This window comes from Nomascus leucogenys, chromosome 25, assembly GCF_006542625.1.
Source record: "Nomascus leucogenys isolate Asia chromosome 25, Asia_NLE_v1, whole genome shotgun sequence".
Lineage (NCBI taxonomy): Eukaryota > Metazoa > Chordata > Mammalia > Primates > Hylobatidae > Nomascus > Nomascus leucogenys.
The window spans coordinates 2,244,967-2,317,055 of NC_044405.1; the positions used below are offsets into that span (position 1 = coordinate 2,244,967).

Consider the following 72,089-nt stretch of genomic DNA (forward strand, 5'->3'; position numbering starts at 1 on the left):
AAAAAGAGGTTCATGAGCTTGCTCCCTCTCTCCACCTCCATCTCTATCTCTGTCTTTCCCCGCCTCTGAGAGAAACTGACGTACGTGGGTAGCGAAGAGCATCAGTAAGGGTTTCCAGTGATTGAGGTAGAGGGCTGTTCAAAGGCATGAATATTTTTAGATTAATAGTAACGATGCAACTAATTTTCAGGTGTCTCATTAAGGTGAAAAATATTATAAATAGCATCATATTTGAACACCTATGTGCCAATTTGATGATGCTTTTACAATTTCATCTAATCTATTACAATTTTTTATTACACCCTTCAAGTTTTATCCATGCTTTCTCATGGTGCTAATAATGAAGATGATGATCAACTGAATTTTGCCATGGTATTTTTAGGTGTACCTGTTGTTTGAACTATGTATATAAATAGTAAAGCAAATAAATTACGGATTCTGTTTGAGGTATCTTATAGTAATATTGCCTTTTAATAATCCCTGTTTCTCCTTTTATTTAACAGTAATTACCTAGCATCCTGTTAAACATCAACAGAGATAGTCTTGCATGTCATTATAGTGCAATAAGATCTATTTAGCTTTTCAACTCTTACAAGATATTCATTTTGCAGTGGGGTTAAGCTTTTCTATTACCTTCCTAGGATGATGATTTAGGAGTCTTCAAAAATTTTTATTAAACTCATTTTAGTTATTTTTTTCCCTTTGTTAGTTAGTTGATTTTTCTAGGACTGAGAAAGTGGGTTTTTAACATATCACTTCTCTAGGGATAGGCTTCATCATGGGGGCTGTTGGAGAGACCATATACCCCATTTTTCCGGGGATATGTCTAGTTTATGCCTACTGTACTAGGGTAATTATTGATGGTGTCCTCTTTCGTTTTCAGTAGTGACCCATTTTTCATTAGAAATTATGTGGCCATTCTATAATATAAAGTTAATTTCTGAATTTTTCGGTAAAAATTATATTTTTAGATATGGAAATCTGTTGTCATCATGAAAGTATTTGTACTTTGCAGATTGTGTAACATGAGTTTAGGTTTTGCAAATGTGGTCACTACAGTGATAGATAATTTTGTTGATATGTGTTAGACATGCAATGAGTAATTGTTGATCTCAACTCACTCATTTGAGCATCAGATTTCATTAGTACTCTAGTCTAGACTAACAGCAGGAAGAAGTCCAGCATGTCAATTCATTTAACAAATATTGGTTGAGCACTATGTGCCAATCATTGCCATAAGCACTGAGGGACACAGCAGTAAAGCAAATAGACAAAGTCCGATGTGCTCATAAAGCTTGTGTTCTGAGGTCCTTTATAGGGTAATAATATATATTTATTAAGTTATACCAATGACATTTTGCTCTCTTATACAAATTGCTTTGACAAAAGAAGGTTTCATTTAAAACCCAACCTGTTTTTATTCAGACTGCTCCATGATGTAGGCTAACTTTATACCATGAATTCCTACTGGGTACATTTTTCTTTCTCTCAGTCAATAGCTTACCTGACATCTTAGGCCCTCCTGGAGTTGATGGTGCCAGCTGCCCATGATTTTTATGTTTCTATTTAGTCAAGAAGCAGCTCAGAAATCCAAATTTCGAATACCTTGAGATCTTCTTATGTTCTAGCTAACACACAAAGGTACATGGAATATTTACTACCTTATTTGTTTTTGGAAACTTTTTTTTTCCCTCCCTGAGGACAGGTTATTGTCATTTTTGCCTATATATATAATTCATCTTTTTAAATGTATCCTGGAGCTTTTCAAGTGATTTCTCTCCTGTGGAAGCACCTTCTCTTGTTATTTGACTTTTCATAAAGCCCATGAATATTTTAAAATTTTAAACGACTTATGTGCATAAAAATAATAAGCAATTTATATATTAAGAATACATATTTAAGCAATTTATCTGTTGAGTACATATTTAAAATGAGAACAATTATATCATAAAACCAGAACTGTTTGGAGTTTGACGTAGACTTAAGACAATTGTTTCATTCTTTTATTTTTTAAATGTGCCCAGGAAATGTGTAAAGAAATGGTATTCAACTTGCTCAGATTTACACAGCAGTTTGTGATAGACTCAGAAAAAAAAACAAGATTTTTTAAAATTTGAATTTTTAAAGTTTTGATTATAAAAATATTTTCTCTGCTCTAAATTTGAAAAATTTAGAGCTATATGAAAGAAAATTGAAATATTTAGTTATTTTACTCTATATAAATTACCATAGTTGCACAAATTCTAAAAATACATGTCTTTTGAATAATATTGAAGTTTCACTATATAAATATTTTATATCTTATTTTTAAACATGAAGAGAGAAAATATTATGTGGTATGATATAAGGGATGCACATTTAGATGAAAAATAAAGGAAGAAAGAATTGATAAGATGGGCATTTAAAAACCTAGATATTTTCGAATTACAACTTCACAAATTATATGAGGCTATGTAGGATATATATAGAAGTGAATATGAATACGTCAATGTCATTTCATAAAAATGTTTTGTGGTACATTGAAGAGAGATATGTCAAAGTGACAACGCTGTCACAGATGTGGATGCCCTTTCTTGCTCCTGGGAAGTAGTATCTCTTCCCTCCACACATACTCTGGGTTATACCCTCTCTTAAATCCTCATGGAATTTTTCCATCGATGATCCTTCTCCTGGATCATCACCTTCCTTTCAACCAGCTCTTCCCTCCCAGAACTCGAAGATAACCAACTTTCACTCATCCTAAGTAAACAGATGAGGAAAACAATAATAGCCACCCCCATAAACCTATTTCCTCTTGTATCTCTTACTTATCCATTCTGTTGCCGGACACGAAGTCAGGAGAGCTGGGAAAAGACTCTAACTCACTCGGGACAAGTAGTGTAACTTCTTTGCACTCCAGCAGAATTGATAGTTTTATGTTTCATAAAATATAAAACGATGTTAAAAAGCTGTAGTTTTTTTTTCCAAAAGTACTTTGTCCACCTTGAACATCACATAAATTGAAAGGAGAGGAGAGGAAATATCCTCTACAAGCTACTTTTTAATTGTTATTTTTAGGGAGCTCTAAACTAACTCTAAAGGTGTTTTTGACATAATATAATTACCATTTACAGCCACGATCTCATTTCCATTTATTTATTTTGAGATTCTGTTCCCACTCAGGGTTCTAATGGTGCAGGGGAGGTAGTAGGGTCAAGTTATTTTAAATAACGATCAAGGAAACCATCTATTTTTAAAGGAATGAGCTCTTTGTGCTATTGAACAAAGATCACTGCATTTGAAGCCTATTTGTTGCTCCAAAATTATTTCAATAAGAATAGGAATCAGATGATCTCCTATCTATTGCTAGCTATGCCACTAGTCATTTGTGTGACATTGGAAAACCGGTGTTTATTGGTTTATCAATTTATATGATGGACAGGAGACCAGATCAGGACTTTCAACACCTTTTTTTAAAGTAGAATTCTTTCTTAAATAAAATCGACTCAGAATCTCAAAATATTTTTAGAAAGTGCAATGACCCTGTTTGGATTAGGGTTGGGAACCTCAGAGCTGTATTCTTTTACTCCTCATGCACTTTAGGTGGTGCCTAAAATGCCCTCATTACAGCCTCATAACTCCGTGAGAATAAAGCCACTAGAGTAGATAATTGTTTACATTGACTAGAGTTTGAAAATTAGACTTTTTGTTGTTGTTGTTGTTTTGTTTTGGTTTTGCTTCTTTTGGTCAGCCATTAATAAATTAATATAAATTAAACTTCCACTAGATGGCAGTAGATCAAATCCTTGATCTTGACAATCTTCAGTCTAATATTTAAAAGCACATATTTGGACTTCTTACACAAATTTTAGAAGAATTCTATTGTCATATTTTAAACTTTAAAATTCTTTTTCAACCTCTGAATTTTCACTTGGTATTCTGTTTTCAAGACATTACGAACTATTGGTTAGTCCAGTCTTTATGATGCCTGGTAAAAAACACTACTCGCTCTGATTATAGAAATTTTTAAAAATTGCATAATGTTCAAGTGAACACATTTTCATGAGCATCTAAATTTATTATTCATACAGTCTTGATTTTACAGCTTCACTGGAAGGCTAATTTTTAACCCCAAATTTACAGTGACCTGGTCTTTCATTTTTCTATCCCATAACACCCACTCCCTTCCACAGCAATGCAATTCCAATGATAGTCTGCATTGTGTATACCCTTAACTTTGCAGAGAGGGGATGCTTTCAAATTATATTAGATGATGGGAATTTGTGATAAGGATAACTAGGGAAGTGAAGTATCTCAGGAAGCTGCTTCATATCCCTAAGCTTAAAGGTATAGTAACTTCGTGGAGGCACAGAGCAACACCTTCCTTTGGGATTCAGCAGGTCCTCCTGGAACCCAACAGCTCTGGTACCCTCATGCCAACAATGAGGCTCCCAGAAGTTGCCTCTGCTCCTCTTTTTGGATACCACTTATTTATACTCCCCAGGAAAGAAGAACTGGTTGAGTCAGTTTGTTGTAGTTGTACACAGATCACCCCTTAAGTGCAGTCTCTTGCTAAGTCCCCTGAGTTGGTTAGACCCCACTGAGGACAGCTTATTCTTTAAATAGTGTATTAGTCCGTCTCATGCTGCTAAAAAGACATCCCTGAGACTGGGTAATTTATCAAGGAAAGAGGTTTAATAGACTCATAGTTCCACATGGCTGGGGAGGCCTCACAATCATGGCAGTAGATGAAGGAAGTGCAAAGGGACGTCCTACATGGTGGCAGGCAAGGGAGCATGTGCAAGGGAACTCCTCTCTATAAAACCATCAGATCCCATGAGACTTAATCGCTGTCATGAGAATGTCACAGGAAAGACCCGCCCCCATGATTCAATTACCTCCCATCGGGTCCTTCCCACAACACTTGGGAATTATGGAAGCTATAATTCAAGGTGAGATTTGGGTGGGGACGCAGCCAAACCATATCAAACAGTCAACATAAAAGGTCAAAGTTTATGCCTGTTTTCCAGGTGAAACTAGTGATAGCTCTAGCTCCCCATTTTACTCTCAAAGTGATCCCAATTCAAATACTCAATGATATGATTACCCGAACACACAGTTATCTTTACCTTGAGAACTAAGTCTGATCTTCAAGCCAGAGTCATGAGACACAAGACTTGTCTAATGAAAATAATTGTCTGTGGCAACTTTCCTAGGAAGGAGCTGTGGGACACAGGTATTTAGAGTTGTATGAACTGCCAATTATGTAGTCCTTAGAAGAAAAGAAAAATTAAAGATGAAAGCTAACTTTAAACTCAAATTCCTACCTCACTGGTTCAATTTTATCCACTAGATACCATCTTTTTCTAATGCATTGTGGAAAAGAGTATTATTTTCATTATTAAGGATAGTCTAAAGCTAGAAAAGAAATTAAGTGGCTTGCCTGTATTACATTGTAAATATCAGAGAACATTCCAAAATTAGAACTTTAGATATGGTTAGTCACAATCCATTATGCATTAGTAGATTGAGTCTTTTAATTATCACTCTTTATAATAATTCACATGCCACCAAATGCATTGGAAGTAGTTATCTTTCCATCAAAATTATCACCCCAAATTCTTTAAGTAATCATATTTTTAGATTTTAAATACATTTTCTCCCACATTAGTCCTCTATCACTTTAGTTAATATAGTGAATCATAGATCCTAAAGCCCTTTCTCTTTTTTTGCCCTCAGAATAGATTTATAATGAAAAAAAATTAAGTGACTGAAATATTTAACCTGAGGAAGAAGAGCCAGACTCACTGGTACCATTCCTCAGAATGTAGTTTCCTTCAGAGAGGGCTGTGATGAAATTTTTGCCTATCTCAATGTACGACACCAGAAAGAGAGATGATATTGTAGTTTGAGACATTTTGGTTACAACAATTTCATGGATTCTTCTAATCAGAATGGGCTATTGAAAACATTTGTGCTAAGCCTGTCCTCTGGAAATCATTTATTTCATTTGTGGTATTTCAAACATCATCGTGCTGAGTTGGAGGGCAGCGGCCATTATAGTCATACAAATAATACTGTATCACTTTGTTTAAAGTATAGAAAGACCCGCTTGTTGGTTGAAAACCTCCCATGTCTTTCTGAAAGATTAGCTTCTGTTCACCAAATTCCACGTTATTTTCCTTCTCCTGAGTACAAAGAAAGAGTAGATTTCTTAGCCCCTAAACGGTTAGGTGGCAGCATGTGACTAATTCTGGCTAATGAAATTTGATCAGAAGGCATCAGAGTCACTTCACCGACTCTGGCCTGTGTCCTGAGATGGCCAAGCTCCAGCATGGAAACAGCCTGGATTTCCAAGACTCTGCTTGGAAAGGAGCCGCAGCAAAGTGAAGGATGAAGTGAAATACACTGGGTACTAAGTGAAGATGAAAGATTTTTATGACATAAGTTACTGACATTTCACGATTCATTTGTTACCATTGTATAACCTGGACTTTCCTGACTACCATAGGAAATATATGAGGTTTAGCTTTATAATTTAATTTTATTTTTCTGACTTAGCTTAGTCTTTGCCACAGCTGAGATTCTTTCAAGCAAGTAGTGAGTGAGATGGATCATTACTTAAGTGTTCATTACTTAAATGTTCATTCCAATATTACACCAAATTGGATGATATCTTGTATCATATGTTTATGTGGCCAGACTAATCAGTGACAGTTTGGAAAACATGTATCTGGTGCAGCTAAATTTTGTGAGCCAGAATTAGTCACATTTCATGAGCCAGAATTAGTCACATGGTGCCACCTAACTGTTTAGGGGCTAAGAAATCTACTCTTTCCTTGTATGCCAGAGAAAGAAAATAATAAGAGATTTGGTGAACAGTACAAAAGACATGAATTGAGATTATCATCCAAATCATTTTTAACCTGCCTAAAATATGAGAAATCATTTAGAACATATAGAATCTGTAGTCAAATGTAAGCTGTAAATCCATATAGTAAGAGAAGGAAAAAGGCAGTAATATTTTGTAGTTTGTGATTTTAAAAAATCAACATATAATCTTAGAGTTCTCAGATTTTATTTATAAAGTAATACTGTTGTGGAACTAGCAAATAATCATTAAGTTTCTGTGACACATTAACTCTTTCAGCATAAGAACATGTGAATATTTGCCTTGTAGATACAGAGATGAGAGGTTCTGGTTTATTTGGGGGCAGTCTCAGTTTACATCTTTTGTTTCATTACAATTCTTAATAGTGTCGCTTTTCATTCAAATATTACACTGAATTAGATGATATCTTGTATCACGTGTCTATGAGGCTAGACTGATCAGTGACAGTTTGGAAAACACATATCTGGTGCAGCTAAATTTCTTTTTTTTTTCTCAGTTCTGTGGAACATAATATGGCATGAAAATATCATTATATGATGATGTTAGCTACCACATCCCCATGTAATGGGATCAGCCCACAAAATATTTTTGAATCCATAGCTTAGTGAAAGCATTGTGATGAGTGCATCTAAAATAAACATTTCTAGGTTTCTGTGGATGGACTCAGGAACCTATTCATCAGGTATATAAAACATTAAATCAAATGAAAAGTGCAGTCTAGTTTTCAATAACTAACTTGCCAAAGAGCTTTAGGAAATAACTGTGTTTGTCATTTCAGCATAAGCAGTGGTTTTTAAATGCAGCTTTCAGTTGTATTAATTGTGTTGGTATTTTATTTTTTATTATGGAGAATTTTGAAAAATGCCAAAATTACATAATAGTATATCAAACTACCTTGCAGCTATTAACCAGTCCAAATAGACATCAACCAATTATGAGTTCTGTCCTATCCATACCCCCATCTAATTTTCCTCCTATATTATTTTGAAGTAAATCCAGATGTCATATCATCTTATTTTTACATATTTTAGCATTTGTCCCCAACAAGATGTACACTTTGGTAAACATAGTTTTATGTGGTTTCTATATAATAGCATAGATTGAACAAATATTTGTCAAAACAAATTTGGGTTGAAGTTTAACATGTCAGCATTTACCCACATTAAATAGACATTATCTCTTGGACTAACAGTTTCCCAATATCACCTTAATCAGAACAAATTACCTTTAAATATTCCAAAAGTAAACTCTAAATTTCCCTTTAGACAATTTAGAGGGGCATGTATACGCTCTAATCCAGAGATCAAGGGGCTCTGAAACGGATTCTGCAGCTGTCTCCCTTTGAAATTCTTTGCTCTGACACTTCAGATAACAGTACAACTTAGCTTTCCTGGGAAACAAATAGCCTGCTCTTCAAAGGGTGAATACCTTAGATTGACAGGTTAACATCAAGAATGTAATTCTAATAAATGGAATTTATGGGGCAAATGTTAAAAACACTAAAGAATACCTTTTATTGGCCTGTGTATTGAGACTAGGAAGGAACATCATGTTACAAATTCTGTTTTCTTTGTGCTAAAACATTCCTATGTCATCTTTTAATAAATTTAACTGGATTTACAGGAAAGGAAAATTATTCCCTTTGTTTTATACTTCAGAAAATAATTGAAACACATTTCTGATTTGTATGAAAAGAGAAAGCCGAACAAAATTTTTAAAATTTATCAAATATAAAATTGAAAGAGAAAAAGAGAGGAAATCTTGGTACAGATTATATTTGTAGCAAAATTAGAGAAATTTGGAAGGTTGCAACATATTGTTTATGGTACCAATTTCCTGGAACTTACTATCTATATGCATAATATGTTTTTTATTTTTATGTAAATGATGTAAAATGATTAAGATGGTAGAGCTAATATGGTTTCTTGAAGAAGGAGGACACTAGAGTTAGAGCCTATGTTAATTGAATCACTGGTCTTTTTTTGGCTCCTTATATCAATGGATATAGATGGCATTAACTTAATTTAGGCATTTGATTTAGATTACAGTGCAGGAGTAAGAAGCATATTTAAGGGAATAGCTCTGTTTTAACCGCTTAGCAGCCATATAACCAAGGTTAAACCTTGTTTCTCTAATTATGTAATGATAGTAATTTAACCTATAAAGGGACTGCAAGGATTAAATAGAACTGTCTTGGTAAATATTTTTAAAATCAGCTCTAGTTTCATGTTTATACATAATAAAAATACTCAGATTTTAAGTGTACAATTTGCCTCCTTGGCAAATACATATAGTCATGTAGCCAACATCATAATCATGATGGAAAACATTTCCATCGCCTCGGAAAATTCCCTTGAGTCCCTTTGTGGTCAATCGGCTCCACCTACCCTCAGCTTCTGCAACTACTGATTTGCATTCTGTCATTGCAATTTTGCATTTTCTGGAATTTCATGTAAATGGAATAACACAGTATACAGACTTTTGTGTCTGGCTTTCTCTAGTTAACGTAATGCTTTTGAGATTTATTCAGATCCTCGAGGGTATCAGTAGCTCATCTGATTTATTGCTGAGCAGTCTCTTGTATTAACTGCATATATGACAAGTGGATAGACACTGAGATTGTTTCCATTAGGGACTGTTATGAATAACGTTCTGTGAACATGAAAGTATAAGGCTTTTGTGGATAAAGCTCTGATTTATCATAGCTAATTGTGTAGAAATGGGATTGCTGGGTTGCGTGTCAAGTTCATGCCTAACTTTTTAAGTAACTTCTAAGGTATTTTTTCTTTAAATTGGCTAAACCATTTGCAATTCCCTCAACCACATACCACTTGCTTCACAACCTCACCAACCAATGGTATTGGTCATTAAAAAAAAAATTATCCCTTCTAAAATGTGTACATAATGGTATCTCATTGTAGCTTTAACTTGAATTTGTTTGGTTTTCAAATCAGGTAATTTGGACTGATAAAGTAAGTTGAGAAGTATTTTATTTTCTATTTTTTGGAAGCATGTGTGCAAAATTGATATTATTTTTCCTTAAATGTTTAGTAGAATTCACCAGTGTCATCTAGGCTAATACTTTCTAGACTAATACTTTCAGCATGTTTCCTTGTGCTTATTGTTCATGCGAGTATCTTCTTCAGGATGCTCATTTTTACTGCATCTTTTTTCTTTCTGTTGGGTTTTAAGAATTCTTTAAATATATATGACGTAAATCGTGTGTCATAGATATGTCTGCAGATGTTGTTCCTAGTCTGTGGCATGACTTTTTATTACCTTAACAGTGTTTTTTGAAAAATGAAAACGTTTAATATTAATGATGTCCAATTTAACAATTGATATTTCATAATTTGCATTTTTTGTGTCCTGGCCAAAGATTGTTTGCCTAAGCCAACATCACCAAGACCTTCTCTTATATTTCCTTCTACATGTTGTATAATCTATTATGTTTAGTTCTATGAACCATTTCAGGTTAATTTATGTATATGATGTGAAGGTCAGGGTCGATGTTCATTTTATTTGTGCATAAATACTCATTAGAGTATTCTTTGTTGAAACGACTATGCGTCCTTTGTTGCATAACCTAGGCACATTTTTCAAAAAATAAATTGATGAGACGCCAAGGCAGGAAGATCATCTGAGGTCAGGAGTTCAAGACCAGCCTGGCCAACGTGGTGAAACCCCGTCTCTACTAAAAATACAAAAATTAGCCAGGCCTGGTGGTGCACGCCTGTAATCCCAGCTACTTAGAAGGCTGAGGGACAAGAATAACTTGAACCAACCCAGGAGGGAAAGGCTGCAGTGAGCCAAGATTGTGCCTCTGCACTCCAGCCTGGGTGACAGAGCGAGACTCTGTCTCAAAAAATAAAAAATAAAATCAAAATAAATAAATAAATGGATAATATCCGTGGACTACCTATTCTGTTATATTGATCTCACATCAATTGTTAAACCACATTGCTTTGATAATTCTAGCTTTATAGTACATCTTAGAATCAAGTGGTGTAAATTTTCCAACATTGTTCTTTTAAAAAATTAAGCCTATTTTGGATCTATGTCTTGCCATTTGATTTTATAATCACCTTGTTAATTTCTGCATAAATGCTTGCTGAACTTTTCATTGGGATTTCATAAAGCTATAGCTATATACGGAGAGAATTAAAACCTTTTCTAGTGTTGTATCTTGTAATTCATGAACGTGATATCCCTCTCACTTTTTTGATTTTTTTAACTCTCCCTTAATTCCACCAAGCCATATTTTGGAGATTTTAATATACAGGTCTAGCATGAAGTTTAGTAAGTATACTATCCCTATATGCTTCACGTTTGTTTGTTCTATTTTAAAATACATTTTAATTTAAATATTTAGTTGAGCCTTACTGGTATATAGAAACATAACTGATTTTTGTGTTTTCATCTTGGATTCCATGGCTTTACTACACTCAGTTCCAGTAACACTTTTTATGGGTGTCTTTGCATTTTCAACATAAATGATCATCTCATCTGTAAATAATGTCAGTTTCATTTTTTCCTTTCCAACATGTATTACATTTTATTTATTTATCATACTTTTAATCATATTATTTTTGCCCTATTGCACTAATTGGGACTCCCAATATAATTTTGAAAATAAAACTGGTAAGAACAAATATCTTCACATTGCCCCTGATCTTAGAGGAAATCATTCAGTCTTTCACAAAATGATGTTAGCCAATTTTGCTGGATGTTTTTATCAGGTTGAGGAAGTTTCTTTCCATTCATAGTTTGAAGGTAAATTTTATTATGACTGAATTGTGAATTTATCAAATGCTTTATTCTTTTTTTTTTGAGAAGAGCATATGCTTTTTCTTTTTTATGTAATAATATGCTGGATAATATTGATTACTGGATATTAAATCAACCTCCATAGGGCTGAGATAATATGCTATTGTTTTTTCTTTTATTGCATTTTTGGGTATTGTTTACTAAAATTTTGTTTGGGATTTCTGCAACTATGTTTAGGTGACTTACAGGTCTGTTTCATGTAAATACGTATACATGTATTTATGTATTTATTCATTTATTCAAATATTGCCTTTGGTTTTCTTTTTTTTTATTATTATACTTTAGGTTTTAGGGTACCATGTGCACAATGTGCAGGTTTGTTACATATGTATCCATGTGCCGTGTTGGTTTGCCGCACCCATTAACTCACCATTTAGCATTAGGTATATCTCCTAATGCTGTCCCTCCCCCCTCCCCGCAACCCACAACAGTCTCCAGAGTGTGATGTTCCCCTTCCTGTGTCCATGAGTTCTCATTGTTCAATTCCCACCTATGAGTGAGAACATGCGGTGTTTGGTTTTTTGTCCTTGCGATAGTTTACTGAGAATGATGTTTTCCAGTTTCATCCATGTCCCTACAAAGGACATGAACTCATCATTTTTTATGGCTGCATAGTATTCCATGGTGTATATGTGCCACATTTTCTTAATCCAGTCTATCGTTGTTGGACATTTGGGTTGGTTCCAAGTCTTTGCTATTGTGAATAGTGCCACAGCAAACATACGTGTGCATGTGTCTTTATGGCAGCATGATTTATAGTCCTTTGGGTATATACCCAGTAATGAGATGGCTGGATCAAATGGTATTTCTAGTTCTAGTTCCCTGAGGAATCGCCACACTGACTTCCACAATGGTTGAACTAGTTTACAGTCCCACCAACAGTGTAAAAGTGTTCCTATTTCTCCACATCCTCTCCAGCACCTGTTGTTTCCTGACTTTTTAATGATGGCCATTCTAACTGGTGTGAGATGGTATCTCATTGTGGTTTTGATTTGCATTTCTCTGATGGCCAGTGATGATGAGCATTTTTGCATGTGTTTTTTGGCTGCATAAATGTCTTCTTTTGAGAAATGTCTGTTCATGTCCTTCACCCACTTTTTGATGGGGTTGTTTGTTTTTTTCTTGTAAATTTGTTTGAGTTCATTGTAGATTCTGGATATTAGCCCTTTGTCAGATGAGTAGGTTGCAAAAATTTTTTCCCATTCTGTAGGTTGCCTGTTGACTCTGATGGTAGTTTCTTTTGCTGTGCAGAAGCTCTTTAGTTTAATTAGATCCCATTTGTCAATTTTGGCTTTTGTTGCCATTGCTTTTGGTGTTTTAGACATGAAGTCCTTGCCCATGCCTATGTCCTGAATGGTATTGCCTAGGCTTTCTTCTAGGATTTTTATGGTTTTAGGTCTAACATGTAAGTCTTTAATCCATCTTGAATTAATTTTTGTATAAGGTGTAAGGAAGAGATCCAGTTTCAGCCTTCTACATATGGCTAGCCAGTTTTCGCAGCACCATTTATTAAATAGGGAATCCTTTCCCCATTTCTTGTTTTTGTCAGGTTTGTCAAAGATCAGATAGTTGTAGATATACGGCGTTATTTATGAGGGCTCTGTTCTGTTCCATTGATCTATGTCTCTGTTGTGGTACCAGTACCATGCTGTTTTGGTTACTGTAGCCTTGTAGTATAGTTTGAAGTCAGGTAGCGTGATGCCTCCAGCTTTGTTCTTTTGGCTTAGGATTGACTTGGTGATGCGGGCTCTTTTTTGGTTCCATATGAACTTTAAAGTAGTTTTTTCCAATTCTGTGAAGAAAGTCTTTGGTAGTTTGATGGGGATGGCATTGAATCTATAAATTACCTTGGGAAATATGGCCATTTTCACGATATTGATTCTTCCAACCCATGAGCATGGAATGTTCTTCCATTTGTTTGTATCCTCTTTTATTTCATTGAGCAGTGGTTTGTAGTTCTCCTTGAAGAGGTCCTTCACATCCCTTCTAAGTTGGATTCCTAGGTATTTTATTCTCTTTGAAGCAATTGTGAATGGGAGTTCATTCATGATTTGGCTCTCTGTTTGTCTGTGATTGGTGTACAAGAATGCTTGTGATTTTTGTACATTGATTTTGTATCCTGAGACTTTGCTGAAGTTGCTAATCAGCTTAAGGAGATTTTGGGCTGAGACAATGGGGTTTTCTAGATATACAATCATGTCATCTGCAAACAGGGACAATTTGACTTCCTCTTTTCCTAATTGAATACCCTTTATTTCCTTCTCCTGCCTGATTGCCCTGGCCAGAACTTCCAGCACTATGTTGAATAGGAGTGGTGAGGGAGGGCAAATCAGGTAATTTGTACCGATAAAGTAAGTTGAGAAGTATTTTATTTTCTATTTTTTGGAAGCATGTGTGCAAAACTGATATTATTTTTCCTTAAATGTTTAGTAGAATTCACCAGTGTCATCTAGGCATGGAGCTTTTTTTGTAAGCAGAATATCAAGTATGAATTCAATTTGTTTAGTAGTTATAAGGCCATCTATCCAGTTATCTGTGACTTGTTGAGGAATCTTTTGTCAGTTTATGTATTTCAAGGAGTTAGCCCATTACATCCAAGATGTCGATAAGCCTATAGTTTGCTCATATTATCTTTTAATCATTTTAATGTCTGTAAAATCTGTATTTATGTCCATTTTCTTCATTATTGATGTTGGGTATTTATGTGTTTTATTTCCTGATTAGTCCAATTAATGCCTTAGCAATTTTTTCCTCTGTTCAAGGAACCAGATTTTAGTTTCATTGATTTACTTTATTTTTTTTCTCTTGTTCTTGATTTTTTTCACTCAACTTTATTATTCTCTTCCTTCTAATTATGTTGGGTTTAATTTGTTTTTCTATTTTTGTTTCTTACAGTGAAATCTTAGCTCACTGGTTTTTAGATCTTCATGCTGTGTAGTTCCCTTGAAACACTGCTTCAGCTGCATCTTTCAAATTTCATGTAGTATGTTTTCAGTTAGCTTACATTTTATCTAATTTATTCTTACTTATGGTTTATTTACAGATGTGTTATTTAATTTTCAGACCTGATGATTTCCCAAATATTATTGATTTTTAAATTAAATCTTATTTATTTATTTATTTATTTATTTTTTGAGACAGAGTCTCGCTGTGTCACCCAGGCTGGAGTGCAGTGGCACGATCTCGGCTCACTGCAAGCTCCGCCTCCCGGGTTCATGCCATTCTCCTGCCTCAGCCTCCCGAGTAGCTGGGACTACGGGCACCTGCCACTTCGCCCGGCTAATTTTTTGTATTTTTAATACAGATGGGGTTTCACCGTGTTAGCCAGGATGGCCTCGATCTCCTGACCTCGTGATCTGCCCGCCCCGGCTTCCCAAAGGGCTGGGGTTGCAGGCATGAGCCGCCGTAAATTAATTCCTTAGTGACCACAGAACTTCATATGATTTCAATTTTCTTAAATTTATTGAGACTGGTCAATCTGTTGTTCAGGCACTTTATACCCTTGCTAATTTTCTGCCGTCTCTTTCTATCAACTACTGAAAGTGTTCGTATCTTCAATTATAATATTGGATATGTGTAGTTATTTTTCAATCTTTATCAGTTTTAAACCTCTGGTATTAGTGTATCCACATTTAGGATTTTATGTATACTGATGAATTGATCCCTTCAAAATGATGAATATCATTCTCTTTAAAAAATATTTAATTGACCAAGATTGTAAATAAAGTGTACAACACAATGATTATATATGTATACCTTATATAATGATTACTACAATGAAATTAGTTAACACATCTATTACCATCCAAGCCGTATACTAGATTTGCTGAAATTGTTCATCTTATAAAGTTTGTATTTTTATAACATTTCTTGTTATAAACTCTACTTTGTCTTATATAAATATGGACACTCTAGCTTCTTTCTAAAAGTGTTTGCTTTGTGTATTTATTTTAATCCTTTTGCTTTTAACCTATATGTCTTTATATTTAAAATAGGTTTCTTCTAGATAATGTCTTAGGTATTGCTTTTTGATTCAATCTGACAAGCACTGCTTTTTCATTGTTTTTAATTGAGATGTTCAGACAATTTAAATGTATCATTATTTTCAGTATAGTTGTGTTTACATTTACGGTGTTGCAGTTTTTGTCTACTTGTCTCATCCATTCTTGTTCCTTTTTCTCTTTTCCCTTCTTTATTTTTGATTAATTAAGATTTTAAAATTTATTTTATTTTTACCATTAGTTTTAATTTTGTGTTTTTTATTGGATACGCTAGGGTTTATAATATACATCTTTACCTTGCAATAGTACTTTTCCAAATAATATTATACCAGTTCATGTACACAGTAAGAACCTTATAACAATATACTTCTATTTTCAAACTGTCCATCATTTCTACTATTTTTGGCAAAAATTTTATTTCTCTATATACTACAAACACCACAATATATTTTTAAAACACACAATTAATTTTATAGATTAAAAAATGTTTACATTTACCCACTTTATTTCCATTTCCAGTGTTCTTCATTCACTTGTACAGATACACATTTTTGTCTGATTTCATTTTCCTTCTGTCTAAAGAATGTCCTTTGACATTTTTTGTAGTGCAGTTCTATTGAGGGTTAATTCCCTCAGTGGTTGTTTTTCTGAAAAAAAAAAAAAAAAAAAAAAAAAAAGTATTAATTTCACCTCAGTTTTGAAAAAATTTTCACTGGGTAAGACTTGTAGGTTGTCAGTTTCTTTTTCTTATGCAGTATTTTAAAGGTTTTTCTTTATTGTGTTACTTTTAAGTACTTTCTGAGGAGTTTGCCATCATTCTTATCTTTGTTCTTCAGTATGTAATGTGTCTTTTTTTCTTCTGACTGCTTTTACGAGGTTAACTTTAGGAGTAATTTTCAGCAATTTAATTTTGTAGTGTCTCAATGTGCTTTTCTTTAGTTTCATTCTGCTTGGGACTTGTTGGACTGCTTGGATCTGTAGTTTGATAATTTCTTAGCCTTTATTTCTTCAAAAATCTGTTTTTTATTCCTTCTAACTCTTCTCCTTTTGGTACTCCAATTATATGTAAGTTAGACTATACAATATTGTCTTACAGGTCACTTATTTTCTGTTCATTTTAGTTCCCAGACTTTTTCCTCTCTGTGCTTGCTTTATTTTGAATAATTTCTGTATAATGTCTTCAATTTCACTGACCTTCTTTTTCTGCAATGTATAATCAGCTATTAATCTTATCCCTAATCTCAGCTCACTGCAACCTCCGCTTCCCAGATTCAAGTGACTCTTTTGCCTCAGCCTCTTGAGTAGTTTGGATTACAGGTGCACACCACCATGTCTGGCTAATTTTTGCAGTTTTAGTAGAGACTGGTTGGCTCTACTAAAGCCAGGCTATTTCCAACTCCTGGCCTCAAATGATCCACCCACCTTGGTCTCCCAAAGTGATGAGATTACAGGCATGTAATCTCATGCCTTGGCCTAAATATCTTTATTTTTGTTTATTTACTTATTTGAGACAGAGTTTCAATCTGTCACCCAGGCTGGAGTGCAGTGGCACGATCTTGGCTCACTGCAACCTCCACCTCCTCGGTTCAAGCGATTCTCGTGCCTCAGCCTCCCAAGTAGCTGGGACTGCAGGCACGTGCCACCATGACTGGCTAATTTCTGTAATTTTTAGTAGAGACAGGGTTTCGCTGTGTTGGCCAGGTTAGTCTCAAATTCCTGGCCACAAGTGATCTGTCCGCTTTGGCCTCCCACAGTGCTGAGATTATGGGCATGAGTCGCCACACCAGGCCTACATATCTTTAAATAATGTATATGTGACTGCACGACTGCAGCATTGGTATCTAGATAGATAATCAATTCATCTATAAACCAGCTATCAAGTAACTGTCTAAATATTTAAAACACAGGTCTTGTTTAGCTCATTCTTAGTTTTGATCACCTTTTTTTGTTGGGTGGTAGGAAGCCCTGCTGGTCACTTTGAAAATATACTAAGGTCAAATCTTCTGATATCCTGAAGGTTTCTTTCAGCTGGATTAAGCTCCCAACTCCAGGCAAGCCCAAGTTTGTGGCCTCCCGCATTAATGCTCTTCCTATCTACCAGAGTCGACAGTACTTGTTCAGCTCAGTGTCTGAGTGTAGCTCACTCCAATTAACTAGAGTTGTTGACTTTTGCAGAAATGGAAGCAGTGGGATCCAACCGATATTTAGCTGCAATGTGAAAATGAGTGCAGTTGGTACCTGATGTCCAAGTACGATGCACTGAAGTGTCAAGATTTTCACATACTTTCTGATTAATTGATTCTCCATATTCTGTCCCATCATTGACATTAGTGTGTAGTTGAAAGTCTCCAGTCCTATATAGTTCAGAGAGAAGTTATTCCTTGTCAGCTTTGATTTGACACTGTCAAAGGTCATCTGGTACCCAGCAAGCCAGCCTCATCAGCACAGACAGCCAAACCATGGATTTCAAGTCCTGAAAAATGAAAGTCAAACCAAAGTGTATACATTTTCCTTATAACAGGGCTTGATCTTATCACTTTTCTCTCCTGTGTTTGGTGAGAAGGTAGTATCCAATGTCAGTTTCAAACCTTGAAAAACCTGGTCTTTAACTGTGATTTCTGTTCCCAGAGTGTTCTGTTCCCAGAGTGTTCTGCTTTTCTGTGAAAGTCAGATCATAATCACACCATTTATATTTGGTCTCCAACATCCCAGTAATTTTACCAGTGTCTGTATGAGATGAACCAGATGTTGAGAATTCCATGCCACTGCATGACTTTTTTTTTTTCACATCCAGTTTCACCAACCCTTTGTGGAAAGTATCTCTGACAGCTGTGCCAAGGTCAGCATACGATGGAGGAATACATTGGCCACCCTCAGGTCTGTCTGTAGGTCACCATGGTAAAGACTTGGGAAGAGATAATCTGGTGGTCTCCAGATGGGTGGTGCTCCCACTGCTGTGCTCACAGCTGAGGCCACTGGGTTTGCGTGCCGTTGGGTCACAGATGCCTTGGCTGAAGGACAAAGTGGAGGCACCATTCCACTTGCAGCCTGAAGGTTTTTTTTTTTTTTTTTTTTTGAGACGGAGTCTCGCTCTGTCGCCCAGGCTGGAGTGCAGTGGCGCAATCTCGGCTCACTGCAAGCTCTGCCTCCCGGGTTCACGCCATTCTCCTGCCTCAGCCTCCCGAGTAGCTGGGACTACAGGCACCCACCACCACGCCCGGCTAATTTTTTGTATTTTTAGTAGAGACGGGGTTTCACTGTGTTAGCCAGGATGGTCTCGATCTCCTGACCTTGTGATCCACCCGCCTCGGCCTCCCAAAGTGCTGGGATTACAGGCGTGAGCCGCCGCACCCGGCCTGAATGTTTTTAAAATGTAAAAATATTTTTGAGCTGTATTAGTTAGTGTTCTCATTAGAAACAGAATCAGTAAGATAGATAGCAGTAAGATAGGTAGGTAGGTAGATAGATAGATAGATAGATAGATAGATAGATAGATAGATGATAGATAGATTAGATAGATAGATAGATAGATAGATAGATAGATAAATAGATAGATAGGTGACAAAATGAGCCAGCCGTGGTGGCTCACACCTGTAATCCCAGCACTTTGGGAAGCCGAGGTGGAAGGGTCATGAGGTCAGGAGTTAGAGACCAGCCTGACTAACATGGTGAAACTTCATCTCTACTAAAAATACAAAAATTAGGCAAGTGTGGTGGCATGCGCCTGTAATCCCAGCTACTCAGGAGGCTGAGGCAGGAGAATCACTTGAACCTGGGAGGCGGAGGTTACAGCGAGCCGAGATCATGCCCTTGCATTCCAGCCTGGGTGACAGAGCGAGACTCTGTCTCAAAAAAAAAAAAAAAAAATGAAATGTATTGTGGAAATTGACTCACACAGTTATGGAGGTCAAGAAGTCCCACAATCTTTCATCTGTAACCCGGACAACTAGGAAAGTCATTGTTGTAATTCAGCTTGAGTTGGAAGGACTGATTATGTAAATCTTAGTCCAAGGCCAAATGGCTGAGAACCAGGGGCCTCCTTGGTATAAGTTCCATGCCCAAAGGCCTGAGAATCAGAAGCTCCGATGCCCAAGGGCAGCATAACCTGGATGTTCCAGCTTAAGGAACGAGAACTAAATTCTTCCCTTCCTCTGCTTATTTTGTTCTATCTGAGCCCACAAAGTATTGGATGGTGCACATCCATGTTGGTAGGGGCAGATATTCTCTACTTAGTCTACTGATTCAAATGAGAAGCTCTTCAAGAAACACCCTTGGTCGGGCGCGGTGGCTCACGCCTGTAATCCCAGCACTTTGGGAGACCGAGGCGGGCGGATCATGAGGTCAGGAGATCGAGACCATCCTGGTTAACACGGTGAAACTCCGTCTCTACTAAAAATACAAAAAATTAGCCGGGCGCGGTGGCGGGCGCCTGTAGTCCCAGCTACTCGGGGGGCTGAGGCAGGAGAATGGCGTGAACCCAGGAGGCGGAGCTTGCAGTGAGCCGAGATCGCACCCCTGCACTCCAGGCCAGGTGAAAGAGCGAGACCCTGTCTCAAAAAAAAAAAAAAAAAAAAAAAAGAAACACCCTCACAGACACACCAGAAATAATATTTTACCAGCTATCTGGGTATCCCTTAACCCAGTCAAGTTGACTTATAAAATTAACCATCACATTAGCCTTATTTCTACTAGTGAATTCTTGGTAAATATTTGCTGAATGAACAAATGTCATATTCTTTTCCAACAATAATAGCTATATTTCTACTAATAATTGTTACTGAGTGTTTAGTAAGTACCAAACTCTAGATGACATTTTTATGACTGAACCTCATTTAGTTCTCACAACTAATTGTGATGGAAAAAATGATAAGGAAACTGAAGCTTAGAAACATGAAGTAACTTGCCTGAAGTTAAACAACTGATCAGAAGATTGACCCAGAGAGCTTGTCTCCAGAATCCAGTCTGAATCACAATCTACTGTGCCTTTATTTTAGCCACTCATGAACAAATAAATTTAGTAACCCTCTTGGCTAAAATATCTGGCAAACATAGTTTGGTTGTATAGGATTGAAAATTTTTTTTGCACATATATCACTTTTCATTAGAATCGTTATAGTGATCAGCATGCTTATATTTTCCCAAATGTGCCATCTCTCATCTCAAATTCTAAAGTCAATGAGTTGTCTTTAAGAGAAATAACTGGTTTATATATTTTAGGCTCAATTCTTGGAGTGATCAATGCTGCTAATGCTCATCTTCTTTCCAGTTAGCAAGGTCTGGGTCCTTGCACTTTCCTGGATTCTCTTTTTAAATGTAACAGAAAAGAAGTAGCTTTGGGCTTTGTTCAGTATTTTCCTGAATTGTGATGCAGTTGTCTGTAGTAAGGATATCAATAACCGTGGAAGTAGTGTTTCCCTCTAACCTCCTGGGAACAACATTTTTCACTGTGTGGGTTTGTCTGTGATGGAGAGAGCTGCAACAAAAACTGTGGTTGCCGGCCGGGCGCGGTGGCTCAAGCCTGTAATCCCAGCACTTTGGGAGGCCGAGGCGGGCGGATCACGAGTCAGGAGATCGAGACCATCCTGGCTAACACAGTGAAACCCCGTCTCTACTAAAAATACAAAAAATTAGCTGGGCGTGGTGGCGGGCGCCTGTAGTCCCAGCTACTGGGAGAGGCTGAGGCAGGAGAATGGCGTGAACCCGGGAGGCGGAGCTTGCAGTGAGCCGAGATCGCGCCACTGCACTCCAGCCTGGGAGACAGAGCAAGACTCCGTCTCAAAAAACAAAACAAAACAAAACAAAACTGTGGTTGCCACCATTTTTACATAGGATGGAGGGATAGATACTTTTCATCGTGATTCAAAATAAGTAATTTCTGGCAGAAATAAAAAGGATTCTCTTGCTGTACTTATTCCATAGCTAGAGATTAATATTAATATTACGCCTCCATAACCAGAGGCCTTTACTGTGCATGACATTGGCAATGATACATCCTAAAAAAATTTGGGAAGTATGATGATGCTTGAGATATGCCATGTTTTCCTTTTTAACTTTCTAATTTTCTGCTTTCCTCTCTCCTTTTCTTTCTGGGTTGTGTGTGTGTGTGTTTGTGTGTGTGTGTGTGTACACTTTGGTGTGTCTCTTAAAGTCTTTTCATCTCAAGCTCCCTGATATATCTGGAATTTGTCCACCCCTCTCTGCCTCTGTTTTCTCTCCCAGCGTCTATCATTCCCAGTGTGAACTATAACCTCCTAATTGGTGTCTTCACTCGAGTTCTGTTTCCCTATTGTTGATTCACCACATATCATTTAAAAGATGTTTTACAAATGAAAATCTGAGCATTCCTGTTGCTTAAGAATATTTGGTGGCTACCTCAAATCCTTAATATTTCTAATCTTCATGATTATGTTCCTGAAAATATTCTCTAGCCACTTTCATTTCCTAGATCATTAGATTTTGTGTGTCTTTGGCTGTCATCGTAGTAAGATATTTGTGTCATCAGTGCATATACACACACATACACAGACGTGCCTAAAACAAAATTTCACAAAAATACCTACCTTTTCTACACACACATATCCATGTACCTATGTGACATAGATGTATAATATATGTGTGAATATTTAGTATATATTACTCCCCATTACATGGGACCAGGAAATATGTTTGTCCTATTTGGGTACTTATGGCCAACATTTAGAATTTTGCCCAGTACAGAATAGGTACTCAGGATATATTTGTTTTTAAGAACCCATAAGCTAAAATAATCTTTATAAAATAATGCTATGTTAAGAAGCCATAAGCTAAAATAATCTTTATAAAAGAATGCTATATAAGTGTTTCACCCTCAGGAGTTTCCAATAAAATAGTTTTTTGTAGGAAAAGCAAAGCTAAGAAAATATTTTCTATTTCTATTTATTGATGTGATTTTATGTGTTAACTAAAAGTCACACTTATAATAATTTTCCTTTGAAATCAATAATAGTTATTTCAGTGATAGAGTTTCACATATTGCAGATTTTAATATATACTATACAATGTAGGAAAACAAACCACATTAAAAAATGTATGTGTTGCTTTGTTTAAGGTAGAACATTACATTCATTTTATTCTGATATGTTTGGCTTTAGGGAGAGATATATTTTCATTTACTAGACAAGATTCATCATTGTAGAATCCATTAACTAGGCACTGAGTACCTAAAAGCTTTAGGTGTTTAGAGGATGTTTGGAAAACTGATGAAATGGGAATCTGAGTTGCACAGGTAGGATCCATTTAATTTGGGGGCATGCAGGAGTCAGACTTTGGTCTAGCGTATGTAATTGGTGTGGGATTGCATTGATAAACTTCCTTTTTAGAGTATTTGAGCTGGCTATTGAGCCTTTCAGCTTTCAATGTTGGATAAAATTTATATTAGCCTCAAGCACTAAAACCAAGTAGTTTCATGTGTTGACTATTTGTTGGTCTTTATACAGTCCAACTTTATACCAGGATTTGAATGAGGCAAAAGTGCATTATTCTAATCTTCAGAGATAGCAACATATATCAGGTATGGTGATTGATAGGTTTCCTAAAGTCATCTCTTATTTGCTTTTCTTAGTATCAACTGTGGTTATGGTCTCTTCTAAAGTTATTTAAAAGAAGAATATGGTTATCTCTTAGTGCTTTTTTGTAATTAAAAAAACAAAAGGAAAATAGACTCAAAAATTGATAGTAGTTGGGGTCCAATCTTTGCATTTTTCTATTAAACTCTTGAACTCATATGGATAACATGTTCTTCTTACAATTACTTACTAGTTAGGGATTGACTAAGCTGCAATGAAGAGATTTTTAAATTATGGAAATTTGAAAGAATTCTTGAAAACAGTTATTTTAAAAATTATCCTAGTAAATTGAAATAATTTATAGCATGCTTTTCTATTTCCTGCCCAGCCTTTAAACTTTTATCTTGCAGTAATGGTATTACTTTTCTTTCTCAGCAAGGTACGGACCTGATAACTGTTTATTCCAGCCACGATCTTTATATCTGTGATCCTTCCCTGACCAGCTGTACCAGAGTATGTTGTTAGTGCTATCCTGGGAATCATGTAAAAAACTTGGTCACTTAATGTCAGGAGGTGATCTTGGATAAAGTCACTTAGAAAAAGGACAAGTCAACTCCTAATCTTAAGAAAAAACACCACGTGTTCTCACTCATAGGTGGGAATTGAACAATGAGAACACATGGACACAGGAAGGGGAACATCACACTCCGGGGACTGTTGTGGGGTGGGGGGAGGGGGGAGGGACAGCATTAGGAGATATACCTAATGCTAAATGACAAGTTAATGGGTGCAGCATACCAACATGGCACATGGATACATATGTAACAAACCTGCACATTGTGCACATGTACCCTAAAACTTAAAGTATAATAATAATAATAATAATAATAAAGAAATATAGCCTATGCACAAATATTTTAGAGTTAAAAAGAAGACTGATTTGACATGTTTGTTAGATTAGCTTCACTTACAGGTCAACGTACTTGTATGTATTTTACAACTTTTCTTCAACCCACTTTTTACTTTTAAAATATATTAGTACATCATCTCTGGGCTTCCTAGGAACTGAAGAATTAGGAAGGAAAAATAGCTAAAATTGGCATAAATATTCAGGAATTCAATGTTGTTACTCTTACACATCTATTTAATTAGAAATAAAAAGTTACATACAAAAAAAAGAAAAAACAGATAAATAAGAGTATAATATATACTCAGTATATAAGAGCTGCCTTTTCTCAAAACCTTGCCAGCATTTTGTCTTTTTGGTATCCATTCTATTTGTAGAAATAGAATGGATTCTATTCTACAAATAGAATTCTAATCATCTCTGATGATTAGAAACATTGAGCATTTTTTCATATACCTGTTGGCCATATTTATGTCCTCTTTTGAGAAATGTGCACTCAGATCCTTTGCCCACTTTGTAGTAGGATTAGTTGTTTATTTTTTTGCTGTTGAATTATTTGAGTTCCTTGCACATTCTTGATATTAGTCCCTTGGTGGACACATAGTTTGCAAATATTTTCTCCCATCCTACAGATAGTGTAATGCCTCCAGCTATGTTCTTCTTGCTTTGGATTGCTTTGGCTGTTCAGTATATTTTGTAGTTACGTACACATTTTAGGATTTTTTTTCCATTTCTGTGAAGAGCATTATTGGTATTTTAATAGGAATTGAATTGAACCTGAAGATTGCTTTGGGTAGTATTGTGATTTTCATGGTATTAATTATTGTGGTCCATAATCATGGGCTATCTTTCCATTTGTTTGTGTCCTCTTCAATCACTTTCATCAGTGTTTTCTACTTTTTTTTGACAGAGGTCTCTCACATCCTTGGATATATGTATTCCTAGGTATTTTTTGGTAGCCATTATAAATGAGATTGCTTTCCAGATTCTTCTTCAGCTAGTTTATTATTGGTTTTAAGGAATCCTATTGATTTTTATATTTTGATTTTGTATCCTACAATTGTACTGATTTTGTTATCAGTTTTAAGGGGTTTTGGTGCAGTCTTCAGGTTTTTCTAGATATAAGATGATGTTGCCTGCAGAGAGGGACACTTTGACTTCCTCTTTTCCAATTTGGATTCTTTTTATTTTTCTCTTGCTTGATTGCTCTGTCTAGGACTTTCGGTACTATGCTAAATAGGAGTGGTTAAAGTGTGCATTCTTATCTTGTTTCCAGCTCTTGAGGAAAGGCTTTCAGCTTTTTCCTATTCAGTATAATGTTAGCTATGGGTTTTATCATATATGGCCTTTATTGTGTTGAGATATTTTCCTTCTATGCTTAATTTGCTGAAGGTTTTTTCAGGAAGGTGTGTTTAATTTTATCAAATGCTTTTTCCTGCATCGATTGAGATGATCAGATAGTTCTTGTCCTTTAGTCTATTGATTTGATGTATCAGATTTATCAACGTGCCTATGTTGAACCATCCTTGCATCTGTGGGATAAATTCCACTAGATTTTGGCACATTATCTTTTTAGCATGTTGTAAGATTCAGTTTGCTGGTATTTTGTTGAGGATTTTTGCATCAATATTCATCAGGTATATTGGCCTGTGATTTTCTTTTGTTGTTGTTGTTGTTGTGTCTTTGTCTGGTTTTGTTATCAGGCTAATACTGGCCTTATAGAGTGAGTTAGAAAGAATTCCCTCTTTTTAATTTTTTGGAATAGTTTTAGAAGAACTGGAGTTAGTTTTTCTTCAAATGTTTGGAAGAATTCAGCAATAAAGCCAACAGTCATGGGCTTTTCTTTGTTGGGAGACTGTTTATTACTCATTCAATCTTGTTACTAATTAATGGTTTGTTCAGGTTTTCTATTTCTTCCTGGTTCAATACTGGCAGGTTGTATGTGTTCAGGAACATATTCATTTCCTCTAGGTTTTCCAATCTGTTGCCATGTAGTTGTTCATAATGATCTCTAATAATCTTTCTTATTTCTGTGGTATCAGTTGTAATGTATTTTTTGTTTCTGATCTTATTTTCATATTCTTTCTCTTTTCTCAGTCTAGCAGTTTATCAATTTTATCTTTTTCAAAAAAATCTTTTCACTTTATCTTTGTTTTTTTTTAATCTATACTTTGTTAGTTCTGCTCTGATCTTTATTATTTATTTTCTTCTAATTTTGAGATTAGTTTTTCCTTGCTTTTCTAGCTTCTTGAGGTGCATAATTAGGTTGTTTATTTGAAATCTGTCTACTTTATTGATGTAGGTGTTTATTTTTACAAGCTTCCCTTTTAGCATTGCTTTTGTTGCATCTCATAGGTTTTGGTATGTTGTGTTTCCATTTTCATATGTTTTAAGAAATTTTAAAATTCCTTCTTAATTTCTTCATTGATCAATGGTTGTTCAGGATTATGTTGCTTAATTTACACCCATTTGTAAATTTCAAATGTGTTTCAAATTTCCTCTTGTTATTAATTTCTATTTTTGTTCCATTGTCATTTGATAAGATATTTGATATGACTTAGATTTTTAAAATTTTTTTGAGACTTTGTCTTGTGGCTTAATATGTGATCTATCCTGGACAAAAGCTCTAGTTTCTTATAGGTGGACTGGAGACGGAAAAATCAGTCTTTGGCAAAGACAAACAGAGCAGATAAGTAGAAAGAAGTGAGCAATATTACAAATTCAGAAAGACAGAATGAGTTGCTGGTTTCATTGTTCCCCATGACTATGTTAATTCCTCTTGAAAGGTATGTGTATAATCTAGAAAACATGAGACATTTCTGAATCCAGAAATAGTAGGAGTAGCTTCCTGTTGCTAATGGCACTGTGCTGTCAGCTTACTAATCTTGGTTGCTAACAAATTAAGTCAGAGATGTTGTGATCCTGGAGCAAGCTGTTATACTGAAACTTTCCAATTTTCCAGACAGCTTTCTATCATAGAAGAGGCTGTAGTTTCCTCCATGGTGCACCTCTGAATTGTGACGTTAGGAGTTCTTCCTGAAGGTTCTGCCTAGAATATTTTTGTTTATTTCTCTCAGTGATTCTGTAAGTCATTTAACACCCTGTGATACCTAAGTTGGGGCTGAAAATACCAAGTGTGGATTTTTTTCTCTGAAACTGAACTTTAACAAATACAATAATTATAGCATGTAGAAAACTATAAGGTGATACTATATATTTATTCTTTCATATGTGTTTGAGAGTCATTGGTAAACAGACAATACCCTCATGGAATTTACATGCTAGTGGAATAAGACAGAAAATAAGCAATAAACAGAAAAGAATAAGTACATAATATATCATGTGAAAAGGTAGTAAGAGCTAAGAAAGAAGAAGTGGCAAGTGTATCTGTAGTTTTAAATAAGGTGGTCAGGGTAGGTGACATCTGAGCAAAGACTCAATTGAAGGAGATTTTGTATTGTTATTTCAATATTGTTTCATTATACAAGCTTGAGGATGAAACTTTAGTTTCTCTTTAATATTTTATCTATAACAACTCTATATAACATTTTAAAAATTTCATATTGGTCTCATATTTGTCAAGTGTCATCATTCATCTTCTTCAGATAACTGATATGTAGGCTTTAATACAAGTCTTTTCCCAAAATTCATTTGTACAGATTGTCAGGTGGTTAGATTTTCCTTTCTTGTATCTCATTTAGAGCCAGAGCAATTTAAGAGTAGGTTGAAACTGATAAGGAATTAAGTAAAGACCATTAGGTTACAGTTACAGAAGTAATACTTTAAATTTCGGTGACCATAACAATAACAAAAGAGAATTTTGCATAGGGTGAAAGTTTCAAACGATTATGAGTAGCAAGAAAGCTCAGAAATCATAAATGTTGACAATTCTTAAAATGTATGAATCTCTTACATAACAGCAAAGATCATTCCAATTTGTCAAAATCTCTCCAAATGGAACAGATATTTTATTTGTGATTTTCTAAGGCCTATGGACATGAAGTTTTTACTTTCTTTGTTATGGCCACTCCACTTTTATTTGCATGGCTTGAAGTTTTCACTAGATATTTTCACCCTTTTATCACACGTCACATTATTGACCAATAATGAACTTGAAATTTACTAAAAACTCTGTCATTAGTACTTACTCAACTGTGCCTTTCTACATATTTGAAATTTTAATTTTGCAAATTCTGATAGCTGAATTTTACTTTTTTTCATTAAACTTTATCTTGTTAGATTGGAGTCATTTTTATGACTAGTGAATCTAAGTAATCCCTGACTCTTTTGTCAGATAAGCAATTTTTGGTTTCCCTTGTTGTCTTCTTTACACTCTTCTCTACTCTAATTCATGAGACTAATGAGTCTTCTTAAATGTATCAAAATGGAGGACTAAATCTGGCAGCAGACACCAGAAATGTTTCACTGACTGCCCATCAAAATCCTACACTCATAGGAATGATCCTCTAGACATTTATACATCGCCCAGCCATTTGTACGTAAGAATGACCATTCTGCCATTTATACATTTACTGGTGTAAAGTAGTGTTCCCACTGAGTGAATGAACTTCTGTGTGATTCACTTGTGTATATTTGCTGCAGCATTTTTTCTCTCTTTTTGAAGTGGAGTCATACCATAAGCTTGAAATGCTATTAGGATTAAATAAAATAAGTTAGTAAAATAATCCCTAATGTGATGTTTTGAGATATATATATGTACGTATACGTACACATATGTATACACATGTACATATACGTACATATATGTATACACATGTACATATACGTACATATATGTATACACATGTACATATACGTACATATATGTACACACATGTACATATACGTACATATATGTATATATACACGTATACATGTACATATGTACATATACATATATGTATACATGTAAATGTGTATATACATATGTATATATGTGCATATGTACATATATGTATACATCTATACACATATATGTACATATACATATACAGATATGTATCATATATCTCAAAACATCGCATATGTTTTACCTATATATACATATATGCATACATATATACACATATGTACATATATGTATATATGTATATATAATAATGTATATTATATATAATATATATAATGAAAGCATGACTGTATCAAACAACATATTTGTCATCTCACGTAATTACCGTGTGTATTAGGGGGATGTGTATGAAGACCACCTAAAATCTCTTTCAGCCAATTTCCCAAATGCGATACTGTTAACTATAATTCTCATTCTGTACACTACATCTCTATCTTTACTCACCCTACATAACTGTTAATTTTGTACGCTTTAATCTACATCTCCCTATTCCTCCCTAACCTCCTCCCCTGATAACTACCATTCTACTCTGTTTTTATGTCATTGACTTAAAAAAGATTCTGCATATAAGTGACATCATGCCATATGTTTCTTTCTGTGTCTGGGTTATTTCATGTAGCATAGTATCCTTCAGGTTGTCCATGTTGTCACAACCTAGCAAGATCCCCTTATTTAAGACAAATAATATTCCATTGTGTGTGTGTGTGTGTGCATCACAATTTTTTAATACATTCATCTGTCCATGGACACTTAGGTTATTTCTGTATTTTGGCTATTGTGACTAGTGCTATGATAAACATGGAAGTGCAGATGTTTCTAGGAGATACTGAGTATTCATTTATTTGAGTATATTCCCAGCAGAGGGATTACTGGATCATATGGTAGTCCTCTTTTGGACTTTTTGAGAAATCTTCATACTGTTTTCCAAAACGGCTGCACCAATTTATATTTTCTCCAACAGTGACAGGTGTAAGGTGACATCTCATTGTGATTTTGATTTGCATTGCTCTGATGGTCAGTGATGTTGAGCACCTTTTCATATACTTGTTGATCATTTAAATGTCTTCTTTGAAGAAACATTTATTCAGGTCCTTTGCCCATTTTTTATTGAGTTGTGTGAGTTCTTTATAAATTTTGGATATTAACCCCTTAACAGATATTTTCTCCCAGTCTGTAGGCTACCTTTTCATTTCATTGATTATTTACTTTGCTGTGCAGAAGAGCTTTTCAGTTTGATGCCATCCTACCTGTTTTGTCTTGTTTTGTTTGCTTTTGTTGCCCAAGCTTTTGGTATAATATCCAAAAAGTCATTGCCAAGGCCAACCCCAAGGAGTTTTTCCTAATTTTCTTCTTGTAGTTTTATAATTTCAGGTTTTACATTGAGGTCTGTTATTTATTTTGATTTGACTTTTTGTATATGGTATAATATAAGGGTCCAATTTTAGTGTTTTGCATGTGGATATCCAGTTTTTTCATCACTATTTATTGAAGAAACTATCCTTTTCCTATCATGTCTTCTTGGTGACCTGTCGAAAATTAGTTAATCATATATGCTTGGGTTTATTTTTGCACTCTCTATGCTGTTCTGTTGATCTGTGTGCCTGCTTTTATGCCAGCACCATACTGGGTTTGTTGTTGTTGTTGTTGTTGTTGTTTTGATGGAGTCTTGCTCTGTCACCCAGGCTGGAGTGCAGTGGTGAGATCTTGGCTCACTGCAACCTCTGCCTCCCGGGTTCAAGAGATTCTCCTGCCTCAGCCTCCTGAGGAGCTGGGACTACAGTCATGTGCTACCACGGCCAGCTAATTTTTGTATTTTTAGTAGAGACAGGGTTTCACCATGTTGTCCAGGCTTGTCTTGAACTCCTGACCTCAGGCAGTCTGCCCACCTTGGCCTCCCAGAGTGTTGGGATTACAGGCATGAGCCACTGTGCCCAGCCCATACTGTTTTACATACTATAGCTTTGTAATATAATTTAAAATTAGGCAGTTTAATGCCTCCAACTTTGTTTTTATTTCTCAAGTTTGCTTTGGCTCTTCAATGTCTTTTGCAGTTCTATACAATATTAGCATTTTTTTCCATTTCTGTGAAAAATATTATGGAAATTTTGAGAGAGATTGTATTGAACCCATAGATAGCTTTAGGTAGTACAAATATTTTAGCAATACTTATTTTTCCAATCTTGTCCAAAGTGAAAAGGAAGAAGCAAAATTATCCTTTTTAGCAGATGACATAGCCCTGTATGTAGAAATCTTTGATGAATCCACAAAAAACTGTTAGAACTAATAAATGAATTCAGTTAATTTTCAGAATTCAAAATCAACATAGAAAAATCAGTTGCGTTTCTTTACACCGACATGAAACAAAAATATTGAAAATGTATTTTTTTCTTTCAAAACTTTTACTCACTTTCTCATCATACAGCAATTGATTATTAACTGAAAATCCCAAGGCACCTAACCTCATAGCCTTATTTATTTTCTAATTATTTTATTATTGAAAAATTAATACATGAACAATCAGAAATACAATGAAAATAAATCTCACTCTTTGCTATAGAACCTCCATCCCTCTCCTCCTAGCAAAATAAAATAAGATTTTATTATGCTAGACCAGAAATATATAGTGGTCTTGGAAGTCACTAAACTGTAAAAGGAGAGGAAAACGACATAAAGATAAAGAAGATAATCTGCTAACTTTGTTGCTTTCCTAAACTGAGACTTTAATTAAAACAATTAGACCTTGGGAATTTAGCCTATCAGTCTTATATATTGACCAAACAATGTCAGATATAGACACTGGTTTGCAGATTAAGTTCCTACAAACATATGATTAAGAAGCCCTTTAAATATGCTCTTTTGCATGAAGCACTTTTCAGCGTAGGTACTCTATTTTTTGTTTTAAATTTATAAAATAGAACCTCATTTTGTTTGTTTTCAAATAGAGCTCAAGCAAAGAGGTTGCCATGATTCTTACAGGATCATTAATAGAGAAAGCAGAATCAGATTGAAGAGAGAGTTTGGCTGAGATATATTTATCAATTTGATTGAAGAGACACTACAGTTGTATTGTTTAACATGATGGTTTTTGGAAGTACAATATCAGGATAAACCATAATAGGTATCTCATTCTAGAAACCATCTTTGCAAAATAGTTTTTTCCAAAGTCTAGGGAATTAATTCATTATGGATTTGTGTTTTGATTAGTTAAAAACAGTATTGTATTTATCAGTTATAGCTACAAACTGGGAGATTCTTTGATTTACTGGTTTTAAAACAAAGGTCTTTGGAAAGTTTTATCTTTCTAAAACAACAGAAAAGAAAGGGAAGATGGGGGAATACATGGTGTCTCAGCCTGTTTTGTGTTGCTATAACAGAATATCAAAGATTGGGTAACATATAAAGGAAAGACATCTAATTTTTACAATCTGGAGAGTGGGAGTCCAATAGCCAGGTGCTGGCATTGAGGAGGGCCTTCTTGCTGTGTCATCTAATGACAGAAGGCAGAACAGCAAAAGAGCACAAGTGCTCATGAGAGAGAGGAAGGAGGCCAAACTCATCCTTTTATCAGGAACTCACCCCTGTGATAACGGACCCAATCCCATGATAAGGGCATTAATCTATTCATGAGGGCAGAGCGCTCATGACCTAATTACCAATGAAAAGTCTCACCTCCTAACACTATTGCATTGGGGATTAAGTTTACAGCACATGAACGTTGGGGGACACATTCAACCCATAGCGTATAGTATTCAAGTAAAATCTGAATTCATTCTTATTCAGTTAGGAAGTCAAACCAGATTGCGCCACTGCACTCCAGCCTGGGCGACAGAGCAAGACTCCGTCTCAAAAAAAAAAAAGAAAGTCAAACCAAAACATTTCCACCAATTCATTAAATATTTTTTGGACATTTTTTTCTGACTTTTCAATTTTATATCTTAACCAGAAAGGGATTGATATAAACAAACCTTAAAACACAAAGTGAATTTGGACAAAGTTTATGAGCGTTTGCATATTTTCCACAAGGTTGTATTTCTTCTTCCATCCACTTTTAAATTAATTAAATACATCTCTTTCTTTCAATAATTTGTTCAACAAATATTTACTGAGATTTTACAATATTCTAGGCACTGTGAATACAAATAAGAAAAAGCTCTTTGCCTTCATGAAGCAAACAGGAGGAAGAATGATGATCACCATACGTACCAGTAAAACATATAAGGAGACAGATGCTGATTAGTACAATGGAGAAACATGGAGCAAGAAAGAGAGAAAAGGGATTGGAATGAGGGGCTATTTCAAACAGGTTGGTTTGGAAAGACCTGAGTAGAGACTTAACAGAAGTGAGAGAGTGATGCAGTGCTGAGGAGGAAGGCTTTGCATGAAAGAGGATAGCAAGGGCAGGCCCTGACACCAAAGAGGGCTTGGCAAGTTTAAGTAACAGCAAGATGGCCAACATGGTTGTAAGGAAGAGCTGCCGAGGTGGACTCAAAGAAATAGCCAGGGTCAAACTGCGGAGGGTCCTGTAGGCCACTGTCAGCACATTGACTTTTATTCTGAGGATCTGAAGAAGTGACATTATCTCACATATTTTAGAAGAGTCATCCTGACTGTTGCATTGAGTGTAGACCATAGAAGCAGACGTGAGGGTAAAACTAGGGAGACACACACACGATTGATCGTCAATATTTGCAGGTTTCATATTTGTAATTTCCCTACTTGGTAATAACCCCCAAATCTACACTTCATACATGCATTACAACACATGCATGTACAAAGTGTTGAAAAATTTGAGATGCACAATGCACATGTTCAAACAAGGTGATTCTCTGCGCTGCTTTCTGGTTTTAGCTCTCATGCAGTAAACAAGTGTCCTTATTGCAGTCTATCTGGTGCCACTTTTATTTTTGCATTTTCATGGGATTTTGTTGTTTAAAATTGCCCTGATGCAAAGTGCTGAAGTGCTGTCTAGTGTTGCTAAGTGCAAGAAGCTGTGATGTGCCTTACAGAGAAAGTATGTGTGTTAGGTCAATTTCATTCAGACACAAGTGATAGAACTGTTGATTATGAATTTAATGTTAATGAATCAACAATGCAGTATGTCCAAAAAATAGAGAAATTCACTAATATGCACTTCAGGCCACAAAAATGATAAATTAACACTTATGCATTGAAGCTATGGAAAAAAATTAAATTTGTAAATTCATAAGATGATGACCAATAGAAAAACATATGGAACAACATTGTTGTGAGGCTAAATAAAGGTCATAGAAATTTATCATCGCATTACCCAGGGTCAGGAGAATGTTAAATTCTTCTGGGCTACTGCTGGCTGACTCACAGATTTCAGAAAATGCTAAACCTGCGTGAGATTCAGGTTCTGCAGATAAGGAGTCTCAAGAATTTAAAAATACCTGCTGTGCGTTATGCAGTAAAAGGGTCATGTGAAAGAATAGGTTCACAATGCTGATGAGACTGCTTGTTTTATGATGACATCAGCAAACAAACCTATATAATGCAAATGGCCTCTAAAGCCCAGGCTTTCAATCATTCAAAGGCCATGCAACGAATTATTTGTGAGAAATATGTATTAAATAAGGTGTCTTTAAACAGAAGCACACATAAAACACGGTTATGAATTGATTGTTTGACAAAAACATGACCAGCTACTGAAACCTAACCCTGTATTTTCCATAGAAGCAATGGTTCTGTATTTGTTCATTCAGCATTTGCAATAACTTTTTAGTACATGACTACTGCAACTAATGAGAATCAACTGTATATAAACATATATATTTTTGTACATGTGTGTTTTGGACTCAATTGTTTCGCCAGTCGCCAACCAAATTCCTGTGTTGAAACCCTAATCCCCAGTAGGTCAGAATGAGACTGTATTTAGAGATACGAATTTAAAGACACAATAAAGTTAAAATGAGGCCCTTAGGATTGGCCCTAATCCAATCTGACTGGTGTCCTTGTAAGAAGAGATTCTGACACACAAAAGAGACATCAGAGGGGCACACACGTACAGAAATGACCATGTGAGGGTTGACCATCTGCAAACCAGAGAGAGAGGCCTGAGAAGAACCCAGCTCTGCCAGCACTTTGATCTTGAACTTCCAGCTTCAATGACTGTGAGAAAATAGATTGATTTTATTCATCTCATCTGTGGTATTTTATTATGGCAGCCCTAGCAAACTAAGGCAACATCAGGCGCATCATGTTGGTGTCATGCAACAGCCATATGTTTTATGGTGGTGGTGTGAAATTTATGAGACACGACTAAATTTGTGTATATTTTGAAAGAGGAGCTAAGGGGCATTTTCTGAAGAATTGGATGTAGCTTATTAGATAAAAATGGAAGTTTGCATTCAGGAGAAAATGTATTCCTATTTTGTTCTTTCTTGCTATTCACATGTTGCACCATTTTTTTCCGAAGAAAAACAACTAAGAAAGGAAAATATCTTATGATGTGAGGATAAAAAGACTGACCACCCTAGTCATATCACTGAAACATTTCCAGTGGAATCAGCAAAGGCATGATGTGTTTTAGGAAATACGATAGGGTTGTTTGTGACAATGTAAATGTAGTTGTTCAGGGTTCAATTTTAAAAATTTAATTTTAAAACACTTAGTTTTGAAGAGTTAGAAATATTTGCAAGGAAAAATGATTTCTTATTTTTTATTAATATTATTTTCCGTGGTTCTCTAATAAGAAGAAATCAAACTTAACTGCATAAACTATAATTAAATTCAAGAGTAAATGAGTAATGAATAAGTTTTAAGATCTAATGATATATTTACTCTACCCATGACACAATTATCTGAAAGCAAATTGATTATTGGACATAAAGACTGTTTTAGGGAACAAAAGCACTGAAAATAAATATGCAAACACTTTGTGTTGTGGATTAAACCTTACTGTTTTTAAAGTGTTATAAAAAATCAATAATAATTACATACTTAGAAAAATGTACTTTGAAAGTAATTTCTGTGCATTTTATTTCTGCCGTTAGTGTTCAATTTCATTATTTGGATTAACATTTTAATGTAATAAAGATATATTTTTGTGAGATAGTATCTTGGGACAACTTTTAAGAGAAAGACATTTTCATACATTCAGTTTATACTTTTTTGTATTGAAATGCAATCTACATGTTTCACTTTAATAAGGAACCAAATAGAGTCTTAACTTTGCTTTTGTTTCCTTATCTCCAATTTTCACTGTGGTTCTTATTTATATTAAGGGGATTATGTGGCTACTGTAAAATATTCTTTTCATAATAATTGCCCACATTCTAAGGCTGTATTCTTCTCTTTATGTTCGTATATTTTGTATTTGTTTCATAGTATTCCATTTCTTTTATAGTGAGGAAAAAAATCTGTTTGAAGTATCTAAGTCTCTAACCCTATGATTACCTTGGCTAATTAACATTTTTAGCTGCAGAATAGTTGTTTTCTAACAAATTCTTCTTCCTTAATTCTTTCATAAGTTACCAAGTATCTCTTAGAGCTCCCAACAAGCCCTACATCTTGAAAATATTTAAATATTTTCAAGATCTTAAAATATTTGATATTCAATGATACCAATTAGAATTTCTGATCAATGTTATTTTGAGAAATAAGAGCTGCTTGATTTCATGTAGCTAAATGTTACTTTTAGAATTTTTATTTTTTGTTTTTAATCTTTTATCTGAATTCAGACATCTACTTTTCACTCTTACAGCTAGCTTTATTTACTCCTTGTTTTTGCTCTTTTTCTGCCACAGATTAAGTTTTATTTCTGTTCTAGAAGTAGCTTGTTCTTGAAAGGCTTACTATTGAGTTATTATTCATTTCTTTTCTGATATTTACATGTTTAATTAGTAACATTTTATAAATTACCTTCATAAATATTATTTAATTTGAACCTGATTGATTTCATCCTGTGAAATAAATGGGAGATTATTATCTTCAATATGTAGATAAGGTGACTGAGGTGCAAAGAGATTCTATGACTTACTTTGGGCACACAGCTGATGAAGGTGGCACGGGTGGACTTCGGAATCACCCAGTGCTTCTCCCTTACAGGTCGTGGGCTCTTTCCACTACCATCCTATTACCTTTGCAGGCAGTTGAAGCTTAGGTATTCTGCAATAAGCAATACTTACAAGATTATCAGTCTTTAGTATAACCATGAATATAATTCTTAATAAATAATACTATGTACATTAATGTAGGCATATGTGAAAATGTTTTGTGAATTATGTCTATTCATACACAGCATATTAATATTTAGTCTGGCAAAATAGCACTAATGTAATTAGATATAATTAAGAAATACTTCATGCCTTCAAAATTATTTTGGGCCAGCATTTCTTTATTTTCTTATAAAATATAATTTTGGTTTATATCAAAATAAATCAAACATACCTTAAAAGGACGTATTTCTACAAAGCTTACATATTAAGTAGAATATGGGCTTACATTATTTTAACAAAGAATAAAGGGATGACGGATTACACAAATCTCATGTCTCTCTCATGTAAAAGTGCAAGGTGAGAGCCTGTTGTGGTTGCGTGGGACGGGGAAGGGAAGGGATAGATAGGGAAGCTCTGCCCCTTGAGGTCATCCAAGATCCCAAATTTCTTCTGCATTGTTGCTTCGCCAAGTGTTTCCCTTGTCTGCGTAGTCAAAACTCATCACTACAACCACAGTCCAACACAAGGGAAGGGAGGAAGAAGTCAACGTTACCCGCAGTGACACAAACCTCTTCCGCTCCACATCCAGGAGGCTGTTTCCTATTTGCGTAGCTTTCCCTAGCTGCCATGCATTCAATTAAATATGGATTCTGTTACCAGAAGAGTAGAATGAGAGAATGGGTATTGGTTGATGAATACCATTATCTCCTAGCCTGATCACTCATATGCAAATGAGTCATTTATTTTTTGATACATTTAAAACATACTTTTGGACATACAGTAATCCGAAGTATTTTTATATTACTTGATATAGCTCAAGGAATGTATAATTCTCTCTTTTGGGCCAGTTAAATCTAATCGTTATCTGGCAACGTATACACTAAAAGGTGAGTTATTAATCACTCCTCCCCTGACTTACACACAATCGCTTGTATAGCGGGACAGGATACCGCAAAGATACTTCTTTTCAGAAAAGCCAAGAATATTATACAAACTAAAGTCATTGGTTCATTAGAGTTATCAAATCCTGCTGAGCAGTCAGTGCTAGCTCTTCCTAAACTGACCATCATTGTTCTGCCTTTGGGGGGTAACTATTTTGTTCTAGTTTTCTCCATGGCTCCTGGATTTTCCATTTGGGAAGTTTTTGTTTGTTTGTTTGTTTGTTTCTATTATTCTCTATGGATTCCTGTTAGGTGAGTGTTAGAATATATCCCCTTCTTCGGAAAAGAAATTTCACAGTCCATTTCCTGCTAGTAGAGATTTGGAGACCTAGAGATTGCTTTGAAAGTTTAAAAGACACAGGCTTTTTGAAAATTTCCCTTGTGGTTTCTTTGAAAAGACAATTTCCATCAAAATGCAATCGTTTCAGTCAGGTCCCTGTGCAGGTAAGCACAAGCAAAGATTTTATTTAACCATAGATATTAATTCTGAAATCCCGTGTTTATTTACTAGTCCTGTCCACCTACCAACCCACAGCTGACATTACAGCTACCAGGAAAAGAATGACAAATTACAAAAATAACATTTGTAAAGGTATAATACAACAGTAAGGACTCAATATCAGAGAGGGCAGAACCATTCTGAAGTGATCTGAAGATCACCAGCTGCTTAAAACTTCCTAGAGGCGTTGGCCAATTCTGAATCAGGGCAGAGAACAAGCTCAACGCAAGCCGAGGCTACGATTAAGGAAAAAAAAAATCAACAAAGCTGTTAGTTGTCATGGAAAGCTGACTGACAAGTTATAAACTTGAGAGGATTCTAACACATGGCTGAGTTCTGGGGCTACTCAAGAGGTCAAGGAGCCAGATCAAAAGGGAAAACAAAATTTTCTACAGATCTGTGAATATTAAGGAAAAAAAATATCACCAAAGAGCGAGAGTGGCTTACTCAAGCACACAGCTAATCTCCCTCTGAATAGAAGTGCCAGGATTGAAGGTCAAGTGGCTAAGAGCTGACCTTGGAACCTGTGACAGTAGAGTTTGATCTTCAAATCTTTCAGGGATGAAGAGAAGAATACTTGGTAAAAACCATTTGTCAAAAGCCCAGGACACCATGACTGAGGAGTAGGAATTAATCAGATGTAAACAGAGTCTTAGCAAAACTATTACCAAATCCCAAAAGTGTTCAGTCTCCAATTAGTTGTGAACATCAGTTCCTTCTTACATTTGTCTAACAAAGGAAATGGGGAACCCTATCTAATGGAAGATAACATCGTATGGAGCCTCTGTGGTTCTTTCACGACAATTTCCAATATGTAATAACCATTACTAGATATGTAAAAAGGTAGGAAAATATGACTGACAATAAAGAGAAAAAAAAATAATCCAAGCAGATCCATAGATGATCTAGATATTGGAGGTAACAGACAAGAACTTGAAATTAATTAAGAATGTATAATTATTTTAATTATACTTAAAATGTTGTCCAAGCATGGCAGCTTATGCCTGTCATCTTTTGGAGGCTGTATTAGTCCATTTTCATGCTGCTGATAAAGACATATCCAAGACTGGGCAAATTACAAAAGAAAGAGATTTAATTGGATTCACAGTTCCACATGGCTGGAGAGGCCTCACAATCATGGCAGAAGATGAAAGGCACATCTCACATGGCAGCAGGCAAGAGAAGAGAGCTTGTGCAGGGAAACTACCCCACTTTTTTTTGTTTGGTTTGGTTTTTTTGTTGTTTTGTTTTTTTTTTTTTGATGGGAGTCTTGCTCTGTCACCCAGGCTGGAGTGCAGTGGTGTGATCTCGGCTCACTGCAAGCCTTGCCTCCCAGTTTCATGCCATTCTCCTGCCTCAGCCTCCCAAGTAGCTGGGACTACAGGCACCCGCCACCACGTGTGGCTAATTTTTTATATTTTTAGTAGAAGTGGGGTTTCACTGTGTTAGCCAGGATGGTCTCGATCTCTTGACCTCATGATCCACCCAGCTCGGCCTCCCAAAGAAACTCTGCTTTTTAAAACCATCAGATCTCATGAGACTTACTCACTATCATGAGAAAAGCATGGGAAAAACCTGCCCCCATGATTCAATTACCTCCCACTGAGTCCCTCACACAATGTGGGAATTCAAGATGAGATTTGAGTGAGGACACAGCCAAACCATATCAGAGGCCAAGGCAGGAGGATGGCTTGAGCCCAGGAGTTTGGGACCAGCCTGGGCAACACATGGAGACCCAATCTCTACAAAATTTTTTTTTAAAAATTAGCCAGGCATGGTGGCGCATACCTGTAGTCCCAGCTACTCAGGAGGCTGAGGAGGGAGGGTCACTTAAGCCTTGGAGTTCCAGACCAGCCTGGGCAACAGAGCAATACCCCATCTCAAAATAAATAAATACATACACAAAATGTTAATAAAAATTGAGGAAAAGTTGGAAAATAAATGAAGGATGTAGACTTTTAATATAGAAATGCTATATATGATGGTGAAACCCCATCTCTACTAAAAACACAAAAAATTAGCCAGACATGGTGGTGCACACCTGTAATCCCAGGTATGTGGGAGGCTGAGGCATGAGAATCACTTGAACCCAGAAGGCAGAGGTTGCAGTGAGCCGAGATTGTGCCACTGCACTCCAGCCTGGGTGATAGGGTGAGACTCCACCTCAAAAAAAGAAAAGAAAAAAATTCTATCTATGAAAAGATTCAGATGGACATTCAAGAGCTGAAAAAATGCAATACTAAAATTAAAAATCAATAAATAGTTTTAATAGCAAATGGAGAAAATCATAAAATAGAAGATATTTCGATAGAAAACATCAAAACAAAAGCATCTAGAGAGAAAAAACTAAAAATGAAATAAAAATGACAAAAGAGATGTGTGTAACACACTCAAAAGATCAACTTAATGAAAGCTACACTCTGAAACCATCTGAAACAGAGAACAGTCTTTTTAACTGATCTTTCCTCGTGAGAACAAATTGCAATGTGACTGAGAGAGGCTTGGGAGTCCCATCTCATCTTTTGCTGTTTGAGATACAGGAGCTGGCTGGTTTTCTAAACTGAGGCCCCAGGTGAAGTTGTCTTCAGCCAATATAAATTGAAGGTAATGGGATGAAAGACATAATTTTTAGCAAAGTTGTATTCTCTTTTTGTCTCTCCTTTCAAATGAAGTAAGTCTTGCGAAATTTATTTCTTTGAGACCTCTTTTAAAGTGGCAACAAGCAGCCAAGAAGCACCACCGTTTTGACTTTTTCCAATGTCCTTGACTACAGCTGTGCTGTCTAATATGGTAAGCAGTAACTATCTGCGGTTACTTAGCTGTACATTATGAAAATTAAATGAAGTTTGGTATTCAGTACCTCAGTTGCGGTAGTCACAGTTCAACTGCTCAATAGTATCAAACAGCACAGATGTAAAAAAATTTCCACCATTTCCTATATTGATATAAGATTTCTATAAGACAGCAGTAACCTAAAGTTATACACTCAATAATCATACAATTTTCCTTTTAACTTTTACTGGATGCTTACCATGGCATAGTTACCAGCTTTTTCCAGCTTTTCAGCTGGAAATACTAAGTTAAGAGCTTTACTTTAGAATAACTGGCCAGGGGTGCATTGGTTTTGTTGGAATTTAACTATCAGAAACTACGTATCATTCCTTGAAGGTCCATGTTGGAAGAGATGATTCTTCAATTTTTTTTCCTGGTATTATAAGCATGGCTGCCACTTTTCTCAGAGCCTAGTAACAAGTGAGTTTGGTGGTGTGGGGGTCCACCAATCAGCATAAGGTGGTATTTAATTTCTCTATGTTCAGATGCCACCCAAGCCTTCCCTTCTGTGCACTGTTTCTGAGTTTAGTGTCCTTTTAGTTCAGCCCTGCCATACAGCAGTCCTCCATTTTTGAAAAAGAAAAGACTAGTGAGAGCTGATCACCAAAAAATCTAGTTGCTTTGCGCACAGATTTTCCACTAGTTTCCCTATTTTCTATTTCACTTATTCTCTGTTTTCAGGGTTCACCCTGTCTCATTTTTGAGCCTTTTTTTGGCATGTAGTGTATGATGATTTCCTTTGGCTTTCTTTGTGCTTTTGGATATTTAGATTTGAGGTTTCTTCTATATGTTGCCTTTCACCACTTGGCCACCATCTTTTCGGCTTCATTATTTTATTAAAATTTCCTATTTGTTGCCTTCTTCTCTGGTATTTTCTTGTCCTCAAGGGGACCCTCACTTTTTTTTTTAACCCTTTCACAGACATTTTAGTAGAATTTTTAAAGGGAAAGGAGGTTAAAAAAAAAAAAACATGTTTACTACTCCAGGTTGAACCAGGAATACTGCATTGTTTTATAACTGAGCTGTGAATAATAGGCATGTGAAAAATTTGTGTTGGTAGGAACTGATATGTACTATATATTCAATATGTTCTGGGAACTCACATTCTTTAAAATATTAATAATTCTATGCCATACTTGGTATTTTTCACATGAAAAAAACTGAAAGTCCAATAGATTAAATCATATCCTGGAGGTCCAAGAGCTTAATAAGTAACAATCTATTTATACTTGATTTTGTCATGCTTCCTTATATCATAATACAGTGTTTAAAGGCTCAAGGATTTGTGCCTGGGTTTGAATTCCAGTTGTACAATGCAATAGCTGCACTTAATTTCACATTCTACTTAATTTGTCTGTGTCTAAACTTTATTTGTCTCGGTGTGTAGAATATTGATAATATAACAGCAGTATCTACCTCATAGGATTATTGGAAGGATTAAATACATTAATATATGTAAAAGATTTTGAATAGTGCTTGACATACAGTAAGTTCTATAGATGTGTTAGTAATTTCTAATTGTATTACTTTGTGCTCCATCTATCCCAAGGAAGAAAAGATATTATTTCTGCTTATAAATGGTCTTTTAAAGCTAGGAAATACGACATTTAAGGTGTGACGTCTACTTGCACTTTAAAAACTCTCGCCTTTCTAGAACTTTCTATTACTAAAGCTTGAAAATGGAAGAATTGTTACTGAGTGAGCTAATGAAAGAAAAACGTGCTGATTTCTTCTACTTTTAAAGAGGAAATGGATGATGTAAGTTCTGAAGATAGACGATTTTTTTTTTAAATCCTCTAGATTACTTTTAGTAGTTTTTCCACACTATTTTCATTCTACTCATTCTAATTTCAAAAGTCCTTCTAATTTGTATATTTGAATTAGTATCCCTAGAAAACATTTTCTCCATAACCAAATTGATGTAGAACCATAGTTTTCAAAATGTTATTGCATGGGTCATAAAAAGTAGTTGTGGGGACTTTAAAACTATCCTGAAACAATCTTCTTCTTTCATATAAAAGCCGATCTTCTTGGCTTTTATATTTCAGATTAAATCCAAACCACTCAGCTTGAGTACCATCAGCTGTTGGCAAAACTTAGCTTCTTGGTTCTATGTAAAAGTGAATCATTTTGTAAACACTCTGACAACCAAGATATAAATCCTTTGGTTTACACAGGTGACCTCATGAATATTCGTTTCCACCCTTTGTGTGTGTTAGAGGGAGAAAATACTACAGGCATTGAATATTGAAATTTTTTCTAATCATTGTAACTGGAAGGAGAGACTGACAGATCCATTCTCTGGACATGTGTTTTAAAGTTAAGGAGGAAAAGACATGAAAAAATACTGTATAGGCTTTGCTGAAACCAAAGCATTTGGAGCACAGTTTAATACGTTTGCCAAATTTTAAATACAGCTGGGTTCTCCCACAGTTTCTTTAATTGGAAGCAGATTTCTGTGCTAATTCTGTAACGTGAAGAGAGCTCTAACAGTATTTCTTTCCTAAAAGTAGGACATATATTTGCAGTGACCACTTCTAACATCAACAACTCCTTAACAATATCTGACTTAGAAATTTTCAATGCGACTTAGAAATTTTCAAGAGTTTTCGGTAGAATTATTACCTCATATGGTTTTATATACTTAATAGTTAAGTGTATAAATAATTAAAATTATTTAATAACTGATAATTAAGTTCACTGGGTATTTTGTTTTTAGAAAAGATAAAAGTGGATCGTATCTAAAGAATTGAAATATTATTGATAATATAACAGCAGTATCTGTAAAGTAAAAGTCCACATTCTGCTTGAATGTGAAAGATAAAAAATTTGTTTCTTTCACAAGTTTAAAAAATTTACCAAGTTCTTAACATTTTAATATGATAAAATTTAGTGGAAAAGGCTAAATTGAAACAAAAATGTATTTATATTATGTACTACATATATTCCATTCAAAACTACAATACCAGTTTCTGAGTCACCAAATGTGGAAATCAATGTCAATATGATGCAAATACAATTTTGGAAAATGTATCTGTTTTTAATACCTATATATTCACTTTAACACTCAATATATTACATTTTTAACAAGAACTAATGATATTAATAGTAATTTGAAAGAAACGTATTACAAAGTTTTATAAAGAAAGCATTAAAATAGGTTTTTGGAAGATTAACCTTGAGGCATTATTTCAGTCTGCTTTCCAATTACATATTGGAAAGAGGGGTACAGCATCTAATTTTTAATGCTGCTCTTCCTTTGGTAAGAATCTAGGTAGTGGGTAAAAAATAAAGTCATTTGAAATAGTTTTTTATTTATTGAACATTTTTTAGGGCTGCACCTATAAAATATCTTCATAGCGATAAATACTTTTATAGCAATAATCTACACCAGATGGCATCATCATGACTTTCTAAACTTTCTACCCTTTCAAAATTACATACCTGATTTTTGTTGACAGTGCTATTATAACTTAGAGTATTTACCTGATTTTAATAGCACAGCAAAACAGCTGTTTTAGGAGAATGAGCATAATTGAAATATAGGCATTTGCTAAGGAGAGTCTATAAAGACCATTTTCATTAAGACACAAAAAGGTTCCCCAAATATTAGTGTAAGTTCTAAAAATTGTGTCAGCACTGTACCCTGAGAAGGCAGTTATTTCCTTATTATTATGCAGGCACCTAAATAAAAGGTCGATGTATGTATCAGCTTTTTCCCCAGGATCTTTATTGCTTTCTCTTGGTCTTTGTACTGTTCCCTGTGCTAATACTACAGTATCTTAATATTAATCTATTTTATCGTAAGTTTTGATATCAGTTGAGCTAGCCCTCCCATTTTTGTTTGCATGCAAGCGTGCTTAGCTATTCATGGCTCTTTCAATTTCATTTCCATTTTAGAATCAGCTGTATAGTCAAAAATTCTGTTGTGATGTTGGCTGGTATTGCATTGAGTCTGTAGATCAATTTGTGAAGGACTGACATATCTATGTCTGTAATTCATGAACATGATATATATCTCCACTTACATCATTAATTTCTCTCCATAAACTTTATCCCATAGAATTGGTGCATATCTTTTCTTTGATTTTTTCCTTGTTGCTTGATTTTTTTACACTATGATAAGTTGTACCTTATATTTTGTTACTGATGTTTAAAAATAAAATTGATTATGGTATACTGGTTTTATAAAAAATGGCCTTGCTAAACTCTTATTAATTCCATCAATTTGTAGATTATTTCTATTTTCTATTTCAAAAAGCTACATCATCTGCAAATATTGACAGCTCTCAATACCGACATGTTGAATGAAAATGGTGGTATGAATATCTTTGTCTTGTGCTTAATGTCTTACCATTGCAGATTTAGCATTAAGTAATTGCAGAAAATTCCTTTTGTAGCTACCCTTTGTTAGATGGAAGGATGTGCCCATGTGTTTCTAATTTGTTGAGTTTTAAAAAAATCATAAATGGATGTCGAATTTCAATAATATCTCTTCTCTTTAAAATGTTTACGTGGCAAATTTTATTGATTGATTTTTCAACATAAGCCAAATGTATTGGTGAATGTAGTAACTCATTGCTATTTTTAACTAGAATTTTCCCCATTATGAGTGAGGTTGAGTATCTTTCTTTTAGTGTGCTTATTGGCTATTTGGATATCCAGTTTGTAAAATGCCTGTTCAAGTCCCCTCTCCCTTTTTACAAAATCAGGTTGCCTGACCTTCTCTTATTGATTTATAGATGCTCATTATATATTCCTGATATAAGCCCTTGTTAGTTATTCGAGTTACAAATGTCTTCTCCCTCACAGCAGGCTTGACTTTTCACTTTGTTAAGGATGCCTTCTGGAAAATGTTACTTAATTTTAATGTAATGAAGTTGCTCAATTTTTAAATTAATGGTTTTTCTGGTAATGTTTAAGAAGTTTTTTCTTTCTTTCTTTCTTTCTTTCTTTCTTTCTTTCTTTCTTTCTTTCTTCTTCTTTCTTTCTTTCTTTCTTTCTTTCTTTCTTTCTTTCTTATTTTTTTTTTTTTTTAGACGAGTCTCACTCTGTCACCCCCAGGCTGGAGTGCAGTGGCCTGATCCTGGCTCACTGCAACCCTCTGCCTCCCAGGTTCAGGTGATTCTCCTGCCTCAGCCTCCAAAGCAGCTGGGATTACAGGCGCCTGCTACCACTCCTGGCTAATATTTGTATTTTTTGTAGAGGCAAGTTTTCACCATGCTGGCCAGGCTGATCTTGAACTCTTGACCTCAAGTGATCCACCTGCCTCGGCCTCCCAAAATGCTGGGATTACAGGCGTGAGCCACCTCGCCCGGCTGAGGTCTTTTCTTAGTCTGAGGTCCTATTGATACTCTTCTACATCTTTCAGAACATTTACTGCTCTTCCTTTTAAATTTACATATATAATCAGTCTGGAATTCATCTATGTGGTATGAAATGGAAATATTTAATTTCATACATATGTATATTATATATATATAAATTATAAATATGCATATATATGTAAATTATATGTAAAGCATAATTTCCATTTTATTTTTTTCCAGAGGATTATTTTTCTTTAATCCTTAAGGATTCAGCTCCTCACAAGGGTTTTGTTGGAGGTCATGGGGCAGCACCAGGAGGTCTAAATCATGGTGGGTGCGTTCAGTACTTCATGAGATCCATTCCCAACTAACATGCTGTGAATGGCACAACTCAGGCATTAATGTAGCTTCACATATACCTCGGGAAGCACGCAGGAGTCGAAGACACTCCCTTTGGAAATGTCTGATAGCTGCAGCCTCTTCCGTTTTCAATGGCGAACTTCTTAGTAGCCTTGTCCTTGGGCATACATTGGGCACAGTGTCTGCAGCAAATAGGCTGCATGTGGCTGTGCCTCTTTTTGGTATGACATGGTTCCTTCTTTTCTTTGTCATCTTGAAAGCAAGAACCTGAGACTAATTTCATTTTTTTTTTTTTTTTTTTTTAAGACGGAGTCTCGCTCTGTCGCCCAGGCTGGAGTGCAGTGGTGCAATCTCGGCTCACTGCAAGCTCCGCCTCCCGGGTTCACGCCATTCTCCTGCCTCAGCCTCTCCGAGTAGCTGGGACTACAGGTGCCCGCCACCACGCCCAGCTAATTTTTTTTTTTTTTTTTTTGTATTTTTAGTAGAGACGGGGTTTCACCGTGGTCTCGATCTCCTGACCTTGTGATCTGCCTTCCACGGCCTCCCAAAGTGCTGGGATTACAAGCATGAGCCACCACGCATGGCCTCATATTTTTTTTTGTAAATTACATAAAACTCCTTTATTGTTGTTTTACAAGGTCAATGTTTAATTACATTTATCCACATTTCCACCCCCCTTTCTTTTCTTTTCTTTTTTGTCCTTTTGAACTTTTATTTTAGAGTCAAGGAGTGCCTGTGCAGATTAGTCACACAGGTAGATTGTGCGTCGCTGGTGTCTGTTGGACAGATTACTTCCTCACCCAGGTGAGGAACACAGTCCTGACGGGTAGATTTTTTTTTTAATTCTCACCTTCATCCCTTTTCTTGTGCTCCCTTTCCCTTTGCCTCTCTTGAGCTTCCGTTTGGGCTTCAGGATTACATTCATCCTTGCTACTGGTGGGGCACTGGTTCCAGGAACACCACTCCCCTCTCCCCCACGTGGATACCCAAATCCCAGCATAATCAAATCCTGTAGTTGAGGAACCCTGGAATATTGATAAGAGGAACAACCGTGTTTATTGCAAAAAATCTGCCTATAAGTGGACCGCACAGTTCAAACTTCTGCTGTTCAAGAGTCGGCTGTATTTTTCTTATGCTTGAAGTCTGTCATTCAGAATTTCCTTTAATAGAGGCTTGATGGTTGTGAAGTCTCTTGCTTTTTGTTTCTTTGAAAATGTCTCTTGCACCTTCATTCTTGAAAGACTTTTTCATTAGATATAAAATCCTCAATTGAAATTTATTTTATTTTAGTACATTGAAAAAAATCCTTCTAAAAGTCTTCTGGATTCCAGTAAATAAGTCAGCCATTAATCTTTTGAAAGTAATTTGTCTTTTATTTATGTCTCTCTTTCTCGCTCCATGTGTATATGATTTATAAATAGATATATCTATATACATAAATAGAAGCATGTCATATAAATAGATGTATCTTTAAGATTTCCTCTTTGTAGTTTTCTGAATTTCACTATGATTTGTCAGCTTTTTATCCACTTGGGTTTCATTAGGTTTTTGAATTTGTGGATTGATACATTTTTTAATTCTGGAGAATTCTCAGCCATTATCTACTTAAATATTGCTTACACATTGTTCTTTTCTGTCTTTCTGAAAACTCCAATAAAATATATGTTAGATTTTATTATTATATCCTTAATGTATCAGATCCTTTCCCCAACAGTTTCATATTTTTGTCTTTCTGAGCTTTATTCTTGATGTTCTTGATTTTTTTTTCTTAACTATTTTGCATTTCACAAAGTTTCTTCAATTGGATCCAATTTGTTCTCAAATCCATCCAGTTTCTTATTTTGGTTACCATACTTTTCAGTTCTATACATTCTATTTGGTTCCTTTTCAAATATGCTATGTCATTTGAAAATACTCTGTTACATTTTTCCAGCTTGGCTTTTATTTTCTTTTAAATTCTAAGTATGATTATTTTACAATTATCATATGATAATTCCAATATGTAAAGTGTCTGAGTATGTTTCTGTTGGGTTGTATAAATGGTGCCTTTCTCTTGAGTACCTAGTTATCTTTGACTGTTGTATTAGAGAAAACATTTTAGAAAAGTATTGAGGCCCAGTATAACATTATGTTTCTACACAGAGGATTTTGGTTTGCTTTTGCTACATGTCTAGAGGTGCTAGAAATCCTAGATGCCTGTGATCCCATTTCAAGGCTTCACATTTTCTAGGCCTTTATAATGCAAACCTGAGCTGTAAGTATGCACATTGGGTGGTTTATTTCTGGTTCATTCGTCCTCTTAGGAAGCAGTCCTTTGGAGTTGTAATCCTGGTATGCTTTAGAAGAAGTGCTTCTAAGCCCAATATAGTCAATCTTTGAGGATACACCCCAGTTTGTATTTTGACCCCTGCAAGGCATTTTCACTACTAGTTTCTCAGCTCTTTCTTTATATTGGTAAGTAGCCTCAATGCAAAAGTAGCCTTAAGTACTGGGTGTGGTTTTATGAATTCTCATCCTTTCCTGGATCTCATCCCATATTTCATCATGAATTTATAAGTTATTTGATACATTAAAAAAGAATTCTTTTTAATAGTTTATCAAGCTATTTTTAGTTGTTCTTAGCAGGAGGACTGATCTGAATACCTAGTCTACCATCAGCAGAAGCTCCTGATACTCTCTTTTCAGTGTAATTTCACTTCAACAGAAGTTGTTGGAGTAACGAGGATATAGCACATCATCATTTTCCTTAGTCCCCATACACACCGGGAGATAGGCCTAATCTCACCAATGACAGTGAATTCAGAAAACACATTAACTTTGAAATCTATTCATTTAAGATCAAATGAAGGCTGTTAATAAGTAAGTATTCTGCTTACACCCCAAAAAAGCACATTTTATGAGTTTTATGTGTACTCTTTCTAGTGAACTATTTGGAGATTTTTTTCTTCTGTTTTTTCTTGTTCAATGCATACCACAAGGCCAGAGAACTTATTATGGACAAATGCAGTTGAGTTTGAGTACATAATTAGAGTGACTGTTTAGCAATTTTAAATTTATATAAGGCATTAGCAATTGGAAAGTAACTAGTGAAAATCTGTCCGAACATAAGGTGCATACAATGGCATTTAGCTAAAGGCCATATTCTAAGTTACCCAAAATTAAATTACGAACTTAATAGTATAACTATTAGTGTGTTATGCTAGTATAAAGAAAGTGATAAAATGTGTTATTAAATTATTTAGATTGTCATCAGTTTAAAATTATAAATGAAAGTAACAGTGGCATAGTGTGTCCTCAGTTAACCAGAAAGCTTGGGTAAGCATATCAAATTATTGGTAATAAACTTTACTATATGTCTCAATCATATTTCTTTGTTCCTTCTTTGTCAAAAATGTAGATTATCTATCTAACTGCTTGAAAGGAAAATTTTCTTATTATTTTCCCTTGGGACATTCCTGTTTTATTTTATGTCTATTTGTTTGGTTTTTTTTTTTTAACACTCCATAATTTTTAAAGTAATCTGGCAGGAGCCCAAGTGCGTGGAATGAAAAATCGTTCTTGGACCTATTCCATATTGCAACACCAAGTCTCTTAAATCACTTTTATATGTAACATTTGTATTCTATTCAGCAAATGGTCATATTACTTACTATTCTGTTGAAACATTGCATAGGTATTTGCTTAAGACGTGCATTACTCAGAGGATAATAAATTTCTTATTGTTTAACATGCAGCACAATACATCTAAATACTTGTATTTTTATTTATCAAAGCTAAAGTCACTGTTTCTCTATCAGTTCTTTGCCTTCAAATACAAAACAAGAAAATGTAATGAATGAACCAGTAATTTCGGAGTGATCATCTTTTCTGTTCCTTAGCTCACAGATATTTGCTGGTATCTGCTTTATGCTTTCACAATAACTTCCATTTGCATCACTCTTTACATGACTACATCTGAGAGAAGTATACAGTAAGAGTTAGAAATATTACTCTCGTTTAGTGGTAGCAAAACTCAAGTGCAAGAAGCTGAGAGTCACATGGCCCTGTTCAACTTCAGGTCTGGTACTACCCCCGATAACCCTAGTTTGTCTTTTTCTCCTCATTTTTACTGATTTCTATCCCACCCATGCATTACTTTTGAGATTTCAGCTCTTGTGACATCATTTCTGCAAATTATGCATTGAGATTTTTGAGAGATTTCTTGAAATTTCTGTTTAATGAGTGGTGTTAATGTAACATATAGATTTTAATATCTGGAAAACTTCATTCTTTCTCATCCAGTACTTTCTATTAATTAATTTAACATCATTTGCCTTTCTTAGTGGTCATAGTATAATTCTGAGGTAATAAGGTGGCATTTTTAATTTAACTATTCATAGAACTTCTGGGAGAAATTTTACGTCTAGTTCAGAAGGCATGGCAACAGTTGATTGTGGAGTATTCTAACCAAATCTTCAAGAGCCATAACTCGAGGTGAAACCTGCCAGCAGTAGGTTCTTCTCGTAGCCCAAGGCTTGTTTGGTTTTGATTAGTTTTACTAGACTTCATTTGGTTTCAATTAAACCTTGAGACAGGCTAGTGACTTTCATGAAACGTGGGTTTCTCAAGTTAGAAAATAATTCTTTTGTGTGGACAAGTGTAATGTTTTCTTCACTGAAAGAAAATATCTACTCAAAGATAATTGTAGAAGATTTTATAATCACATTGCAAAGAGATTTTTATACATTGAACTGTCTTGTATTATGTTTTTTAAAAATTATTATCTTGTATTAAATGGCAAAATGAAAATCACTCCATACGCTTCCAAAGCAATAATAAGAAATATTTAATTATGTAAGTATAACAACCTTTTATATTTAACTGCATATTGTTAATTTGATTTTAAAATAAGCAGCTATTCTGGTGAGTTCCAGAAATATTTTAATTCATTTATTTTTATAAAAGGCTTTCTTTCAGTATTACATTATCTTAGGTGGTGTTCAAATGAAATGATTTTCCTGAGTCACAAGTCCTTTATTACTTAAAAACTGTGGCAGCATAACATCACTGGATATGAGTTGAAAATCATGCATGGTATTTTTATGCAAAGGTAGAAGGAGCAGCATAAATTTATAAATATATTATGTACCCTAAACAAAGAAAACAGTGGTCTGTGGTCCTCAGAGAAAAATCTTAGGTGTAAGTTCCTTTTGTATTCCAAATGTTTTTTTGATCCTAAACAAAATCCTTTATTAATCCTTATTAAAAAAATTCCTTGTTGGTAATAAAGATAAATAGAAAACAAACTCAAAAATAGTGTTTGAAGTGATAGAAGATGTACATTTCTCTTTCTATGAATTCATAAACCCTGGCTTCAGATACTATTGATTTTTACCCAGAGGCATCATTAAATACCCCACCATCTGTTTAAGATTATGCCAAAAATATTGCAGTTATAAACATAGGGCACATGTATAAAAATTAGATGTATCAAGTTAAGGATATTATCATAATGCTCTTCTACATTCTCAGCATGAAACAAAAATATTAATAAATATGTGAATATTCTGCTTGTAAATATGTCTGTAGAATTTAAAACTGATAAATAAATTTGTTCAAAAATGTAGAATTTAACATTTACCACTCTGAAAACAAGAGCAGATCACCTCTTGAATAAGTGTCTTCCAATTTTGTTTCTAACACAGCAAATATTTTATATTTACAATTTAAAAAATTGAATTCTCCAAGTATTATGTTCCAAGATTTAAATAAGATTAATGACCCCTTCAAATATTTTTGTTGAGAGTTGCTTATTAATATCTTATGTGGTCACATCAATTAAAATTAATGACAACTGGTATACATGTGAATACTTTCTTTACATATTTTATCATATTTAAATAAATAGAAGGAAAAAGCACTGACTTTGTATTCATACTACCCAGGTTTGGATTTAGATTCTGGTGTGAATTCATTGTGTGCCTTTGGGATCTTTTCCTTTCTAGGCTTACCTTTCATCAAATGGAAAGAACTAGAAGCTCTCAATGGTTCTTTCTACCTTTAACATTCTATTGGTTATTTACAAATTATAAACATTTAGTTTAGTTAGCATAGGCTGTATGTATATATATAGGCTATATAATTATGTGCTTTATATCTCTAGTAATTAAAAATTATATTTTTTACCTTGTAAATTGAAATTTATCATGAAGGAAGCAGAACTAGTTACATTGGTAAACATGTTCATTCACTGTTACACTGTTACTTCTGAATGAACACACATTATTTTCTCTATAGACCAAGAACCGTCTATTAATCTATTAAAATATATTTTCTCAAAACTGATCCCAGGGTGCTAGGGACACAAAATTCAAAGATAAATAAGAAATTAAATTTGGCTGTGTGATATTGAAATGTAAGTAAGCAAATAAAATAAAATGTGATCAGACTTTAAGTTTATCCGTTCGAGTTTTTATTACCAGCAAATCCTGATTTTATTGACACAGAATTATCTCAGATTAGCAAAAATAAGTGGTCGTACTTTTTTCTTTTTCTTTTTTTTTTATTATACTTTAAGTTCTGGGATACAGGTTCAGAATGTGCAGGTTTGTTACATAGGTATACATGTACCATGGTGGTTTTCTGCACTCATCAACCCATCATCTACATTAGGTATTTCTCCTAATGTTATCCCTCCCCTTGCACCCCACGCCCCGACAGGCCCTGGTGTGTGATGTTCCCCTCTCTGTGCCCATATATTCTCAGTATTCAGCTCCCAATTATGAGTGAGAACGTGTGGTGTTTGGTTTTCTGTTCCTGTGTTAGTTTGCTGAGAATGATGGTTTCCAGCTTCATCCACGTCCCTGCAAAGGACATGAACTCATCCTTTTTATGGCTGCATAGTATTCCATGGTGTATATGTGCCACATATTCTTTATACAGTCTATCATGGATGGGCATTTGGGTTGGTTCCAACTCTTTGCTTTATGAATAGTGCTGCAATAAATGTACATGTGCATGTGTCTTTATAGTAGAATGATGTATAATCCTTTGGGTATATACCCAGTAATGGGATTGATGGGTCAAATGGTATTTCTAGTTCTAGATCCTTGAGGAATCACCACATTGTCTTCCACAAAGGTTGAACTAATTTACACTTCCACCAACAGTGTAAACAAGTTCCTATTTCTCTACATCCTCTCCAGCATCTATTGTTCCCTGCCTTTTTAATGATCACCATTCTAACTGGCATGAGATGGTATCTCATTGTGGTTTTGATTTGCATTACTCTAATGACCAGTGATAATGAGATTTTTTTTTTATGTTTGTTGGCCGCATAAATGTCTTCTTTTGAAAAGTGTCTGTTCATATCCTTCACCCGCTTTTTAATGGGATTGTTTCTTTTTTTCTTGTAAATTTGTTGAAGTTCCTTGTAGATTCTGGATATTAGCCCTTTGTCAGATGGATAGACTGCAAAAATTTTCTCCCATTCTGTAGGTTGCCTGTTTCACTCTGATGATAGTTTCTTTTGCTGTGCAGCAGCTCTTTAGTTTAATTAGATCCCATTTGTCAATTTTGGCTTTTGTTGCAGTTGCTTTTGGTGTTTTAGTCACGAAGCCTTTCCCCATGCCTATGTCCTGAATGGTATTGCCTAGGTTTTCTTCTAGGGTTTTTATGGTTTCAGGTCTTACATTTAAATCTTTAGCCTCCAACTTTGTTCTTTTTGCTTAGGATTGTCTTGGCTATACGGGCTCTTTTTTGATTCCACATGAAATGTAAAGTAGTTTTTTCTAATTCTGTGAAGAAAGCCAATGGTAGCTTGATGGGAATAGCATTGAATCTATGAATTACTTTGGGCAGTATGGCCATTTTCGAGATATTGATTCTTCCTATCCATGAGCATGGAATGTTTTTCCATTTGCTTGTGTCCTCTTTTATTTCACTGAGCAATGGTTTGCAGTTCTCCATGAAGAGGTCCTTCACATCCCTTGTAAGTTGGATTCCTAGGTATTTTATTCTCTTTGTAGCAATTGTGAATGGGAATTCACTCATGATTTGGCTCTCTCTTTGTCTATTATTGGTGCCTAGGAATGCTTGTGATTTTTGCGCATTGATTTTGTATTCTGAGACTTTGCTGAAGTTGCTTATCTGTTTAAGGAGTTTTGGGGCTGAGACGATGGGGTTTTCTAAATATGCAGTCATGTCATCTGCAAAGAGATAATTTGACTCCCTCTCCTCCTATCTGAATACCCTTCATTTCCTTCTCTTGCCTGATTGCCCTGGCCAGAACTTCCAATACTATGTTGAATAGTAGTGGTGAGAGAGGGCATCCTTGTCTTGTGCCAGTTTTCAAAGGGAATGCTTCCAACTTTTGCCCATTCAGTATGATATTGGCTGTGAGTTTGTCATAAATAGCTCTTATTATCTTGAGATATGTTCTATAAATACCTAGTTTATTGAGAGTTTTTAGCATGAAGGGGTGTTGAATTTTATCAAAGGCCTTTTCTGCATCTATTGAGATAATTATGTGTTTTTTGTCATTGGTTCGGTTTATGTGATGGATTATGTTTATTGATTTGCATATGTTTAACCAGCCTTGCATCCCAGGAATGAAGCCAACTTGATTGTGGTAGATAAGCTTTTTTGATGTGCTGCTGGATTCAGGTTGCCAGTATTTTATTGAGGATTTTTGCACTGATGCTTCTCAAGGATATTGGCCTGAAATTTTCTTTCTTTATTGTGTCTCTGCTAGGTTTTGGTAACAGGATGATGCTGGCCTCATAAAATGAGTTAGGGAGGATTCCTTCTTTTTCTATGGTTTGGAATAGTTTCAGAAGGAATGGTACCAGCTCCTCTTTGTACCTCTGGTAGAATTCGGCTGTGAATCCATCTGGTCCTGGGCTTTTTTGGTTGGTAGGCTGTTAATTACTGCCTCAATTCCAGAACTTGTGATTGGTCTATTCAGGTATTTGACTACTTCCTTGTTTAGTCTGGGAAGGGTATATGTGTCCAGGAATTTATTCATTTTTTTCTAGATTTTTTAGTTTATTTGCATAGAGGCGTTTATCGTATTGTTTGATGGCAGACTGTATTTCTGTGGCATCAGTGATGATCTCCCCTTTATCACCTTTTATTGTGTCTGTTTGATTTTTCACTCTCTTCTTCATTAGTCTAGTTAGCGGTCTATTTTGTTAATCTTTTAAAAAAGTCAGCTCCTGGAAACACTGATTTTTTTGAAGGGTTTTTTGTGTCTCTATCTCCTTCAGTTCTGCTCCGATCTTAGTTATTTCTTGTCTTCTGCCAGTTTTTGAATTTGTTTGCTCTTGCTTCTCTAGTTCTTTTAATTGTGATGTTAGGGTGTCGATTTTAGATCTTTCCTGCTTTCTCCTGTGGGCATTTAGTGCTATAAATTTCCCTCTAAACACTGCTTTAGTTGTATCCCAGAGATTTTGATACATTGTGTCTTTTTTCTCATTGGTTTCAAAGAACTTATTTATTTCTGCCTTAATTTCGTTATTTATCCAGTAGTCATTCAGGAGCAGGTTGTCCTGTTTTCATGTAGTTGTGCAGTTTTGAGTGAGTTTCTTAATCCTGAGTTCTAATTTGATTGCGCTGTGGTCTGAGAGACTGTTTGTTATGGTTTCCATTCTTTTGCAATTGCTGAAGACTGTTTTACTTCCAATTATGTGGTTGATTTTAGAATAAGTGCTATGTGGTGCTGAGAAGATTGTATATTCTGTTGATTGGGGGTGGAGAGTTCTGTAGATGTCTGTTAGATCTGCTTGGCCCAGAGCTGAGTTCAAGTCCTGAATATCTTTGTTAATTTTCTCCCTCGATCTGTCTAATATTGACAGTCGGGTGTTAAAGTCTCCCACTATTATTGTGTGGGAGTCTAAGTCTCTTTGCCCGTCCCTAAGAACTTGCTTTACGAATCTGGATGTTCCTGTATTGGGTGCATATATATTTAGGATAATTAGCTCTTCTCGTTGCATTAGTTCCTTTACCATTATGTATTGCCCTTCTTTGTCTTTTTGATCTTGGTTAGTTTAAAGTCTGTTTTATCAGAGACTGAGATTGCAACCCCTGCTTTTTTTTTTGTTTATTTTTGCTTTTGTTTTTCATTTGCTTGGTAAATCTTCCTGCATCCCTTTATTTTGAACCTATGTGTGTCTTTGCGCATGAGATGGGTCTCCTGAATACAGGACACTGATAGGTCTTGACTCTATTTAATTTGTCAGTCTGTACCTTTTAATGGGGGCATTTAGCCTGTTTACATTTAAGGTTAATATTGTTATGTGTGAATTTTATTCTGTCATTATGATACTAGCTGTTTATTTTGCTCCATTAGTTGATGCGGTTTCCTCATAGTGTCGATGGTCTTTACATTTTGGTTTGTTTTTGCGGTGGCTGGTACCAGTTTTTCCTTTCCATATTTAGTGCTTCCTTCAGGAGCTCTTCTAAGGCAGGCCTGGTGGTGACAAAATCTCTCAGCATTTGCTTGTCTGTAAAGAATTTTATTTCTCCTTCACTTATGAAGCTTAGTTTGGCTGGATATGAAATTCTGGGTTGAAAATTCTTTTCTTTAAGAAGGTCAGATATTGGCACCCACTCTCTTCTGGCTTGTAGGGTTTCTGCAGAGAGACCCACTGTTAGTCTGATGGGCTTCCCTTTGTGGGTAACCTGACCTTTTTCTCTGGCTGCCCTGAACATTCTTCCTTCATTTCAACTTTGGTGGATCTGATGATTATATGTCTTGGGGTTGCTCTTTTCAAGGAGTATCTTTGTGGTGTTTTCTGTATTTTCTCAATTTGAATGTTGGCCTGTCTTGCTAGGTTGGGAAAGTTCTCCTGGATAATATCCTGAAGTGTGTTTTCTAACTTGGTTCCATTCTCCCTGTCACTTTCAAAGGCACCAATAAAATGTAGGTTTGGTCTTTTCACATAGTCCCATATTTCTTGGAGGTTTTGTTCATTCCTTTTTATTCTTTTTTCTCTAATCTTGTCTTCATGCTTTATTTCATTAGTCCATCTTCAATCTCTGATACGCTTTCTTTCACTTGATCGATTTGGCTAGTGATACTTGTGTATGGTTTACGATGTTCTCGTGCTGTGTTTTTCAGCTCCATCAGGTCATTTTGGTTCTTCTCTAAACTGGTTATTCTAGTTATCAATTCCTCTAACTTTTTATCAAGGTTCTTAGCTTCCTTCTATTGGGTAAGAACATGCTCCTTTAGCTTGGAGGAGTTCGTTATTACCCACCTTCTAAAGCCTACCTCTGTCAGTTCATCAAACTCATTCTCCATCCTATTTTGTCCCCTTGCTAGCAAGGAGTTGTGATCCTTTGGAGGAGAAGAGGCATTCTGGTTTTGGATTTTTCAGCCTTTTTGTGCTGGTTTTTCCTCATCTTCCTGGATTTATCTACCTTTGGTCTTTGATGTTGGTGACCTTTGGATGGAGTTTTGAGCGGTCGTCCTTTTTGTTGATGTTGATGCTATTGCTTTCTGTTTGTTAGTTTTTCTTTTTAACAATTAGGGCCCTCTTCTACAGGTCTGCTGGAGTTTTCTGGGGGTCCACCCCAGACCCTGTTTGCCTGGGTGTCACCAGCAGATGCTGCAGAAGAGCAAAGATTGCTGTCTGCTCCTTCCTCTGGAAGCTTTGTCCCAGAGGGGCACCCGCCAGATGCCAGCCAGAGCTCTCCTGTATATGGTGTCTGTCGACCCCTGCTGGGAGGTGTCTCCCAGTCAGGAGGCACAGGGGTCAGGGACCCACTTGAGGAGCGCATCTGTTCCTTAGCAGAGCTTGAGCACTGTGCTGGGAGATCCTCTGCTGTCTTCAGAGCCAGCAGGCAGGAATATTTAAGTCTGCTGAAGCTTCACCCACAGCCGCCCCTTCCCCCAGGTGCTCTGTCCCAGGGAGATGGGAGTTTTATTTATAAGCCCCTGACTGGGGCTGCTGCCTTTCTTTCCGAGATGCCCTGCCTAGATAGGAGGAATCTAGAGAGGCAGTCTGGCTACAGCGGCTTTCCCAAGCTGCCATGGGCTTTGCCCAGTTCATACTTCCCTGAGGCTTTGTATCCACGGTGAGGGGAAAGCCGCCTACTCAAGCCTCAGTAATGGCAGACGCCCCTGCCCCCACTAAACTCTAGTGTCCCAGGTTGACTTCAGACTGCTGTGCGGGCAGTGAGAATTTCAAGCCAGTGGATCTTAGCTTGCTGGGCTCTGTGGGGTTTGGATTTGTTGAGCTAGACTTGGCTCCCTGGTGTCAGCCCCCTTTCTAGGGAAGTTAATGGTTCTGTCTTGCTGATGTTCCAGGCTGACTGGGGTATGAAAAAAACCTCCTGCAGCTAGCTTGGTGTTTGCCCAAAGGCCACCCAGTTTTGTGCTTGAAACCCAGGGCCCTCGTGGTGTAGGCACCCAAGGGAATCTTCTGGTCTGTGGATTGCGAAGACCGTAGGAAATGCATAGTTTCTGGGCCGGATAGCACCATTCCTCCTGGCCCGGTCCCTCAAGGCTTCTTTTGGCTAGGGGAGGGTGTTCCCCAACCCCTTGTGCTTCCCGTGTGATGCGACACCCCACCCTGCTTCTGCTCACCCACCATGGGCTACACCTACCGTCTAACCAATCCCAGCGAAATGAACCTGGTACCTCAGTTGGAAATGCAGAAATCACCAGACTTCTCTGTTGGTCTCACTGGGAGCTGCAGACCGGAGCTGTTCCTGTTTGGCCATCTTGCCCAGGAGTCCCCAATGGTACTTTTTTCAACGCTTAAAAGAATGGAAACAATCTATTTCGAAAGTGAACATGTATTATAGATTTCAGCATGTCCATTAGAAGATAGTTTACTAGAACTATTTCTTTTTGCATATAGAGGAACAAACTTGAACAGAAAACGTTCAGTCTTTGTATTGAATTTCCTTGTCTTGAAAGAAATGAGGAGGTAGTGACCAGCATTTTCACTGGAATGTCAGAGGTGCCTCTCATAAACTACTTGCATGCTGACTTCAAGAGTTGCAATGATCAAAAAATGCAGAAAATGAACTAGTAGATAACTGTGGGAGATGGAAGGTGTTGATGGCATTCACCAAAGGTGCACACTTGTCCACTTATTTTCTTAGTTGGATTAATGAAAGGATGAGGAACCTATTTTTATCTTTTTAAGGCAGAAAGATCTTCCCAACATATCAGTACGGTGAAATGAAAAACAGCTACCCATTTTCTTGTCCTCTTTTATCCTTGATTGTAGTTATGTAAAAAGCTTTACTCTTTAAAAAAAATTTAATGTTTGGTCAAGTCATGGGATCAACTCAGAATTTTATTATAACCCAGATTTTGGATAACTGCATTTTCTTAAAATGTCCAGTAGGCTGAATTGCACCTCTGGCTTCTAACATGAATGGCTGGAGCCAAGAATGCTTGCGTGAAAGCAGCCAGCCACCAAAACACAATGGGATTTATTCCTTCATTCCGGGTTTAAAGAAAGGATCTTAAAAATCCAACCTTTTAGCCTAGAAAGCTTTATAAACCTTTTCAAATACCTCTGAGGAATCTGCATACTTTGTAGCTCAACTTATTAGTCTATTTCATTCACACGAGGAGATTCTCCACTCTAAACACTCTGACTTGCAGAGGATGGAATACCAAGTAGGTGTACTCTGGATTGGGGCTTTGATAAAAACCTTTCAAAGAAGAACCATAGTACAACAGTTTTTGGGATACAGTTCCTGGAATAATGTAAAATAGTGAAAGGTAGGCAGATTTTTGTAAGCCTGCTAGTAAGCTAATTAAGAGTACATATTTCTGTATTGGTTGAAGAAGTTTTATTTTTTCCTTTAAGAAATTTCTATGAAATGCAAGCTATTATAATGAGAAAGAATTGTTCCTTTGCCAATTTTAAAGTCTTTGGAGACATTAGTGTATTAACCCCACATGTTATCTGAAGGGAGCATTGAACTGGCAGCCAGAATTCCTGAGTTCTGGTCTTGAAACTGGTATGTGCTACTGATATTATCTTCAGCATATTCATTCATCTGTCCTGGAAGAGATCATGAATGCTAATCAAATATTCCATGTGTTCATCAATATTTGCAAGCATCCCCTGTGGCTATGGTGGGGTCATGTGACAAGTGCAGGACATAAATCCAAGGGAAGTTTGTCTTCCAGTTTGAAGGAGTTAAGTGAACCAGGATTAATTTTCAATAATCTTTGTCATCTGCAAAGCAGCAACCAAAGGTTTTAAAATGGCCAAGTTGCAGGATGGGAGCAAGGAGATCTCTGAGTTGTAAAAAAGAAAAGGAAAGCCATTTGTTCATTGTGACATGCAAAAGAAATATTTGCTGTATCAAGCTACATGAATCTGGGGGTTGTTTTGTGCCACAGCATAGCAAATCCTATGTTGACTAGCATCTCTCCAGGAGTCATCGTAAACTGAGGGGTTTGGAGACTTCTTAATTCTGTTCCAGTTTGTATTCCTGAAATTGTCTGTGGGCATATGACCTTCATTTTACAAAAGAAAGAACAGAGAAGTTGGGAGATAACTGACTAAAGTCACAAAGTAAGTTTGTGGCCATGCTGCACGATGTACTTCTCTGGGACCCTGTAGATTCATATTCCCCAGGTATATTTCTCCACAACCTATGAGATTAACTGTGGGATCATTCAAATTGACCATTAACAAAATGCCAGATTAACTCTCTTCCTGTCTACTAGGTTGTGTTCACTTATACATGATGTAATTCTGTGATGCAATGGATAATACGGCATTCAACATCCTGACCTTAATACCAGAGACTTATGTATCAGATTATGAAGTCTGATCGTATACATATTATGTCTATTTTCAACTGGGGAAAAATTCTACCTCTGTGTTTAGTTTTGAGGTGGTTATTGAACAAGAACCTATGATAGACCCCAAAGCTATTCTCACAAAACTTGAATTTAGAAATTTAATGCAGGGGTCCCCAACCCTCAGGCCATGGACTGGTACCAGTCCTTGGTCTGTTAGGATCTGGCCACACAGCAGGAGGTGAGTGGCAAGCAAGCAAAGGAAGGTTCGTCTGTATTTACAGCTGCTCCTTATCACTGGCAGTACCACCTGAGCTCTGCCTCCTGTCAGATCAGAGGCAGCATTAGATCCTCATAGGAGCGTGAACCCTATTGTGAACTGCACGTATGAGGGGTCTAGTTGCACACTCCTTATGAGAATCTAATGCCTGATGATTGTCACCGTCTCCCATCACCTCTAGATGGGACCATCTAGTTGCAGAAAAACAAGCTCAGGGCTCCCACTGATTCTGCATGAAGGTGAGTCGTATTATTCTTTCTTTATATATTACAATGTAATAATAATAGAAATAAAGTTCACAATAAATGTATTGTTCTTGAATCATCCCGAAACCATCCCCTCAGTCCCAGTCCATGGAAAAGTTGTCTTCCAGGAAATTGATCCCAGGTGCCAATAAGGTTGGGGACTGCTGAATTAATGCATTTGTGACTACCTGGTAGTTTCTTGTCTTTGGCATCTGGGATGGATATAATTGTCCTCAGAGTTGTCAAGTGTCAAAATGTAAAATATAGTACACATAAACAAATATTGATGAGGATAAAATGAGTTAATATCTGTAAACTTCCTAGGACAGAGCCTGGCATAGAATTAACAACATACAGGTGTTTATTAAATAACACAAAGGTGATTATGATGGATCATGAGACACTGCGAGCTAGGATCCAGTTGACATTCCCTTTAATATTCCTCTTATAGAGCCCCAGATACATGTCATCCAATTTCTATTTAACCATATTTTTGTGCTAGGAAATATGATTTTGTATTACATGACAAAATATTTTTACTTAGGACCCATGATTACCTCAATTAAAAATAAGAAAACAGGCTAAGAGGAGTTAAGATGTTTACCCAAGTTTACAAAGCTGTCAACTTCCTTCACTATCTGCCTAGGAAGTTCATAATCTTTCCTAGGCAGTCTTTTATGTCACCGTCTCCATTATTAGTAGGAGTGGCAGTGCTGTGTGATTTGAGCATGGTAGCCCACAAGTGCCACTATTAACTTTCTGCAGGGTAGGAATCACTTCAGCCAAGATCTGGAGCTCGAGCAATTTCCCTCTGGGTGAGCAGCATTTATTATTCAAATACACTTATTTAATAAACTTAATTATTACATATTCAACTATTTAATAATCTGTGCTAGCATTTTATCGTGGTTTCACATTTGTTTTTTCTCTGACATTTCTGAAGTTTTTTCCTAGTGGCTAAGGTGTGTCACACCAACCATCTTAAAGACAAGGCCAGGCACATGGTGAATATTTGTTGACTGTACAGTTGCTAAAAGGAGACAGGTTCAAATGAGTCACTTATAGAAGCATTTGGACTTCAGTAGATTGTCAAGTGTTCGAAAACTCTTATCACTACCATGTCTTGTTTCTGGGATATTTTGGTTTTCTGCATTAGGAAAACATCAGATACCTCAGTTTGAACACTTTGGAGCTTGCAATTTACTCACACTATTATGTCACTTATGTTCTTGTGATCATTTATTAGAAATTATGTCATTCTACTTCTCTCTGTTTCATAGGTGAATCTTAATTCCAATCCATCCTTCTACATTACTTCTAATAAATCTAATTTTTGCTTTGTTTTTGTTAAGGAGTATCCTGCCACCATTGTGCTCTAGATATAATCTCATTCATAGTATCAGAGATACTCTGCAGATTGTGTATTTGCCTTATTTTAAAAATTGAAGTTTTTTAAAAGACTCTGAAGACTCTATTGTATGCATTGCTATAACTAACAACTGAAGCCACGTCATTCTTGCCATTATTTTAAGATAACACAAATCATTTGTTTCCTGGGATGGAAATGAGCTCCTTTTCTTGTAGGTTTGGGTATTTTTCCAACCCATATATGATTATAATTTTCTTCCAGTAACCTTCAAAATTCTTTATCTCCTTAGTGTTAATATAGTGAAATAATTACTTGGGAAAATAGAAGGCGTGTTAGCTTTGCTTTTGAAGTCTGGCTTTACTTCTTGGTACCCAAGTAATACTGAACAACATATTTAATCTCCCTCATCCTCATTTTCCTTTTGGGTAAAAGGAGAATAATGTGCATATAGAACAGGGATTAAAGGCATGGACTCTCAAGCTATTTTGCCTAGTTTGAAGCTTCACTGTGCCCTATTTTGCCTATGATATCATTGGCAATTACTTAACTCTTCGTGGTGCAGTTTTCATGGTAAAAAATTAGGGAAGCAATTGGATCTTCTTCATATGGTGATAGTGAGAAATATTTTTCTATGTGCTTTTTCTTTCGGATTGTAATGGAGGTTCGAAATAAAGCTTGCTCAAGTCCCTCCTATCAAGTGGCATAGTATTTGTATATAACCTATGCACATCCTCCCATATACCATAAATCATCTCTGGATTGCTTATAGTAACTGATACAATGTAAATGCTGTGTAAATACAGTCAGGTGCTACATAAAAACTTTTCACTCAATAACGCACCACATATATGATGGTGGTCCCATAAGATAATAATATAGCTAAAAAACTTCTATTCTCTAGTGACCTTGTAGCCATATGCATTATTCACCTGTTGGTGGTGATGCTGGTATAAACAAACCTACACATACGATTACATACAGTACATAATAGTAATGATAGTAAACGACTATGTTACTGGTTTATGTGTTTAGAGTACTAAACATTTTATGGTTATTTTTGAGTGTACTCTTTTTACTTAAAAAAAAAGTTAATTGTGAAACAGCCTCAGGCAGGTCCTTCAGGAGGTATTCCAGAAGAAGGCATTGTTACCATAGGGGATGACAGTTTCATTGGCGTTATTGTCCCTGAAAACCTTCCAGTGAGAAAAGATGTGGAGATGGAAGAGAGTGACACTGATGATCCTGACCTTGTGCAGGGCTAGGCTAATGCATTTGTTGATGTCTTAGTTTTTAAGAAAAACATTTAAAACATAAAAAATTAAAATCATAAAACAAGTAAATGAAGAAAGAAAATATTTTTTGTATGGCTGTAAAATGTGTTTGTGCTTTAAGCTAAGTGTTGATACAAGAGTAAAAAAGCTTAAAAATTAAAAAGTGTTTAACATGAAAAAGTTACAGTAAACTAAGTTTAATTTATTGTTGGAGAAAAAAATGAATTTCGTGTAGCCTAGGTTCACAGTGCTTACAGAGTCTACAGTACGTACAGAAATGTCCTAGGCCTTCAGTTCACTCACCGCTCACTCACTGACACACAGAGCAACTTCTAGGCTTGCATGCTCCATTCATGGTAAATGCCGGTATTAGGCTGTTCTTGCATTGCTATAAGGAAATATCTGAGGCTGAGTAATTTATAAAGAAAAGAGGTTTAAATGGCTCACAATTCTGCAGGCTTTACAGGCATCATGGTGCTGGCATCTGCTCACCTTTGGGTGAAATCTCAGGGAGCTTTCAAGCATGGTGAAAGGTGAAGGGAGAACAGGCATCTCATTTGGCAAAAGCAGAAGCAAGAGACAGCAAGAGAGAGAGACAGAGACAGACAGACAAAGAGACAGAGTGAGTGAGAGGAGGTGCACACACTTTTAAACAACCAGATCTCACAAGAACTCACTCACTATGGCAAAGACAGCACCAAGCCATGAGGGACCTGCCCCCATGATCCAAACTCTTCCCACCAGGCCTCACTTCCAGCACTGGGGATTACAATGCAACAAGAGATTTAGATGGGGACAAACATCCAAACTGTATCAGTGCTCTAGAGAGGTGTACCGTTTTTGTCTTTTATACCTTATTTGTACTGTTCCTTTTCTATGTTTAGATACACAAATCCTTACCATGTGTTATAATTGCTTATCGTATTCCGTACAGTAACATGCTGTACAGGTGTGTGGCCTATGAGTAATAAGCTATTCCATATGGCCTGGGTATGTAGTGGCTACTATCTAAGCTTGTGTTAATACACTCTATGATAATTTCACTGTGACAGAATCACCTGAGCACACATTTCTTAGAACATATCTCTGTCTTTAAGCTGTGCATGATTGTAGTTGTTGTACTGTATTGTTTTTAAAATTTGTATCATTTTTACAGCTATGTTATTATTTTTTATGGCTCCATTTTTTTCCAAGTGTTTTTGATCCAGAGTTGGTTGAATTTATGGATACATAACTTTCTGATAAGGAGGGCCAACTGTATGTCGTAGTGCTTTGATTGTAGTTCAGAGGTCTGTAAACTTTCTATAACAGGTCAGACAGTAAATTTTTAAGACTTTGTGGGACACCTATACAACTCTGCCATTGTATAGCAAAAGTCATTATAGATAAAGTATAAACAAATTGGCATGATTTTGGTCAATAAAACTTTATTCACAAAAACAGGCTTAGGCTGGCTTTGGCCCATCAGTCATACTTTGCTGACCCTGATCTGACTGTTGGTTAACACAAATTTGATCCCATCAGGCAATTTTGCCTTTTCTTCCCCAGATTACAGATACTCAGTCTCTGTAGCTCCGAATTTGTACTTTATTTCTCTTGCTCATCTGAAAGCATTCAATTTTCAATTGTTTAACTAACAAGCTTTTTGAGCTGTGTGCCAGAGCAGAGATCAATTTCAGTGTTAATTCGTAGTCGTTAAATAGAATTAGGAATAAATTTTTAGAATCAAATATACTCATAATAGAAGAGCTTTTCTACTTTCATCTGTCTCTCTTGATGGACTAAGGTGAGAATATACATCCTCAACTTCTCCCCATAAGTCCCTAATAGATACCCAAACTTGCAGTATACAAAATCAAACTCCTTATTTTCACCCTCTAATCTATTCCCCCTGCAATATTCTTCTTCCTTGCAGTTCTTCAGTTCAAAATTTTTAGGTCATCCTTGACAGTTTCCTCTGACATTCCACATGGAATTCAACAGAAAATTTCTCTGGGACTATCTTCAGCATATACCCAGCTTCTGGCTACTTTGCACAACGATTAACACAACCACTAAGTGATGGGGAAGAAACAAAATATTTCCACAAGTAACCTTTTTACTCAGCGACTCAGGATGTTTTTCAATTTGAGAGACGATGAAGTATAAAGCTAAAATTTAAACCATATCGAGATTATTTATTATTAAGATTATTCTATATATAGTATGTTTATTGTCCTTTTGAGTAAGTTTTGTTTTGTATTTTCCAACTGGGTTCTGTTGTCCCATGAAATGGCTATTTACTTTGGTGTGTCATGTATTTAGGCCATTTTACTCAACATTTAAAATAATATTCTTAGTGTCTTTGGCATTTTTGGAACATAAGTCTTCCTTCAAGATGAAATTTTCTTTTCCTCTCCAATACAGGCATTTCTTGTTTTATTACACTTTGCTCTATTGCTTAGCAGATATTGTGGATTATTTTTTTCAAATTGAAAGTTTGTGGTGACCTTCTGTCAAGCAAGTGTAGTGTCATTACTTGTCTTCTTTTTTAAATGTATTTTTTAAGTTCAGGAGTGCATGTGCAAGTTTGCTAAGTCAACTTGTGTCATGGGGGTTTGTTGTACAGATTATTTCATCACCCAGGAATTAAGCCTAGTATCCATTTAATATTTTTGCTGATCCACTCCCTCCTTCCAGCCTACACCCTCCAAAGGACCCAATGTGTGTTGTTCCCCTCTATGTGTCCATGTGTTCTCACCATTTAGCTCCCACTTCTAAGTGAGAACATGTGCTATTTGGTGTTCTGTTCCTGTGTTAGTTTGCTAAGGATAATGGACTCCAGCTCTATCCATGTTCCTGAAAAGGACATGGTCTCATTCTGTTTTATGGTGTATATGAACCACATTTTCTTTATCCAGTCTACCATTGATGGGCATTTAGGTCGATTCCATGTCTTTGTTATTGTGAATAGTGCTATAGTGAACATACATGTGCACGTGTCTTTATAAGAGAATGACTTATATTCCTTTGGGTATATACCTGGTAATGGGATTGCGGGGTTGAACAATATTTCTGTTTTTAAGTCTTAGAGGAATCATGACATCGTCTTCCATCTGGCTGAACTAATTTACACTTTAATCAATAGTTTTGATTTGCATTTTTTTTTTTTTTTTTTTGAGAGATGGAGTCTTGCTCTGTCACCAGGCTGGAGTGCAGTGGCACAATCTCGGCTCACTGCAACCTCTGCCTCGCGGGTTCAAATGATTCTCCTACCTCAGCTTCCCAAGTAGCTGGGATTACAGGTGCACACCACCACACGCAGCTAAGTTTTGTATTTTTAGTAGAGACGGGGTTTCGCTATGTTGGCCAGGATGGTCTCGATCTCCTGAGCTCATGATCCACCCACCTCTGCCTCCCAAAGTTGAGTTTTTTTCATGATTGCTGACTGCATGTTATATTGTCCTTTGAGAATTGTCTGTTCATGTGCTTTGCCCAGTTTTTAATGAGATTTCTTGTTTTGTTTTCTTGTAAATTTGTTTAAGTTCCTTATAGATGCTGGGTGTTAAAAACTATGCTTTGTCAGATGCATAGTTTGTGAAATTTTCTCCTATTCTATAGGTTTTCTGTTCACCCTGTTGATAGAGTTTTTGCTGTGCAGAAGCTCTTTAGATTAATTAGGCATCATCTATCAATTTTTGCTTTTGTTGCAATTATTTTGGCATCTTCGTCATGAAATCTTTGCGCATTCCTATATCCAGTAAGGTATTGCCTAGGTTGGCTTCCGGGGTTTTTATAGTTTTGGGTTTTACATTTAAGTCTTTAATCCATCTTCAATTAATTTTTGCATATGATTTAAGGACGGGATCCTGTTTCAGTCTTCTGCATATTGCTAGCCAGTTATTCCAACATCATTTATTGAATAGGCATTTTTTTCCCAATGGCTTGTTTTTGTCAGGGTTGTCAAAGATCAGATAGTTGTAGGCTTGTGGCCTTATTTCTGTCTCCTCTATTCTGTCACATTGGTCTATATGTGTGTTTTTATACCGTACCATGCTGCTTTGGTTACCATAGTCCTGTAGTGTAGTTTGAAGTCAGATAACATTATGCTTCCAGCTTTATTCTTTTTGCTTAGGGTTTCTCTGGCTATTTGAGCTCTTTTTTGGTTCCATATAAATGTTAAAATAGTTTTTTCTAGTTCTTTTAAGAACTTCAATGGTAGTTTAATAGAAATAGGATTGTATCTATAAATTGCTTTGGGCAGTATGGCCATTTAAACGATACTGATTCTTCCTGTCCATGAGCATGGAAGGTTATTTCATTTGTTTGTGTCATCTCTGATTTCTTTCAACAGTGTTTTCTAGTTCTCATAGAGATCCTTCACTTCCCTGGTTAGCTGTATTCCTGGATATTTTATTCTTTTTGTGGCAGATGTGAATGGGATTATGTTTCTGATTTGGCTCTCCGCTTGACTGTTGTTGGTGTATGGAAATGTTAACACTTTTTGCACATTGATTTTGTATCCTGAGACTTTGCTAAAGTTGTTTATCAGCTTAAGGAGTATTTGTGCCAAGACTAGGGGGCTTTTTAGATGTAGGAGCATGTCGTCTGAAAACAGGGATAGTTTGATTTCCTCTCTTCCTATTTAATTGCCCTTTATTTCTTTGTTCTGCATGATTACCCTGGCTGGACTTCTAATATTATGTTGGATAGGAATGATGAGAGAGGACATCCTTGTCTTGTGCCAATTTTCAAGGGGAATGCTTCCAGCTTTTGCCCATTCGGTGTGATGTTTACTATGGGTTTGTCATAGATGTTTCTTATTATTTTGAAGTATATTCCTGTAATACCTAGTTTATTGAGAGTTTTTAACACGAAGCCGTGTTAAATTTTATCAAAAGCCTTTTCTGCATCTATTGGGATAATCATGTGGTTTCTGTCTTTAGTTCTATTTATGTGATGAATCATATATATTGATTTATTTATGGTGAAAAACCTTGCATCCTAAGGATAAAGCTTACTGAATCATGGAGGATAAGCTTTTTGATGTGCTGCTATATTTGGTTTGCCAATATTTTATGGAAGATTTTTGCATTGATGTTCATCAAGGTTATTGGCCTGAAGTTTTCTTTTTTGTTTCTGTTTGTCAGGTTTTGGTATCAGGATGGTGCTGGCCTCACAGAATGAGTTAGGGAGGAGTTCCTCCTCCTCATTTTTTTTGGAATAGTTTCAGCAGGAATAGTACCAGGTCTTCTTTGTACATCTAGTAGAATTCAGCTGTGAATCTCTCTGGTTCTGAGCTTCTTTTGGTTGGTAGGTTATTTATTACTGATTCAATTTCAGAGCTCCTTATCGGTCTGTTCAGAGATTCGGTTTCTTGCTGGTTCAGTGTTGGGAGGATGTATGTGTCCAGGAATTTATCTGTTTCTTCTAGGTTTTCTAGTTTATTTCCATAGAGGTGTTCATAATGTTCTCTGATGTTTGTTTGTATTTCTGTGAGGTCAGTGATAATATCCCCTTGTTGTTTCTGATTGTGTTTATTTGAATCTTCTCTCTTTTCTTTATTCATCTAATTAGCAGTCTATTTTATTGATTTTTTAAGCCCCTAGATTAATTGACCTTTCAAATGGTTTTTCAGGTGTCTATGTCCTTCAGTTCAGCTCTGATTTTGGTTATTTCTTGTCTTCTGCCAGCTTTGGGGTTTGTTTGCTCCTATTCCTCTAGTTGTTTTATTTGTGATGTTAGGTTGTTAACTTAAAATCTTTCTTACTTTTTGATGTGGGCATTTAGTGCTATAAAATTCCCTCAACACTGCCTTAGCTGTGTCCCAGAGATTCTGATATGTTCTATCTTTGTTCTCAATGGTTTCGAAAATTTCTTGATTTATGCCTTAATTTCATTATTTACCCCAAAGTCATTCAGAAGGTTATTCAATTTCCATGCAATTGTATGGTTTTGAGTGAATTTCTTAGTCTTGATTTCTAATTTGATTGCACTGTGCTTCAAGAGATTGTTATGATTTCAGTTCTTTTGTATTATTTAAGGAGTGTTTTATTTCCAATTATGTGATCGTTAGAGGATGTGCCATGTGGCAAGGAGAAGAATGTATATTTTGTTGTTTTAGATGGAGAGTTCAGTAGATGTTTATCAGGTCCATCTCATCCAGTGCTGAGTTCAGGTCTGAATACCTTTGTGAATTTTCAGTCTTGATGATCTGTCTGATATCATCAATGGGGTGTTAAAGTCTCCCATTATTATTGTGTGGGAGTCTAATTCTCTTTGAAGGTGTCTAAGAACTTGCTTTATCAACCTGGGTGCTGCTGTGTTGGGTGCATGATGTTCCCTCAGTCTTTGAAATTGCTGACCTTTGGATTATTTTCTTTTTCTTTTATTATATTTTATGACCTTGAGGGTTGGATTGTGGTGTAGGGTGGATTCTGCCAACTTGCTTCATTTCTGGAAGATCCTAGGGGGCTAGTGGTCAGCTCCCAACTACTGGACTGTATGCTATCTTTGGGGGACTTGTATTGGGCCCTGACTTTGTTCTCCGGCTCCTTGAGGTTAGGAATCCACTGCACGGGAGGGCTGAGGGGTCCCAAGATCAGTGGTCACTACACTCCAATAAGTGGTGTCAGCCAAAGCATTTCAAAGTGTGGGGACAGCGGGATTCATCCTCCTTTGCAAATGCCCACAGCAGCAGTAGCAACAGCTGTGGCGGAGTACTAGCAGGTATTGGGGTGCCTGCCTCCCTGTGGGTGTTTACCACAGTGGCAAAGGCAGTGCAGCTGGGGAGGGGGTGGGGCCCCTGCTGGTGACTGTGTGCAGGGTCCTGCTGGAGGTGGTATTGGCTCAGGGACAGGGGGCCTGCAGGCACAGGTCTAGGTGCCTTTTCTGTGCCCCGAAAGCATGAGTGATCTCTCAGGGCAGGGGAGAATTCTGCTGTTCTTTGTTCAGTGTTAGTGCATGGGCGGGGAGCTGACAGGGGCAGGGATGGCTGGCTCTCTGCTTGCAAATGTTCCATCTGCAATGGTGGTCCTTGGGGGGAGGTGGGGTGGTCTGTACTCCCATGT

The 72,089-nt window shown here is 36.0% G+C and overlaps 1 long non-coding RNA gene and 1 pseudogene across 1 annotated transcript; both read right to left on the reverse strand.

Moving 5' to 3' along the window:
* Positions 1 to 4,236: 4,236 nt before the first annotated feature.
* Positions 4,237 to 15,679, reverse strand: LOC115833152. Its single transcript, XR_004028598.1, has 3 exons — positions 15,669 to 15,679; positions 9,700 to 9,701; positions 4,237 to 4,698 (listed from the first exon to the last, which is right to left on the reverse strand). It is a non-coding gene; the product is annotated as an uncharacterized LOC115833152 (long non-coding RNA).
* A 1,955-nt stretch (positions 15,680 to 17,634) lies between these two features.
* LOC105738706 lies at positions 17,635 to 37,805 on the reverse strand (annotated as a pseudogene).
* Positions 37,806 to 72,089: the final 34,284 nt, after the last annotated feature.